The following is a 72,089-nucleotide window of genomic DNA, read 5'->3' as shown; positions in this document are numbered from 1 at the left end:
CCTATAAGTACAGTGCCTGAAGAAATACTCTTTTTGTATGAATCGACATTATTACATGCTAATTCCTTCTTGATATCTCGATATATCATTCCTCCAAATCACGAATTGGATTCGAAATTGACGGGTTAATGTGAGCTTATCCATGTGGTTATACACTGTTCGAATTTGAACAGGAATCAATTTAATGAAATATCCTGGCTTTCGTGCTTTTGTTGGGGTTGTCCAAGATCATTTCGATGACCTATGTTGAGGGAGATATATATCCATATCTATCTGAGATATGATCTGATCAACTGCGTAAGTCCACACGAATAGCAACCGATACCAAGGAGAGTATACGGAAAAGAAAGTTATTTTTGATCTGATATGATGAACTGATGAACGGCATCAGTCCTATATCTTGTTTCTGTGGACCGGTGGAAAAGTGAGGGCTCAGCGGGAAGAGGACTGTACCACGAGAGAGCGAAGGGGTCAACCTGTTCCGAATTGACAACATGAATTTTGGAAATGTAGTTGTACTCTTACATCGATCCAGATCAAGAAGTATTTCCATCCACGGGGGTAAATATTTGCTCGCTAGGCAAGAGGATAGCAGTGCTAGTTACAAATTTTGTTCTGGTAGGATTTCACTTTATTTCTATAAAGTAGTTAACGGTTGCATAGGGTCTTCTCCTTGGTGCAAGAAGAACAATTTGATTCGTATCATCTCTGTATAATCTTGACACGATCTTGTTCTCCTTGTTCTTCCAAACAATATTGAGTTCTTTCCATACGCACTAGTGCTATATCGAATCAAACATGCTGATTCAAGTTCATGTAAAACTTGCTTAATCAAGATAGGTAAAATATTACTGATTTTACGGGACCATATGTTATGATTCGAATCAGTAGGAAATACTACTTTCGACAGGATTCACTCAGAATAGGCTCCAATTTTTTTTTTCATAGTAGTGTGAAAAGAAGGAAGGTCTGGCTTCAAGTTGTTCGAGATAAAATAGTGGGATAGTTGTGTTGAGGCTCTCGACCCTTTGGTAAGTTATTATTCATAAGTCATTTCTCCTTCCAGATGAGAGTAGGGAAGGGATATAACTCAGCGGTTGAGTGTCACCTTGACATGGTGGAAGTCATCAGTTCGAGCCTAATTATCCTTAAACCTAATGTAAGCCCGTCCATATTTTTTTGTCAAAGGTATAGTAGTACTTACATTATCGATCCTCATATATCACTTCAATCATCAAAGTAGCATGATTGATAGAAAAAATTTCTATTCGATTAAACTCTTTCCTACCATAACTTTATGGAACTTGGAAATGAAACACCGGAAGAATATTTAAAGCCTTTCACTCAAAATTGGTTGAGATTTCCGCATCTTTTACTATATTTCCAATTGAAAAGATATTACAATCGGGATTTTGATCCCATTAGTTTAAATTCAGGATATGGCAAGAACACGAACAAGAAGAATGAGATTATCTCGAAGAATCAAGGACCGAGCGAAACTCATTCGGAAAATGATGAGAAAGATATCAATTTTAAGATCGATCGTTATATGAATATATCATATAAAATATATGAAAATATATCATGAAAATTGACCTTTCAATTTAAATTGGTAGATTCCATTATTATTTTAACGTTTTTGTCGAGAGAATGGATTGATTCAATTTGCAGCATATTTGGATAAAGAATATGCTGAGTTATCTATCTACGAGAGAAATGAATAAATGAAATACATAAGATGTCTTTCACATCACAATATATGAATTAACCCCATTGTTCCTTATGGCAGTTCCAAAAAAGCGTACTTCTAGATCAAAAAAAAAAATTCGTAAAAATGTTCGGAAGGGAAAAGCATATCGGGCCGCAATAAAAGCTTTTTCTTTAGCTAAATCTATCTCCACCAGTCATTCGAAAAGTTTTATTGCATAGTCAATGATGATTCCTCTGGATCATCCGAATCAAAATTGACAGCAATTGATTTGGATGACCCGTAGCACAACACGAGCGAATATATGACACCACCCTCCAAGACCCTGGAGAACAGTGATGCAAAATCATTTTATTCGGGTACTCCCAAGGGTGGTCGTACGAAAAGGACACGGTCATTAATTAGTTCCACTACAGTACTTTACTTCAGCCAATCTGGATAAATGATGAATTTATAAACCATTCTTCTATCCATTCTGCCTTCCCAATAGAAAGGGATTAGAGTTAATCCTTTTTTTTAATGATCTCGAATGAACTTCAGCATTACCATTATGCTACCAAAAATGTAGCATAATCTTATCAACATCCCAATCCATCCATTCCGATCCAAAACTAGGATTAATTTATTATTATTTATAAATAAAGAGAACCTATGGAATCACACATGGGGATGATATTATTTCATTATGGAATTGCTCGTGCATTTTGTAATAGATGCACGTTATTGCTTTATGGCGAATAATTACTATAGTTTTAGATATCTTGATTCATTCTTCTTCTGTTTTTGCTCCTCCCAATGATTCATCCCCCTATTGGGTCCCATTTTTTCCCTCCTTTATGGTTGGATAAAAAGACGTGCTCAATCCTTTAGGAGAACTAAAAGTAATCATCTTTCTTCGTATCTCTACCATTTATAATGCGTAAGGCCCAAACCATTGTGACAGAGATACATAAAAAGAGCTGACTAATCTAGTGCAATTTGATCCTATTGATGAAACCCCCTTCTACATCTTAGTAGCTCAAAATAGGATCAATTCATTCATTAACAGCTTATATATGGTAATATTAGCCTGTATGTAATATTATTGGGAGCTATAAATATATTTGGATGTCTCCCCTAAAATTGGAAAGTCTAACATGATAATAATCATATGGGAGATCATGGATCAGAAACATAGTTTCGTTCTAGATATGTATATAATCAAACCATCCAATCAAAAAAATTATAAAGTGATGGTATAACCATTTATTGTTTGGAATCTAGTTGTTACGATTCTTCCCATCGTAAGCGAAATAAGCGAAAATTTACATATATTCTTTGTACGATAACGCATGTGACTATTTCCCATTCTCTTTCGGAACAGCGAGATCTGAACCCATGACCTCCATCACCCCAAGATGGCGCGCTACCAAGCTGCGCCATGCTCTGTTATAACTATCAACCAACATAAAATTGATTCAAATGTTAATGCCCGAACTTAGATCTTATTTGGACTTATATTATATTCACATATCACTCCCTCTGCTAGACACGTTCCATAACATTGATGATCTGGTGTAAATAAGCTAGTATGGTCCCTATGAAGCCGCCATGGTGAAATTGGTAGACACGTTGCTCTTAGGAAGCAGTGCGAGAGCATCTCGGTTCAAATCCGAGTGGTGGTATTTGTTGTGGGGAAAAATGCCTATGCAGGACGATCCTATCCACCTAAGGTGTGACAGTGCCTTAGCAACAAACAGAGACAGTTATTCTAGTATTCTTCCTTTATGAATTAAGAATGAAGAGAGATGGATGGACTAACCAGTGTCTTCCGTTTGTCCCTCGATCCGGTTTCTATTCTCTTGGAGAGTTCCCAGCTACTTGCCTTCTTGCTCGCCCAGCTTCAAGAGGTTTCTACAAGATCACAAGAAGAGAACACTACACAAGACATGGATTCATATTCATAACTAGTTTAGGATTAGAAATAAACTAAACATACTAATGCAATCATACATCCAAAATACATCAGTATATAGGAGAAACCAAGATAGATTTATTGATGAATAACAAGGTTCAGGAAGAGATACGACCCAGAGGGCTCCAATCCAGCATCTCCTTCCCAGCAAATGGAATTCCTATCTTCACCCCCTTCAAAGCATTAAGCACCCAATAGTTTCAGTCTCAAACCAACAGCAATTCTTTGCAATAACAAAATTCCAGCCTCTAGATCTCATGGAGGAGAGATCCATATATAGATGTTTGGAGAGAGGATGAGTCAGCTTGAGATCTGACTAGTGTCCTCTCCCTCTGTCAGTTCTTGATTCCACTTGGAGGTTCTTGCTTCCACTTGGAGATTTGGAACCTCTTACTCATCACCAGTCGAATTCCCTGAGGCAAGTGTCATTTTGGAAGCTTCCTGGGTTTTGACACCTTGAGAAATGAACTTGCCACATGTCAACTCTCGCTCAGCGCAGGTATCCAGTGTTGCCTTTGAAATTCAACGCAGGTAGCCAGTGTTGGCTTTGACATTCAGCGCAAACAGCTAGTGGAGCCACTGAAATGATCCTGAATTGACTTGTTTTTGAGCAGTTTCTGGTGGAGAACTTCTGTGAATTGCTGTGGTTTGTTAGCCTTGTTCCTCTAGGGGTAGGAACAACATGTTTAGGGACTTTGGATCCCTTAGATTATGGACATTTCATGCTTAATGTTGTAAGGCACAAAAATGTCTATAACAGTTGCCCCCTAAAGTATGAGGCCGTTTATCGGGTGAAATGCTTTATCAGGGGGATCCGAAGTTCATCCAATGCTGGGAGGAGACCTGTAATAAGATACAATACAATACATTATTTTTCATACTGCTTTCATGATCTAGCTGAGGCGGGCATTCCCATGCTCAGCGTTATAAATTCATTTTTCTGTACATAGAACAGACAATCGTCTGGTGGTAGACTGATAATTTTGATGAAATTATCATCCTTTGAGTAGGATGATTATCTGCTGCAATGATGTACATGTCAATGTCTTTATCTTTCCTGAATATATATCGCAGCCCGGATAGATGAAACTAGATCCGGGGTCTTCAAACTCGTTCGATCTTCACTCTAAGTACAAGTCGATCCATGTGAGAATTGTTCTGAAGTCGAACATGGAAAGACATCGCTTGATTACCGGTCAATGAGGTAAACCGTTAACAAGCGCGAGAGGAATCACCGATAATGATAATGACCCTCAAGGTACTGCAGTACAATTCACGTGGTGTGAATAAAGGACTTGGCGTCGAACACCACGCAAAATCTTTCGGTCGAAGGTCATTGATGTATACCTGTCGTCGGAAGTGAGAAACTTGCCATTGAGGCATGCAAGCTTCAAAGTACTGAAGGGGTTGTTCCTAGATCAACTTCTCGGATAATGAGCTGATGTCGACAAGAAGCGACCCGTCAAAGGAGGGCCTTAATGAATCCCACATCAGTGACACGGAACGGAGCTAATGATTTTAATGGAGGTGAAAATGATCTGTGACATATGATTCAGGGTGGCGGTCATGAAAGGATGAAGGATAATGTACGGCAGTGGATGGGACATGGTTGACTTTTCTGAACGACTTCTCTTGAACATATGGCGACACTGATGCGATGGATCGGTAGCATTACCCCAAATATGGATGGTATGGCGAGACCATGGTGATGTGACCGGTGAATGAAACAACCCAACCCGATTGTGGTACGGAGGAAAAGTGTCATGTTCAAGAGCGACTTGCTACCATCAAAGTTTTCTCGAGTTTCTCCCAATTTTTCCCCAGTCATTGCTGACCAGTACCTCTTTATTTTTGTCAAGCTTGAGGAGGATAACATATGCTTGTTCTATAACCTGCCCTTCGGGCAAGCCCATCGCTATGTTTTAACGAGCCTAGCGATCGTGAAACTCGTTCTCGTCTAAAGACAAGTTTGTCGCTATTTAATGATTTTAACGAGTCTAACGACAAGGATAACTCGATCCTTTTCATTTTTAGAGAGTCTGAAAAGGTACATAAAGTTAACTCCAAAAGTCCTTTTTCGTCATCTAATCCCTTAAGTCCGAAAAAGTATAAAACAATACAGAAGGGATGAGTTTTCGATAGTTTTAACGAGCCGAACAAAACAAGCGCTCGATCTTTTTGTGCAATAATCCCTCAGGTCCAAAAAGATTAAAATCTAGAGGAGGGATAGCTCTTCCGGTCGCTTTAACGAGCTGGAAGGCCAAAACTCGGCAATCTTTTCATATTTTACGAGTTAGTTGAAAAGAGCTTAAAGAAGACTCGTCTTTTGAGGGACGAGTGATAAACAGGGTTAGCAGCTGATTCCAGGTACAGGTTGGAATTTTCCAATCACGGCAGTGTCACAAGGATGGCTAGGTGAAATCACTCTTCGCAGCTGTTCCTCAAAATGGGTAAACAAACATATGGAGGTGAACGATCGGCCAATGGAAAAGTGGAGGTGATGGTGCAAACACGACCAAGGCTTTAATGGCTGATGATATTACATTCACAGTGGTTATTTACCGGGATAGTTCATTTTTTAACGAGCTTAAATGCGGGTGGAAACATTTGCTCGATCTTATGTTTATTTTTTAACGAGCATGAACTATGCGCTAAAACTGCTTGGATCTTGTGTTTATTTTTTAACGAGCATGAACTGTGTGCTAAAACTGCTCGATTGCCCAGTCATATGATAAGAGTGTCTCATCAAGATTCTATTTTTTATGGAGCTTCATCTCACTAAGCTTTGCTCCGCATCCTTTCTTCATGCAAGTTAGGAAACGGCTAACCCAAAAAATAGATAAATAACCGCTCTTTGCTTACACTCCAAAAGGTTTGCATGCCCCCAGGTATAAAGTACGATTTCAAGGTTACCCCTCAATTTGCAGCTAAAACATTTGTTTTACCGAGAGAGGCCTACCTCTTTCAGGCTACCCAAAGATTGTTTTGTTATTCTTTCAACAAAACACTTCTTTGGCGATATCTATTGAAATAGACAAAGGTGAGTGACAACGAGCGCCAAACACATTACTTTGACAAAAGAATCCTATTCCAGAACAACCCCTCTTCCAACCACGGACGGGGTACGGACCAGTCATATTCTCCCGCGAAAACCTACCCTATACCCAAAGTTTTCCTGCCGAAGCAGACCAGGACGCATGCCCCCTGGGTTCCAGTCATATCCTCCCGGGTTACTCGCGCTCATCAGGAGGACGGACTGTGGGTTGAGACACTTCTTTCGTGAATAGACCATTTAGGGATGGTATATGACTATTTGCGATGTGTGATATGGGAAATGAAAGCTAGTCCACGAGCTTGACCACTCTTCCTTCGTGCGGAAAACGCATTACTCTAAAGAGTGAGGAGACGATGGCTCCCATGCAATATATATAGTCTTGTCCAAGGAGTAGGTTATAATCCAAGGGTCCTTGAACGACCATCACGTTCATTTGAACGGTCTTCCCTTTCAATGTTATGGGCACATTGGGGAGGATCCCTAAAGGTCGACTGGTTCCTTTATCAAAGCCTGATAGATTTCTCATTTCAGGAAAAAGCACTGGTGAACCAAGCGCTTTCCAAGCAATAGAGGAAAGGATACTCATAGATGCCCCCTCATCAATGATAGTGCCAGCCATTACCATTCTGTATATTTGAACGATAATTCTGAATGGTATACTTGCTGGCAACCGGGGTCTGCCTAGTTGGTTCCAGTCGAACGAGACAACTAGGTTGCTTGGTGGTGGGACCAAATAGACGGCCAGGTATGCCTCTGACGAAGTTCCTTCCTGCGATAAAGGAATGGGCAAATTGCCCCCTTGTTCGTCAGAGTCTGTGTTGATGAAGAGAATTTGGACGGTGTCATCTTTATTCTCCTCTGTGATGGTATCATTCGAAGATAGAGCCTCTGAAGGCAAAACCGGGTCAACTGCCGCCTCAACCTTTTGACTTTCGTCAGGCATGGATTCAGACGGTTCATCTTCAATGATAGGTGTTTCGACTGACCACCTTGGCGGGCCAGCCGGGTTCTCAACTAGTGAAGGACTTGGCAGGTGTTTTTGATATCCAGGAGGAAGTTGCGCTCGTAAAATCAGGCGATCTTCCAGAACTCTTTTAGCCTCGTCTAAGAAGGGACAACGGTGGATGGCATGATCGCCTTCACACAGTTTGCAGGGAAATCTAGCTTTCCCTCTCTGTCCTGTGGCTTCACTTTCACTAGTTGACGGTGAGCAGTCAACATGGCTATCAGAGGTTGACGCTACCGAATTGTGCAAACGGGGAGACCAGTCCCTTAGTATCCAAGGGATGCAGGGACAATCTCTGTGGAAGTGGTCTCCCTTGCATATGACACATGGCGATTTAGGCCTAGTCAGTGCTGTGTGTGGATTTTTGTCAGACGACACTTGTTTGCCCCCAGTCGCATTTGGCTCCTTCTTCTTCTTCTCTTTCTTCTTCTTTCATTTCTTCTCCTTAGGAACTTGGTTTTTTGCTTTACCAGTTTCGTCAAGCGAAGAGGAAGGAGGAGAGGAAGAGTTAGATGAAGTAGAAGGCTGGTGGGCAATTCTGGTCTGGTCTAACTGTTGACTCGACTGTTCAGGAATAGTGGCGTTCTGAACGACATTGGTTGAAAAGAGCCAGACCGGCAAGCCAATTGTCAGTCCTGGAAGCAACAATGTGGCCATATGAGGCACACCAACATCTCCCCAAGAGGAGAAGGGACTAGGATTTCCACCAAGGGGAATTCCTTGGTTGGTGTGCTCCATTTTCTCAACCTAAAGATCAACGCAGGAATAAAGGGTGATTGTTCCGTTTAAAATAAATTTTAACGACGCTTTAGACACAACTTGCTTTTTCACTTTTAAAGAGTCGAGAAAAAGCTGAAGATGACTCTAGTCTCCTTCGATGTTTTAATGAGCCCGAAGTGACAAATGCTCGAATGGACTTTTTCCATTATAGAGTCTGAAAAAGGCCAAAAGGAACTGCTCTGGAGTTCTAGGCAGAGGGTGTGCCAAACTTTTCGCAAAACCACAGAATACTTTTTAGGGTACGGGCGGTTGATCTTCTTGAATGCTGTGTTCAGTGCATTGCGATCAGTAGGGCGGCCGACACGGCTTCCTAAGGATAAAGGTTTTATGCCTATAGGGGTCTCCCAATATATACGCGATGGTACGTGGGAGCACAATCCGTACTGGCGCTATCGTCCCTCAGGAGGAATCACCCACCATCAACAAGATCGACAGTCACCAGGCTTTACAATGCCGGAACACGTCTCTAGCCTAGACCTCTATGTTGTGTGTTATGTTGCAAAGCGTTGTTAAGTTCATTCAATTTATTTTAGGTTGATCTTTTTAGAAGTTTTCCTTTCAAGGTTCACCACGAGATGTATGATACAATTCCTAAATGCAGTCTAAAGATGATAAGCAAGCTTTATATCTTTTCAACTTTGAAAATCCTAGCTACTAAGGGAAAAGAAAGACACCATCTTTTCTCAAAGAGCAATCAGCACACTCTAATGCACTTTTCCTAAATCAAACATGCAAACTATCAAAATGCAAATGCACAATGCAGGTGTTTGTTTTCCGCTTTCTTAGTATTGATGCCTACAAAAGAAAGCTTTTTGTACAACTTTGAATTTGCTTTTAAATGACAAATACAAACAAGTTTACTTTTTCGAAATCAGAGAGGGTAGAAGAGATTACAACACTTAACGATTTTCGAAATGAATACTTGTTTTGACACTTAAAAAGACAAACTCAAACCAATAAGCAAAAGCAAATGTATAATCAACTGTAAACAGCCAATGAACTCTCTCCTAAGATCACAATCAACAGATCTGAATCAAGGGCTACAGGATGATTACTTCACTCATGCAAAGGAAAACTGTGAATGACGCCACAAACACATAAAAACACTCACAGTCTTTTTGTACAAAAGGAGGCGGAATTCAAGCAGAGAAAAGGAGTTATCAGACTGGTACCTATGATGGTTACAGGCTGCAAAAATCAGAGATCAAAACAAGGCAAAACAGAGCAGAGAACCCCAGCTGCACAAGGCCAAACTGGTTCAGCGCAACCTCAACACAGGGGTTTTGACATTCAGCGCAGGTAGCCTTCACGGGACCTGCGTTGAAATGCAGAATCCCTTCACAGGGTCTGCGCTGAAGGAGAAACTCTCATTTCTCACTGGTTTCTAGGTCACAGATTGCTATTTAATCTACTGTTTCAGGCCAAATAAAAGCAACAAGCAAGGTACAATCAAAGGGATGCTTTGAGGGAGTACTAAGATCTATCACAAAGGATCATCAAATCATTTGTGAGTCCATTGTTCAGATCATAGTCAAGTCCAGTGATTGGATCAAAGCAGCAATTGTCTACTTTGCATCTGGGAATAGCAGATGCAGTTCGATTGTTGCTGTCGAGTCTATGAAACAAACAATGATAGAAACACAAATAAAATGACTAAACAGATTTCCCCAGCAGAGTCGCCAATTTGTTGTGGGGAAAAATGCCTATGCAGGACGATCCTATCCACCTAAGGTGTGACAGTGCCTTAGCAACAAGCAGAGACAGCTATTCTAGTATTCTTCCTTTATGAATTAAGAATGAAGAGAGATGGATGGACTAATCGGTGTCTTCCGTTTGTCCCTCGATCCGGTTTCTCTTCTCTTGGAGAGTTCCCAGCTACTTGCCTTCTTGCTCGCCCAGCTTCAAGAGGTTTCTACAAGATCACAAGAAGAGAACACTACACAAGACATGGATTCATATTCATAACTAGTTTAGGATTAGAAATAAACTAAACATACTAATGCAATCATACATCCAAAATACATCAGTATATAGGAGAAACCAAGATAGCTTTATTGATGAATAACAAGGTTCAGGAAGAGATACGACCCAGAGGGCTCCAATCCAGCATCTCCTTCCCAGCAAATGGAATTCCTATCTTCACCCCCTTCAAAGCATTAAGCACCCAATAGTTTCGGTCTCAAACCAACAGCAATTCTTTGCAATAACAAAATTCCAGCCTCTAGATCTCATGGAGGAGAGATCCATATATAGATGTTTGGAGAGAGGATGAGTCAGCTTGAGATCTGACTAGTGTCCTCTCCCTCTATCAGTTCTTGATTCCACTTGGAGGTTCTTGCTTCCACTTGGAGATTTGGAACCTCTTACTCATCACCAGTCGAATTCCCTGAGGCAAGTGTCATTTTGGAAGCTTCCTGGGTTTTGACACCTTGAGAAATGAACTTGCCACATGTCAACTCTCGCTCAGCGTAGGTAGCCAATGTTTCCTTTGACATTCAGCGCAGGTAGCCAGTGTTGGCTTTGACATTCAGCGCAAATAGCTAGTGGAGCCACTGAAATGATCCTGAATTGACTTGTTTTTGAGCAGTTTTTGGTGGAGAACTTCTGTGAATTGTTGTGGTTTGTTAGCCTTGTTCCTCTAGGGGTAGGAACAACATGTTTAGGGACTTTGGATCCCTTAGATTATGGACATTTCATGCTTAATGCTGTAAGGCACAAAAATGTCTATAACAGTATTTTTCCAGGAAGATCTCATCAATCACTTCTTCCTATGTAACAATATATGTTCAATATATTTTCATTGTGATGGATCAATCCTATCTTTCCATCATAGATCTCATTCGGGAATAAAATGAATAAATGAGTTTATTATGATATTCATAACTTTAGAACATATATTGGCTCACATCTCTTTTTCTCTCATTTTGGTTGTTACTCTCATTTATTGGGGAACCTTAGTTTATCGAATTGAAGGACTAAGTAGTTCAGGAGAAAAGGGCATGATAGTTACTTTTCTTTATAGAACGGGATTATTAATTAACCGTTGGCTTTATTCAGGACATTTACCGTTGAGTAATTTGTATGAATCATTCGTGTTCCTTTCCTGGAGTTCATCCGTGTTCCATATACTTCTAGAAGTACTTGGGCGTTGGGCCTGAAAAAGTGGCACAAATCCTGGAGTCATAGATATAGGTTTGAGGAGAAAATTCCCCAGATGCATGCATACACATGTTGTGGGAGTGCTTGGATCTTCCTGGATGCATGCTTGTCCATATCAAGGGAGTTTCTGGGAGTTTAGTGGTCTAAAACTTCAGTTGGTCTCCGGGTTTGGTTACCTGAGTGGTTGGGATGGCTCTTGGGAGTTCTATTGCTTATGTGGAAGGATTTTATGGTGTATTTCTATCGATTCCACTTCCTTAAGGTGACCTAGGAGGTTGAATCCCATTATAGTGGCCTCTCATCGCATATTTACCCCGATTGGCTGGTTACTTAGGTAGATGTGGGATGAGGGTGTTATAGTTGGAATCTCTAATACTTTGCAGTTTATCCTTTGAATATGGCCTATGTGGATCCTCCTCAAATTACAAATCTCTTAAGTTGGTGCACTTGCGCAATAATATTTATTCTATTTCTCACACTGGATGTGTGGAAGGCAATCAAGAGAAAAGTGTACTTGTTTCCAAGAGCATTTCTGGTTATTAACACTCTTACTCTCCAATTTGTAAATATTTTTTATTATTCAACCATCAATATAACTTCAAGAATAGAATATATAATAGACGTTGAAGTGAAGAATTTCCTGAAATTTTAACTCGTAGTAGATAGTGGAAGACTTGTGATCTTTGTATTCATCGTTTATTTTCTTTTGAGATTGGCAAGTTTTGGCTTTGGAAGTGTTTGGTCCGACCTTGGAGGAGTGACATTAAATGAACTACCACATATGTTTTCTGAGATCTATCTCATTATTTACATTTATGATATGTTTCCTATTTTTGTCATGGCATGGTTCGGGATGTTTAGTGTTATCTTATTCATAGCCCTTATATCATTGTTTTTTCTCTCTATCTCCACTTTCATAGCTATAAAAATCATTCATATTATGATGAATGAATAAGTTTCTCTGTGGGTCGAGTGTTGTTCTAATTCACCTAGAAGTTGTGGAAGCATTAGGGATCATGTACTCAAACGTTGGATCATATTTCATTCCATCCAACCTGAAGATGTTGTGGCAAGGTCAGTTTTAAGTTCATTCGTGGGCTTTTTGGTCACAATTACGATGAAGGAGACGATGACTTTGGTCGGCTTACACTTGAATTTGGATGATAAGAGAACATTCTCTGCCACAACACCACTATTTAAGTTATTTGAGGACACAAAATTTACAAATGACGGTCTATCGAGTCTCATAGTCGCCTTAGCTCCCATGTTTGAACCCCCACTATTGTTGCTCAAATCTTTGAATATGCACCAGAAGTAGCTATGCAGAACAACAAGTGTATGGAATCAGGGATGCATGTGGAAGAAAGCATAGTTACCAAATTCGAATTCAAATTCGATTCGATACAAAAAAAATTCGACCACTTAAAATTCAATAAGGAAAAAATTCGGAAGTATACCTCTTACAGTGATTCAAATATATATATATATATATATATATATATATATATATATATATATATATATATTCCAATATTTTAAAATATTAACATGGATAATTATAACATTGAAATCCCTATAAACTCTCTTACAGTGGTTTTCAATCATAAGTGTTGCAAATAAAATTATATATTGAATCAAAGCATGTAGTTTTACATTTAGAATAGCAGATTTTGTGAGAATTTTTGTATTCATCCATACACCCAAATACACCATATATTATATGTTACTCTATAAACTAAATTTCCTTACAAATTCTATATAATTTACAACCACATAAATTGCACATTACCAAAAATTTTAAATTTCAAATAAAATCATATATTAAGCTTGTACAATTATTTTTTCAAAATATACACTTATATTCTTAATTTCTAATTACTCATTACCCAAAAAAAACAAACTCTAATTTGTAACATATAATAACCCTAATAAAAAAATGTTAAACCTTATAATTTTGCACTTACTAAAAATAGATTCTACTTGAACAAAAGTTATGAAATTTCTCACTTCAATTATTTTTGGTTTAAATTTTGATAAAAATAAAAATGGTAAATTACATATAAAACATGTACTCTTGCTTTATTTTACAAATCCCCATTGTCTTAATAGCTTATTCTATATTATTGTATACATCAAAAGTCGTTGATTTTTACAAATTTCATTAAAGCCCTGCTAACGAATTTCCTGTACAGATTCTTATTATATAAAAAAGTCAACCAACGTTATCATTTATGAGCGGTAACCATATGCCATTGGGTCTCTGAAGAGTAAATGATTATGTGAGTTTCTTAATTATAAATGGAACTTTATAATTTCATTTATAAATCTGCATCGGTCTTGCTATAATCCGTGAACCGAATATTATTGTGCACCGTATCGAACTTCGGATCCACAAGTTCGAATCCACGTATTAATTCACGAAGCTTATCGAACCATCGAATTTTTCAACTTTTTTTCGACAATACGACTGAATTTGGTAACTATACCAATATATATATATATATGTTCTTTGCTCCGTACATGCATTCTTTCCGCACACTTTTTCTCTAGGATAACTCTTATGTTAAACTTACTTTTTTATTAATGCAAATTAAAGAAGTTGATGTATATAATTTAATTTTTAATATAAAAATTCCTTAATATGAATATCTAGCTTTTAGGGGAGAGCCACAACATAATGCAATGTGATGTTTTTTAACAGGGTAGTAATGGGAAAAAACAATGTTGCACAACGTGCCAAGAGCAAACAAAAACCAGAATGTGACGAGAGAAGACTATGATAAATATACTCTAGCGTGAGTAACATAAAGTCAAAAATATAAAAGCTTTTTAAATGGAAGAATTATTATCAGAGAGAGACATTCGACGAAAAAGAAATTTTTAAAAAAATAAAATTTACGTATAGAGAAAATAAAATTCAATAGATAATTAATGTTTTACCTATCATACATTATTAAAATTAAGAAAATAAAATAAGAAATAAAAACATTTTTTCCCTTTTGGCATGTCGTGCAATTTGGTTAGTTTAACAAAATCAAGGGTGAGTAATACATATTGGGTTATGAAATAGGGGCAGATTAATTACACCAAGCCACTTGATACATGGTTTGGTCCACACCGTTGTTGCTTATGTGGTATCATCTCATTTGATATTGGGTTGTAAATATCTCCAGTAAAACCCTATTTTGTTCAAGGCTTGATATTTGTTCAACCCCCTACCCCCTTCACTTACATAAAAGACATAGGAAAAGTACTAGCGGTGTCAAGCATAACAGTGTCATTATCAGAGCATTGAGCAACAAAATCGCCATTTACAAAATTATCCTTTTTTCATTTTAAAATGATTTGTCAGATACTAACAAATAGAAAAATAAAAATGCACACCACTAGGGGAATTATGTCACATCAAGGCTCATTCAACGAATGGAAAATTAGAAATAAGATTTTCAAAAATAAGAAAAAATATTTTTCAATTTACGGAAAAATAAAAATATTCAACTGTTGTACCTGTTTCTCGTAGGTAGTCCTTGGCGGAAAAAAATACGCCAGGAAACCAACTCAACCAACCTTTAGGTTCAAGCTAGCCCTTGAACCAGAAAGGGGCCCCTCAGTGGTTACGAGGCTTTGTTTAACGTTGTTCACCTGTCACTGAACAACAGCATTTGAAGCACAATGGCCATATTTATGGTTTTAATTGGGGGTGGTTGCCGATCAATGACAATCCCTATCCATGATTAAAGCCTCTCTCATCGGGTCCCTTGAGAATGTGTCAGCTTCCAGCCTAACATAATAACTTAGCCTTTCAAGGATTATGATAGAATAATATAAGGAGATTCCTAATAATTGAGGAGTCAAATAGAGTACTTAACAACTAGGGAAATTTGGATGCATGTAGAAGATTTCTACAACCCAACAAAACATATTCAGGGAAGATAGAAGTACAAACAATAAAATTAGTTCAAAGAGGGGCTAACTCAGACAGACAGTCCAATATACTAATATCTTTAAACGATTATTATTTTGAAGGGGATTTCAAGAAGATTGAAACTCAATCTATCTTTACTCATATCTTCTATAGTGCTTGGAACATTTGTAGAAATAAGATATGAAACACTAGAAAGGCATACTAGAAAACACAAAATTCTATCATAAACTAGAGCTAGAAGGCTTTCATTAGAAATCCTTTAATAAAAGCTATTACAAAGTGAAGAGCCTTACCATCAAAACCCCAGCCATATTACTTCAATTGGTGAAGTATTTATACAATTTCCTCACAAAATATCTTGATAAAAATATCAATAGCTATTACAAATATTTGAAAACTGTATTACAAAAATAGAACACAAATAAAGGTAACTAAAACTATTTGAAGAGTCCTCGTACTATCCTTGAGGATTTATATTGATAAAGAAGAGCAATTCGAATTTGATTGCAATTCATAATTGATGAGGTAGCCTCCAAGTCACTAATTGTCTTTGAGCCTTTTCCTCTCGAAATTCTAAAAAATAAGGTCTTGTAATACCTTTGTTTCCCCCATACCATAATAGATGTTATAAAAATGAGAGAGGTTTTTGTAAATGATGATGTTGGAAACAAAAACCTCTTTTCATTTTTGAAAACTAATTTCCACCTGCTCGGAAACCACATTTGAAAACATTGGGTAAAAACAGGAAAATTCGGGAAAACATGCTTGAAAAGATTCATCTGAATCTCCAAAACCATAACCTCTATTACAAAACTGAGAGAGGTTTTTGTAGCTTAGAATCTGAGGAACAAAAATTTCCTCGATTTTACCACAATGCATTTCTAGTTATCCACAATATGCTCTGCAAAAAGGTGACTGAAACATGAAATTTCTGGAAAATATGCCTTTAAACAATCATTAGCATCTCCCAAATCATAACAACTGTTAGAAAACTGAGAGAGGTTTTTGTATAAGAGGACGTTAGTAACAAAAACCTCTTTTAGTTTCTAAAAATTCGTTCTCATTTGTTTGTAAGAAATGTTTGGCATTACTATGTTGTACAGGGAGAAAACATAGTTTTACCTAACCATGAGACAAGCATATGACGTGGAGGTAGGTGGTGACATGGAGGCACATGGTTGATGGTAAGGAAGTGGGGAATAATGTGGAGACAGAATAGGAGTGGAGAAGGAGAAGGGATGTGGTGGGGAAGATGATGTGGCTGGGGGTAAATAGACGTTGGTGGGAAGTGATGTGTGAATGTTGGGGAGATAAGCAGATTTCAGAGGGGGGCGAGGGGGAGTAAGTTGTTTTGAATAGAGGGGGTGTGAAATGATGCGAGATTGCCACGTTAGGGGGTACAGGGGAGGGAAGTAGCCATGAAACCGTTTTTCAGACCCCCCCCCCCCTTGCATTTACATCTTTTGGCGGAGCGGAGTGCGAAATGTCCTCCTCGTCATTGATCTGGGTGGGGGCAGTGAAGGCAGCAGCCATGAAACCGCTTTTCGGACCCCCCCCCCCCCCACACCCCCCTTGCGTTTACGTTTTTCAGCAAAGGGGGGTGTGAAATATCCTCCCCGCCGTTGATCTGGGCAGGGAAAATCTTAACCGTGCAAAAGCACCCAAACGTTTATGAAAGCAACAAGATGTCTTGTCAATCCTCGATCATAGGTTAAAAAAAAAAATCAATTTAGACTTTATTACATCATTTAATCATGTTTAAATGCATATGCATGATTAACTAAATCAAAACTTAAATTTACATTTTTGAGGGTGCATTTACTCTTACAAACCCATTTATTATTTTTAAACCACTAAAACCTATTATATCAACTAATTTCGATGAAATTTGACTAATGATTTAATTTATTCCCTAATCTAAATACATAAATTTTAAAATTGTTTGATCATGCAGTTTAATCAAAACTAATCATGTTACAACATCAACATTTTCCGAAAACTTTGATTAAAGTTACAAAAACTCTGGAAACTAATCCACAATCAAGAGACTTTGACCATGAGGTGATGTTATAGTCCTTGACAAAGGTAAAAACTAATAATACAATGGAAAAAAAACTCAAAAACTAAAATCTTAACTACATCCAAGGCACTCTACAATTCAATATGAAAAACAATACAATACTAAAAAATGTTATTGTATATCAAATAAAAATTATATTAAGAATGATATTAAATTACTTTCATTAAAAAATTTAAAAGTACATTAATGCATATATATATATATATATATATATATATATATATATATATATATATATACACTACTCTGAATTTAATACAATGAATAAATTTGACAAATCAAATCTCAGATTGAACCTCACCAATCCATCTATATTTATAAATGACAAATGTGGACATTTTATATTCAACAGTGTCATTGTCCAGTGGACCTAAATGGAGGCCTTAGCACTCTCAAAGGGAGAGATAAATTCTCTTTGGTTTGGTGTAATGAATAAATCACACTTGAAGTAGTATATAATTTTATCTGGATTGAATCACAAAACTTGTGGGTCCAAATCTTCAAATATAACCATTAACCACAATCTCTGGACTACAAGGTAACATTATTAAGAAAGCCTTCCTGCCATTCGTTAGTCTAGATATTTCCTGGATTTATTTACAGAAAACTAGGTATAAGGAGCAAATTGAGGGAGAAAATTGATCTGAGTAGTGAATTAACGGAAATTCAAGATGAGGGGTTTTATTATTCGCTTGTTGGTGGTCATGCTTCTCCTTCTACAATTTGCATGGTGTGGTTTCAATGTTGGACAAGGGAATTTTTTTATGGAAATCAATCGCAGGGCGAACCTAGCGTCTGGCAGGCTATACTGTGCCATTTCTTCTTCCGAACTTATTGTGAAGCCAGAGAATTGGTAGGGGCAGGATTTCAACTTGAGATCGAATAGTTCATGCGAGGAGACTTATGAATTCATGGATAACTCTAATCACATTTCTATTAGCTAGCTTGCATCAAAACCATTTTCCAATCTTCTAATTCTCTCATAGGAATATATATATGATTTCACAAAATTTATATCAATATTTAATCCGACAAAACTGTGAAACTGAATTAATAAGTCAATGTGTGTTTCAACAATAATATTTTAGAATTAATTTAGTGTTATATGTGGTTAAAATTTTCAAATAATGTACTTTTAATAAATCATTAGTTTAAATTAAAATTGATTTTGAGGTTTATTGAGATTAAATTTTTTAAATCTAAATTTTTATTTATTAAAATTAAAATAAATTTAGTCCATATTTATGCTTACACATTTATAGGGAAAGAAATACAGGGGTCGACGTGTTATCTGAGGAGGGTTGACAACAAGATTGGGGATATGGAGGATTACAGAGATAGAAAATGGTGAGCACTGTGAATATTATCGCAAGCCTTTCATTGAAGGATTGCAGGTGATAGATGACGGTAATTCTTGACAATCCTACAACTCTTATTTTTTTATTATATGAATGTATATATTTATGAACAGTGATATGATGTCGATCTATTTTGATAGGCCACGGGCCTTACAGTGATTGTTTTTTTGACAATTTTGAACATGTATGTAACTATGATATGAAGCACTTTGTATGGTGGTCTGCCCACGAATCGACAGACAGGTTTTTGAACCTATAGAATGTAATTTTCATTATTATCCTTTTAATGAAAGTTACGTTTTTTCTTTTTTTCCATATATATATATATATATATATATATATATATATTCTTAAAATCTAATTAATAATTAGTCTAAATTTATTTTAATTTGAAAGTTATTAAAATTAAATTGGAAATGATTCTGAGAATTCTGCAAACCCTCGCGGTGGCTAGGGTTTCGCTATAGCCATTTGCTCCTTTGATGCATGGATCTACTAGCCACCCTTGTTGTGTGGCTCCTGTTAGTATTCTGATTAGTGGTGAACTCCCAAGTTTCGATAATGAGGATTGTCTCTCTTGAAGGAACAGTAGTTGATTCAACAAATCATATTTCTTAGGTGGATTAAGCCAAGGTTTCTTAAAGTGCCATGTTCAAATATGGATCTACTCTTAGGTTTGCTCAAGAAGCTTCTGCCTATAATGTCCTCCTAAGTATGAAGCACTTAGCTGCGAAAAAAAAAAAAAATATGAGCTCGGTTTGGTCTGTAGATTTAATGGGCTTTGGTCATGGTTGATTGATCTTCATAAGTGGATCTTTGAAACTTGGAAACGCTTGTTGTCTCAAGATCTGAATATCTACCCAATGACTCGAGGTTTTTTTGATGTTTTTTTATTCTCTTGAGGATGAGAAGCTTATTTGTGATTGTGGGCCCTAGTTTTGGGGTAGTGTTGGTCTTTTCATGTAGCCCTAAACTCCTACTTTTGATCCAGTTATGGCATCAATCTTTATGACTCCAGTTTGGGTAAGGCTCATGAAATTCCCCTGCGTCTTTGGAATATTCCAATATTAACTTTTATTGGAAATGCAATAGGAAAATTTTATTGTTGTAGTTCAACTAAGTATTTTTTAAGACCACTTATGCTCAAATATGCGTGGAGATGGATTTTAATAAGGGTTTCACTGCGAAGATAAATCTAAGAATACTAGACTATGTATGGGTTCAGAAGCTTGATTATGAAAATGTTTCATTTTGATGTTGAGTGTGTTATGAAACAAGGCATGTAATCAAAAATTGTCCCGAGATAATAGAGCTAAGAAAAGTAGTTGGAGGCCCAAATGGTGGGAAAGATCTCATAGTGAACATTATACAACATACAAGGAAGAAGAAACCCAAAATAACGAAGAGGCAAAAAAACAACCTGGAAGAAGTTCTTGTCCAAAAGGATTCATCAAAGGAAACAAAAATTAGTCGAGAGGAAGTACAAGTTAAGGAGGATTCTTTGGGCCCAGTGACAAAGAACGTCCATAAGGCGAGAAAAGCAACATCTTGGACTAATCAAGCAAATGTGGAAAAGACAAAGACAACAAAGATCACTCCCAAACGAGTGACCTCTCATATTTAGCTAAGAATACAGGTTGAATCTAAGTTGGGAAAAGGGCCAAACATATCTCGCCAAGGAAAACAAGAAGTCATTCAAAAGCAAACCGTCAAGTAGTGAAAAATGGCACATACATGTATCTGGATTTTGGAAGTATTTTGGAAAAAGATTCACTGGAAAGAGAATAATTTTTTGGAATATGGAGTTCTCACTTGAAGGTTTGGATTGAGTCTTCATACTCAATTTCAAATCCACAAAAATATTGATAATATTAAAGGAATGCAACAACTCTCGACCGAAACCTATATTTCTTTTTTTAATATAAATCTTCATCTCCATTTCATTAAAAGATATATATTAAAATTAAATTTTTTGAAATATAAACCTTTATTTATTAAAATTAAAATAAATTTAAATTAAACTAAATAAATAACATTACTATCTTATAAATTAAGATTAAAATAAATAAATAACATTATTATCTTTAAAATATTTCAAAAAAAAATATATATATATATATATATATATAACTGATAAAACAATATATAAAATGATATAACAAAACTATAATTCTTTATAAATATATTAATAATAAAATATAATATGATATCATATAGAAAATAAATTATAAATTATAGTTTGAACATTCTAAATAAGAATTTATAGATTATAGTTCGAATACTCTAAATAAGATTATAGGTGAAGAGATAAATCTAAAATTAATATTCAATAATGTGTGATGGAAGAAAAAAAAAAATCTATAATACTATTAATTTAGTTTTAAAAATTAGTTTTGTTTTTAAATTTTACAATAAAATATCATTTAAATTATTTATATATTTTTCTATATTTTTATTAAATTAGTATAATCTGTTGTAAAGAACTAGATTTAATGATGAAAAGAAAGGAATATTTTTATCATTGAACAAGGCTTAATTTTTACTAAAGGTTATAAGTTATTCTTACACTTAGAGAGATTGTAAGGTAGTTCTACATTTAGAGAGATTATAAATATAAAATAATGGAAGAAAAGGATACTATTAAGATGTTATTTTTGTGAAGGTTAGGAACACTTTGAGGTAGTACTAAAACATATAATAGAAATTATATTAATGATCTTGTGGCCCCTACACATATAAATGGATTGAAGTCCACTTTATGTCTTTTTTTAAAATTAATAAGATATAAAACATTTAACTATGGAGTGTATTGTCAAAACAGGTAAAAATTGCCAATTTAAAACTACATACATCTACTTAGCAAAAAAAATTGTAACTCTAACTTACAACCAAAAAAACCAAAAAACAAAAAACATCTTATAAATGGGAATATTTTCCAAATACTTTTAAAAATATTACATAATATAAAATTTAAACATACAATATATCAAAATATATATATATATATATATATACATTAAAAAATATATAAATTTTTAATGTTAATTATAAATTAACCATAAATAAAATAAAAAATAAAAATAAAAAAATTAACTTGCAATAATTCTCTCTATATTTATTATAAATTCACAAGTATTAAAATATATATAATAATCAAACTTAATAATGTTTAACATATACCTATCAATCAAACTTTGAGTGCCATTTGATCACAAAACTTTAACTTGCAATAATTGTCTCTATATTTATTATAAATTAAAAATTATTAAAATATATATAACAATCAAACTTAACAATCACTAAGATATACATAGCAATTAAACTTTGAATGCCATCTAATCACAAAACTTTAACTTATAATAATTAGGTAGTGTCCAGTGCATCATCTCCATACATCATCTCCATATCATCTCCATCTTGATAAGAAAAACTTTAATAACCTATTACATCATGTTATCTTTAATATAATATTATTTAAATTTATTTATAATATAATTATTAAAATAATTGAAATTAATGAAATAAATATTTTTTTTACTCTAATTTAAATTTAATATTTTTTTTTGTAAGCTGGGGTGGGACTCTCCGATTTACATGTCCATTATGTACCCTTCTATGGGGGAAGGGTAGCCCAAGATTTGAACCCAAGACTTCCGGTTCGGTGAGACTTCATTTCCACGGCCCTTGCCGCTTGAGCTACCCCATGTGGACTTCAAGTTCATATTTATATAACACATTTTATAATTAATTTTTTTAATATATATTAATTTATTATATTAAATTAAATTTATATAATATATTTTTTAATTAAAATTTTTAATATACATGAATTTATTACTAATTAATATAGTAAATATTTATATTTAATATTTTTTTTTTATTATATTTATTTGATATAACATCAATTTTAGTTGGTTCTAAAGTATCATTTAAAATTATTTATATTTAGTTAAAAAAAATTAACTAAATATAAAGGGTCTAATAATTAAGAACAAGTATTTTTTTCTAAAAAGTCATAAATTCAAAATCCAATAATAATAATAATATTAATATTAATTTATTATTAATTAATATATTCAAATATTTGTTTTAAAAAAAACTCTTAAATTATTATTCTAATTATTTTAAAATATTTAAAATAATTTTTTCTCAAATATCATCTAAAACTATTTATAGTGAGTTAACAATTTATCTTTTTAAAGTAAAGAAATATTGTATTTACCTAACATTTATTTTATTTCTTTAAAAAGTATTATAATATTTATTTTTTCCTAAATAATGGTAATAATATAAATCAGCAGACATTCCCAAAATCAGTTACTAATAACTTCCCCACTGATCTGTCTATTCATTATTTAAAAACAGTGACACTGAAATTGAATTAATCTAAATGGATTACTAATAACTTCCCCACTGCTGATCTGTCTATCTCATTATTTAAAAACGGTTACACTTGAAATTGAATTAATGTAAATGGATGGTAGTGACAGACTGCTTTGGATTACTGTATGCATGGTAGTGACAGAATTGGTTTGTATGCATGCCTTTCAAACGATCATGTGAGGACAGAGAATGAGTGGGAAGTTGCCTATCTTAATCCATGGCATCTCATACTTTCACTATTCCAGTAGGAATTATAATAGCCCAAACACATCTCATCACGTCATAGTTCCCTACTTTACTGGTTATGGAGGCATCAGAGTGCTAACAATCATCACAGGCATATTACTTATAATTTAGTTTTCCACTGTTGGCACACGTGAAGCAATTAGACATTGGAGTCGCCTTAGGGTAATGTTATGGTGATATATACACACGTGAATGGGCAGAATATCAAGATTAGGTGGAATAGCTTTTTCCTGGTCTGAAATTTGATTGAAATTCTAATATAGATTATACAGTCCTACCAGTCTATAATGGACCATTGTACCAATTGGATGAGATGGTATTGTAATCAACAACTGACCAATTGGATGAGATGAGATTGTAATTTTTTATGGTTTAACATGTATTTTTTTAATTTTGTAATGAATTGAGAATCCTAAAATAATTTGCTGAGCAATTAACTTACACAACTTGAACTTATCATCATTACAGCAAGTCTCTGCCTAATTTCAAATTTTCAATAAAATTAACCCAAAAAATATACCTAAACAAGCTCCCAGAAATAGTTAATCTATTAACTATTTTATCACAGACAATGGTTACCAAAAGAATCCAAAAAATAGAATCTGTAAACTGTAAACGTCATAGAAAAGAGAGAGAATTGGCCATTGTTTGGCCTAGCCACGTTCAATGTTTCAGATAGCTAACCTTAAGCGCCCGACAGAGTTCTCGCTTATCCAACGGCGCAACCTCAAGCGCCTCGGGATATGCGAGAACCTGGTCGGGTGCATGCCTTTTGCCGTTTCAGACTGCCTGTCCCAACAAAGGCTTGTTTTGGCCTGTGATAGGACGTCCTAAGTTTCATGCTGCCTTGGATAAGGTCCTTTCGGAATACCCACCTGCTGGTTTTAACAGAAAATGCGCACCTAGAGAAACCGATTACTGGTTTTTATAACTCTGGAGTTACTGATGTCTCTTTCATATATCAGTTCAAGTCTCACTCAACTTTTCAACACGGTGTACTGAACTACTCTCGTGTTTGTGAGTTGGAGATTCTTATTTGTGTTTTTTCCAGATTGAAATAACATGCATCAGTGCTTTCTGAAGCAGGCAACAATGGAGAAAACAAGAGTAGCCATGCTCACTCTGGGTTTCCGCTGGTTTCTCTGGTTTCAAATTGCCAATTCTTCTAATTCTCAGGTGAGGGACTAATCTGATGGTTTTGTTGCTGATAGTTTGTAGGACATTGTGGACTTCTAGATTGAAAATTTTGATGATACACGGTTTTGGCCTGTATTTCTTCAGTGGAAAAAAATGGAAACTATTAGGATTTTCAGTAGTATCTTTAAGTTATTTGTATAATGCATCAGTGCCTCAGTGATGTTATGTTGAATGGAATTTCTGCTAGCACATGACCAATTGAAGTTCTTATGACACAGAACTGTTCTGGGCTTAAAGTTAGAATATGCATGCTTGATTGTTTTATATGAAGATGTTTGTGAATTTGTTTTCTCTTTGATTCTGTACACACTGCTGGATATTGCAGGTTTATATTGTATACATGGGGAGTAAAGTGCATGATGACCCAGAGATAACCTCACTCCAGAATCATGAGATTCTTGCTGCTGTCCATGATGGCAGGTTGGTACCACAAATATTTCCTCTTTCAGATATGTTAACTTAATGCAAAGACCTCTCAATTTGAGGGAAGCTGTTAATATAGCATTTTTTAGAATATTTAGTATGAACTGTAAAATGACTGCTATCTTGGTCATTGAACTGTAAAATCTTTATTACACTCTGCTCTACCTATAGCATGGAGAAAGCCAAGTTATCTATGGTTTACAGCTACCGACATGGATTTAGAGGTTTTGCGGCCCAAATATCAGATACCCAGGCAGCAGATATGGCCAGTAAGTGATTTGAATATCACAACCATCAATTTTAGATCAGTTCGCTAAAAATTGATGAACTAAACCAGTTTTTACTCGATTTCTTGAACTAATATGTCTATGTTTTTGCATTAACTAAAAAAGGGGGAAGTGGTTGTTTTCCCACTATCCTTTTTGTTTGAATTCATACATATATTTATCTTTATAGCATCCTTTTGAATTGAAGAGATGCCTGAAGTTGTTTCTGTATTTCCCAACAAGCTGAGAAAGCTCCATACAACACACTCTTGGGAGTTCTTGGGCATGCCAGATGACAATTCTTTGGAAACCCCAACTGACTCTACTAGACTTCAAGAGGACATCATCCTCGGTAGGAAAGAGTGTTAAGGACCCCATAGAAAGAACATTAAACGATCGACAGAAAACAAGCCAAGACAAGAGACACAAGATGTGGCAGCTAGCCAGGGACAAACCCCACAATATGTGGGGAAACCCTTTGATCAAATCTTCTTTTATCTTCAATAATTCAGCAGAGAGAAATAGTACAATAAATCTGATTCATATCAGCAGTAGCAAACCCTAGATTAGCAGCATCAGCATTAACAGCTTCATTATCAAACTAGGGCAGACGATATCTCACAAAGCGACCGTTGGATTGACTTCATTCCACCACCAAAAGTTGCGGCTTCTAGAGGAGGTTCAGATGAACCTACAGCGCAGTTCAGATGATGAGATCTTCTAGGCCACACAGGTCAATCTTTACTTTTGCAGTTGCAGCTTCAGTTTTAGCAGTTTCCGGCTTCAAAATAGGGCAGTCGATATCCTGCAAACCGTTCGTCGGATTGACTTCATTCCACCACCAAAAGTTGCAGCTTTCAGAGGAGGTTCAGATAAACCTACAACGCAGTTCAAAAAAGGAGATCTTCTAGGCCACGCAAGTCAATCTTTACTTCTGCAGTTGCAGCTTCAAAATCAGCAGTTTCCGGCTTCAAACTAGGGCAGTCAATATCTTGCAAACCGTTCGTCAGATTGACTTCATTCCACCACCAAAAGTTGCAGCTTTGAGAGGAGGTTCAGATGAACCTACAGCGCAATTCCAAAGAGTAGATCTTCTATGCCACGCAAGTCAATCTTTACTTCTGCAGTTGCAGCTTCAAATTCAGTAGTTCTCGGCTTCACATGTGTGAGAGAGAGACCCATTTCAGTGCAGTAGAGAAGAGACTCATTTATGCGCAGTATAGAGAGAGAGAGAGAGAGAGATGTGATGAGATGAGTGAGTCCAAATGAGGAAAAGTCCTCTTATATTTATACACAATGTTGGTGGGTGAATAGATGCGACTGTTGGGCTTCTGAGCCTACGTGAGTTGTAGGTCGACTTGATAATAATTTCATAATCAAAATAAATTCATATCTCCATGAATACTTATCGGAATCGGATGATCTTTATATCAATCCTACACCTCTCGACGAGAGGAATCTAATAAAAATATTATCAACCATGAATAAGATGACCCACATGAAGTTTTGCCCTGGTTGCCAATTTTAACAGTATGCCTCCCCCACATCCATGTTTTTTTTGTCGATCCATCAAAATAAGCCCATGGAATAAGCATGGTGCAATATTTGTGAATATTATCTTGTTTCGTTGGAACCAGCTACACCAACAAACCATAACAGCTGGGTTCTGACACCTGTGTGTATGAGCAGTAGACCACCATCGGTGTCATAATATCCGAAAATCCTGTCCCAACCAATTGTTTTGAATCTGTAATTTTGCAGTAACCTCGATCCAAATGGAAGTAGTGGTTGTGCATTTTAGGAATAAGTGATCACATGTTTTCATTTCCCTCTTGCACAATATGCACCAAGTCTGGCCGTGAAATGTGCATTTTAGTAGGTTGTCTGATGTAGGAACCTTATTCTATAAGATGCACCACATGAACGGTTTTTCCTAAGGGATCGCCTTCATCTTCCGTAATAAATCCCACCACCATTCCATAGAAACGGGTCTGCATTCATCAATAATATGTAGGTATCCGTGTTTGGGGGTGCATTTGCCATTTGGTGAGTGTGACCAGTTAGTTCATCCTCCCACTCGGTAATCTAGACATGTGATTCCATCAATGTTATTATATAGTTTTTCCAATTTACCTTCCAGCATGGAGGGATATTCAGTGTGATGGTATTTTTCCATGCCTGGCAGAACATATTAGTATGCTCTAGATCTATAGTATGAGCCAAGTTGGTGTGTCCTGAGTCCAATAGATGTTGTATGAGCCCTGGTGGGAGTAAATGAGCCTTCCCACAACCAATCCAGGGGTCCATACCAATCCAAACAGAGCTTCCATTGCCAATTTTCCATGTCAATCCGTCCCTAACATGGTCCAAAGTGTTGAGGACTACCCTCAAGACTATAGATATGTTATTCCTATCCCAAGTAGGAAGCCTAATCCAGTCATGCAGATGTAGTTGAGAAATGTATTTCTAATAAATGACATACGTCCAAAGGTTCTTAGATGATAGAACATTCCATCCCAATTTTGTAACCAGTGCACAAGCAAAGTAATCTAGATTCTTCAATCCCAATCCCCCCCATTTCATTGGAAGTGTGATTTTGTCCCATCTGACCTAGGCGAGTATGTGTCCCGCTTGTTTTCCCCTCCAGAGAAATCTATAGCATAATTGTTGTATTCTTTTAATAATGCCCTTTAGTATCTAGGCCAAGGACATCCAGTAACCGGAGTGGCCTCCAGGACAGATTTCATGAGAATCAGTCTCCCCGCTCTAGACAACCACCTATGATGCCAAATATTTAATCTTCTTTCAATTTTCGCAACCAACCATACCCAGATAGCAATCCGATAGTTTGATGGTTTTAACCTAAAGCCCAAGTATTTGAGTCCCTCCTCAATCTATAGAGTGATAAATGGGAAATGATGAAGTGTGGAATGGATCTTATTTGGGTTGCACCCAAAAGCTGATAGAGTGGATTTATGACTGTTGCATTTCATACCTGTAGTGATGCAAAATTCAAAATGCGGCAACAAAAGAAGTGGAATCACCTAATGATCCATTCAAAAATATGAGAATGTCATCCACAAATAGTAGATGTGTGAGGATGAAATTGTTGATGATCTTGATACCCCTTTGTCTACCCTGCAATCGATTTGTCGAGATGAGCCTACTCAAACCTTCCATGATCATTAGAAATAGTAGAGGGGAAAGTGGGAAACCTTGTCTCAATCCTCCTTCCGCATGGAAAAAGGACGATGTTGATCCATTGATCAGAACACTATACGATACATTGGATATGCAGCACATAATCCGTTGGATGAAGGATAGAGGAAATCCAAGTTGATTTAATAGAATTTGAATGTAGAGCAAGCTGGTGTGATCAAAGGTTTTTGCCAAATCAATCTTAAGAATCATGCCTGTAAGGTTCTTGGATTTGATGGAATGAAGGGCTTCTTCTACTTTACCCACTGCTTTGTGAATTTTTCGATGTTTAAGGAAAGAAAATTGCTCCGAAGATATATGATTAGATAATATGGGCTTGAGGCGATTTGCTATGATATTGACTATTATCTTGTATATATAATTGCAGAGGGATATGGGTCTATAAACTTCAAATCTCTGTGGTTCATCAGTCTTGGGGATGAGAGCGATATATGTAGATTTGAACGCATCATACATTTGCCCACTAGTCTGGCACTCTTCTATGATCTATAGTAGCTCCTATCCAATCATGTCCAAAAAAGAAATGTAAAATTTGATCGACCATCCATCTAGTCCAGGACTCTTATCCTTCTTAAACCACTTAATTTTGGCCTCTAATTCCCCCATAGATACTGGAGTAAGTAATCCTTCGCCTGTATCTTAGTCCACATATATGGGGGAAAGTCTAGCTACCTTGATGGTCTCAGCAAGATTTGCCTCTGGAGGAGCTTTGAATAATCTTCCAAAGTGCGAAATACCAAGGTTGGCCAATTCATGGAAGGTCTTTGTGTGAGTACCCTCCTCATCCACAAGTCACCAGATGGTATTAATGGCCCGGCGCCCATTTTCAACAGGATGATAGAACTTGGTGTTCTCATCCCGCTCCTTTAACCATATGGCCCTACTACGGAGTCACCAAGTTTCCTCCCTATCTTTCAAGATCCTATTCTGCTCAATCTCAAGTTGGAAAAAAAAATCTTTAGCATCACTAGAAACAAACCCTCGAATCTCTGAGCCACTCAATTGTTCAATTTATTGTTCTGTGTCTCTCAAGATCTGCGCATCTTTGATCCTTTTATTCTTTTCCTAATTAATTGTTTTCTATTTTAGGATTACCATTTTATTTGCAAATACCGCGGAGGATGATAGGCTCAGCTAAGTTGTAATGGATTTCCAATTCTGAGTGATCATCTATATATAACTATCATCTTTAAGCCAAGTATAATTGAACTTGAATGGTGCATTGGGTTTTCATTCATCACCCACAATCTCCAGATAAATGGGAAGGTGATCTGACAATCCTCCTGATCCCACCCATTGACGACAAAGGGGAAATTGATCCAATAAAGTCTCCTTAACCAGAAAACAATCCAATCTTCTAGCTAATGTAGCATCCTCAATCCTTCGATTTCGCCAGGTGGGTTTTAAGCAGGGCATGGGTATATCAATCATCTGGTGATCCTCCAGCAGGGACAAGATCCCATTCGATAACAAGTCAATCTGAGCATTCATGCCCCAAGATTTGGCATGTCCAAGAGAGAAATTGAGATCCCCCCCTATAATGATGTTCTCAACTTTGAAGTAGTCAAAATCAAGTAATTGTTGCCATAAAGTGATCCTTGATACATGGTCTATAAACGTTAATAATCCTCAGCTCCCTTCCAATCTTTTCTGAGTATACATTAGCTCTGATGAACCAAGGGGGGAGGTCAATTCTTTAAGGACCTTATCAATGGGTTGTTGCCACCCTTTAGCCACATCCAGTCCAACCTAGAGAATGGCTTTAGAGATGTTGGATTGTCTACCATGGGCAGCCTTGGAGTGCAGAGGTAAGGGAGTAATACCAATTCCACTACCATCCCCCAGGGGTATGCGAGACAAAGACCGAAGGTTATAATAGTGTCCCATACTAGCATCAATGGAAGGCTCTGTGTGGGAGAGTGGATCTAGTATCTCAGTGATGGTAGGAGTGGGAAAAAATAGGTGCAGATGGGAATAATGTACATACAACAGAGGGAGAACAATGCACAGGACCAACATGACAAAATGAAGTGCAAGGAGAGTAAACAGATGAAAATAATTAAAGAGATGGAGGGTTAGAGATGGTACCCACAACAAAGGAAGTCATCGCCGCAGGGGCACATGATCTGGTGATACGTGGGGATGGGGGGGGAATCTTCTCCTTGCGAGTGCCAGTGCCACGATTTGCCTGAGAATCCATCAAGTTTTGGGATTGCAGTAGCTTGTTCAGGTCGTGAAACCGAAGAAAATCTAGATGCAAGTAGGGGACAGTATTTATAAAGATGTCTGATCTTGTGACATCTCCTGCATCGATAAGGAACCCCCTCATAGTCCAAAATCTATAGCCTGCACATGTCCCTCCAATGCAGTTTCATACTCTCCTCTGAACCCTCCCTGGTGTCAAGGTAAACGAGGATGCGATCCATGGACATATTCCCAGTCAACATATAAGATTTTTAATAATCCATGTATCTACTGAGGGAATTCCCATTCCAGTTGAAAACATCTTCTAATCGGAAGTGTAGGGGGAGACCAGGCAATCTGACCCAAATGGGTCCGACCCCAATATGTTCTCACTCAAGATAAGAAAGGGGGCTCCATCATTTGAGGAGAACCAGAGTCAATTTGATGTGCTAGTGTTTAGATAAAACCCAAGGTATAAACTCGGGCCACTGAAATCACAAAGCAAACCATCCACGAGAGAAGGTAACCACCGATGGAAATTCAGTGAGGACCTACCCCCATATCTCCAGAACCCGTTGCTTCAATCACGCAACCGAATATGCCCTACCCCTAACACAGCCAACCAGAACACGGTCGGAGGTATCCAAAACTTCCCCCATTTGAATGTCGACTCCAGATGTGAGATATATCTTCTTATTTCTCTCCTTCACCCCTTTGAAATGCTTGGCAAGATGCCCCTGATATTTTAGGGGTGGTCTAGTCTATTCAAAGTGAGAATGGATCGCGTCGGCCTCCGTGCAAGGGTTTCTGGTCACACCCAAATGGGGAGGGGATGAATCTGCAAAGCAGCCAGAGGTGGAAGGGTCGGGAAAGGGAGGAGGGGGTAGCAGGGTGTGGGAGAGGGATGTGATATGATTCCAGCAGAAAATATGGAGTGGAATTCAAAGGGTACAAGGGTGTAGGCAGGTTAAGACAGGATGAGATAAACTGTAGGGAGGTTGGGGAGAGTGAGGGGAGGTCAGATTCAGGTGGGAAATACACCGCTTCAGGGAAACCAAAAAATGGCAAAGTGGAGGATGACGGCCCAGGTAAAGGATGAGACTGTTGAGCTGAAATGGTGAAGGCAAGATATTCTGGCACCGAGTAAACCCTAGGTGTGTTGGCTAGGGTTGATGGAATGTCCAATGAGATGTTCGAGCAGGTGACTGGCAATTGTGAAGAGAAAACAAACCAGTTGGGGTCCAGTTCTAAAGGATCCTCAAAGGAATCGACTATGTCGCCCTCCATGCTAACCGGCAACGGAATAATAACCGTCCCAAGAAATTCCCCAGCTAACAAATTTCAGGCCATTGAGGTGTACAGTGCAGGTTGTCGCGAACGGTCCGGATGGTCTACAAACGAAAGTGGTCAGACAGAATGTGAGAGAGTAAACGCCCGAGAAGGTGAGTTGCACGCAGTTACATCGCCTGATGAGGCTAATGGGAAGGCCTCCATCGTTGAAGCTCTCAAACCCTAGACCATTGTTTCAAGTTAGTCGTTCTCCTCCTCTACCTTCCTCCACGCCCCGCAAATATGCAATTGGGTTGACATTGTTCTCAATGTTGTGCATGTTGTGAACAAATAAAGGAAATTCTCTTAATCTTGGCCTTATGATATCTAGTAATTATGTTGTGATCATGATTGCTTTATGTTAATGTTTATATGCATATATGTATGCATGTGCGTTGTTATCTGACAAGGTCATTAGGGATCATGATTGTTTTATGTTAATGTTTATATATATACATGTATGTATGTATGTAGATATGTCGTTGTATTATAGGATCATAATTATTTAATGCTAATATTTATATGTATGTATGTATGTATGTTGTCCAACAGGGTCATTAGGAATCATTCTTCTGGAGGAATGATTGCTTATTCATGTGAATGACATGAAGAGCTTCCTAGTTTATGAGGAATCAAGTGGGAAGAGTAGTCATGAAAAATATATGAGGTCAGTGTCATGTAGATATGAATTGATATTGTATGCTTGTAGTATGCCTATGTTTATGTTATGACAGGTAACGTTGAAGGATACATCAGTGGAATGAAAACTATGTGCTTTGCGACATGCTATGATAAGCATGGATGGCAGAGAAACACTGGAAGAAAAGTTGCTTGGTAGAGGCAATATGGTTTTGGATATGTAGTTCTGTTTTTGTGTATATGTCGTGCATGTTTTATATTCAGTGATTGTACCTATGGTGACGTGTAATGTTGTATATGTAGTAGTGTGTACATATGATGTTGTATGCATGTTGTATATATGGTGTTGTGTGTATATTACATATGTAATGCTGGGTATATATGGTGATATGTACATGTTGGATATGCGGTGTTGTGTACATATCGTATTGTGCGCATGTTGGATATGTGGTGTTGTGTGCATATGGTGTTGTGCACATGTTGGATATGTGGTACTATGTACATATGATGTTATTTACATGTTGTATATGCAGTGCTATGTACATATGGTCTTGTGCATGTTGTACATATGGTACTATGTACAAATGGTTTTGTGTGCATCACTGTACATGTGGTGTTGTGCGCACGTGTTGTTGTGTCCATGTTGTACATGTGGTTTTGTGTGCAAGTGGTGTTGTGTTCATTTTGTGCATGTGGCGTTGTGTACATGTCATACATTTGGTGTTGTGTACATGCGGTATTATGTACACATTGTATAGGTGGCACTGTGTACATATGGTGTTGTGTACACATTGTGCAGGTGGTGTCGTGTACATGTGATGTTGTGCACATGTTGTGCAGGTAGTGTTGTGTACAGGTGGTACTGTGTACATGTTGTACATATGGTACTGGTGTACATGTGGTAGTGTGTGCATGTCATACACGTTGTGTTGCAGGCATGTGGTGCTATGTATGTGCATTATGTAGTCGTGGTATCATGACATGTGTATATGTTGAAGGTAATTATTTATATGTACCATCGCTATATTTGACGTCACCCTGGGACACGTGGCGGCCTCTGAGCCTGCCATGTGGCAACTTGTGATTGGCTGCCAAAAAAGGAATATTCCTTGGAATATTCCAAGGAATATTCTGTGGAATATTCTTTTTTTTATTTTATTTTTTTTTAAATTCAAAAATTAAGGGTTATTGGGCGATTTTGTTTTTGGCATAACTTTCTCATACAGCGACCGTTTTTCGAACCGTTCATGGCGCCGGAATCAGGAGGACGAGCACTTTCCATTCATTTAATTTTGAACCAGTTTTGAGCACTTTCATTTTTGAGCATTTTACGACACTTAGGACATGAGCACCTGATCACGCCTCCCCATTGGGAAGCTTTTAGACCCCAAAAGCCTTCAACTACCTGTTAAAGAGCTGAGGGTACAGCTCCCTCACTCTGTCTACCTCCATCCACTTTGCCTTGTTCGGTTTGCTGCCTTTGAAACCTGCCCGCACATAATCTACATTGCCCCTCCTTGAAGTGTGTGTCCTTCTGTCAAGGATTGTATCTTCTTTCAGCTCATCTAAGAATTCTAGCGAGAAATCTTCTATAGATGGCAGCTGAACAACACTTTCATGATCAGAAATCAAAGGAGGTTCATATAAACGTAAGTTCTCCACATTGACAACAGAATACATTTGCATGTAGGAAGGCAAATCTAATTGAAAAGCATTATTTCCAACCTTCTTGAGGATTTTGAATGTGTTAAGAAATTTACTGCATAACATAAATAATTACTGAGAGGAATAAATATAAAAATAACCAGCAACAACCATAAACACATAAACACAAATGTTTATCTGGGAAAACCCCAAATCCAGGGTAAAACCCAACCTAATAAGATCTCATTAGCATTGGCCAAAACCCTGGCCAATCTGACCAAGTGAGCCTTCACCACTCACCTCCAGGTCTTGCATTACAATGAAGTCCTTCCAGCCTTTTATAAGCTCCATTACATATAATATCACGGGCAAAATACCATGGGTGCATAATACCATGTGCCCCAAAACCATCACTGTTTAACCTGGTCAACTTTGACTCTATCCTGAGTCAAGTTTACCTAACAATATTCCCCCCTTAAACTTGACTTGGGGTTCCTTGACTAACTCCATGGGTGCACAATACCATGTGCCCCAAAACCATCACTGTTTAACCTGATCAACTTTGACTCTATCTTGAGTCAAGTTTACCTAACAATATTCCCCCCTTAAACTTGACTTGGGGTTCCTTGACTAACTCCAACCAAACCTGCTAAGTGAGACAATCCTGCTCACTCTAGCTCTTACCCCCCTCAGAGTTTTTACCTGGGGTATTGTTAACCCGACATCCCCTCTATCACCTAGGTTTAACCCAGACTTTACCGAGGGTACACATGCCTTATCAGGTCTTACAGTAGTATGCCCATTTACATGACTTCATAAATTTTTTTTTTGTTTATTGATGCTGCCATCCATCCTCTTTCAATTTGATTTGCTCAAAAACTTCTATCAAACCACTCCAACTGGGAGAACCTCATAGATTCCAGCACTAGTGGCGCCTCACGTAGCAGAAAACGAACAATTTTCGAAGTTGCGTGAACAATTTTCTTCTGATGACCTGCATGCAGCCCACGCCTACTCCATCTTTCAACACGGCATAGAACACATAGGGAATATCCCTTATCGATTCTCTACAAAAAAGCTCCCAACAAAATCAGCCTTGAATTTTAATATTACCAAAGGTATTTCTCAACCTTCTTTAAATAGCTGCATGAATCCCGAACAATTCGTCAGCATGTTCCAAACCAGTAAATATCGCAAATTCTCCTCGAGGTTCTTCCGCGTATGATTGTTCCACCATTATTTTCTAGACCTAGATCTGTAAAATGGCTGCATTGATCTCATCAGCCACTATAAACCCCTGGCATCAAAGAATCCCTTTGAAGCCAATATCTGGGTCCGATACCAGTTGTTAAGAAATTTACTGCATGACATAAATAATTACTGAGAGGAATAAATATAAGAAAAAACCAGCAACAACCATAAACACATAAACACGCATGTTTATTCGGGAAAACCCCAAATCTGGGGTAAAACCCAACCTAATAAGATCTCATTAGCATTGACCAAAACCCTAGCCAATCTGACCAAGTGAGCTTTCACCACTCACCTCCAGGTCTTGCATTACAATGAAGTCCTTCTAGCCTTTTATAAGCTCCATTACATATAATATCACGGGCAAAATACCATGGGTGCACAATACCATGTACCCCAAAACCATCATTGTTTAACCTGGTCAACTTTGACTCTATCCTGAGTCAAGTTTACCTAACAGAATGGACCATAACGAATAGGCTTCAGCTTTTTACCTTCTCCTTGCATCCTTTCCTTACTAATGTACAGCCATACCTCATCCCCTTCTTGAAACTTGTGATCGACTCTATGCTTGTCGTGTCTTTCCTTGTACTTGCCTTGACACTTCTCAAGCTGTTCTTGAATTTGCTAATGTATTTGTTGAATTCTTTCAATGAATGAACGAGCTTTGTCAATATCACTATGTCCCTCAATGGAGACATCTTTCTCAAGAATGAAATCAAGAGGTGATTTTGGCAAGTAACCAAAACAAGCTTCAAACGGTGAGGTGTTTGTGGAAGAGTGCTTGGCACGATTGTAAGCATGTTGTATGTAGTGCAACGATCAACTACTACATATAAATAATCATGCTGCTTTCTAGATTTTGGAAAACCTCCTACAAAATCCATAGAGATGCTCTCCCGTGGTCTAGAAGGTACCACCAAAGGAGTATACAAGCCAAGCTTCCTATTACTAGGCTTGCTTGTAGCACATAATGAACAACCTCTTATGAACCTTGAAACAGAATCTACCATGTGAGGCCAATAACAATACCTCTGTAGATGTGCAATTGTTTTGCTTACACCAAAATGGCCAGCAATAAGAGAAGAATGAGCTTCTCTTATGACATTTATTCTCTACCCCTGTGGCATACACAACTTTCCCAAATGAAACAGCAAATTGTTATGCATGTGATAGTCATTTTCCTCTACATGATTCCCTTTACTCAAGTTAGCATACACATCTTTAAAGTCATCATCAGATGCATATTGTTCTATGTAACTATCATGTACAATGGAATCATTCTTAAGTAAAGTAACAACACCAATAATAGGCCTTGAAAGCATATCAGCAACTTTATTCAGAGTACCTTTCTTGTACCTTATTACCAAATGGAACTGTTGCAAGAATCCCATCCATCTGAAGTGTCGTGACTGTTGTAACTTGCTTTGTAATTGCAAGTACTGTAAGGGCTGATGGTCGGTATGTATAACAGTTTCTTTGCCCATCAAATAGTGTTTCCACTTTTTGACGCTTTGTACCAATGCATACAACTCCTTATCATATGTAGGATAATTTACAACAGCATCATTAAAAGTTTCAAAATGAAAAGCAATAGGCTTACCATGTTGTAGAAGAACTGCACCCATGGCATAATCACTAGCATCAGTTTGTATCTCAAATGGCTGTCTCAAATCCGGTAATGCAAGGACCGGAGTTGAACTAATCTTCTCTTTCAAAGACTCGAAAGCTTTTTGCTGCTTGCCTCCCCATTGGAAGCATGCTTCACACTTGTCACTGCATGCATAGGAGCTGCTATAGAAGAGAAGTTAGAGATGAACTTCCTCCAATATTGAGCTACACCCAAAAAACTTCTTACCTCTGTTATGGATTTCGGAGTAGGCCAATTCACAATAGACTCTATTTTAGCAGGATCTATTCTCAAAGCACCTCCTCCTACTATGTGTCCCAAATAAACCAAAGAAGTCTTTCCAAATTCACACTTTGACATTTTAAGAAATAACTGATTCTTCTTCAAAACATCAAGTACTTTCCTAACATGCATGACATGATCTTCTCTAGACTTGCTGAAAATTAATATGTCATCTAAGTAGACAATAACGAAATCATCAAGAAAAGGACACAAGACATCATCCATTACCCGCATGAAAGTTGCAGGTGCATTGCACAAACCAAACGGCATCACAAGCCACTCAAAGAGTCCTTGTTTGGTTTTAAAGGCTGTCTTCCAAATGTCACTTTCTTCAATTCTTACTTGATGATATCCACTGCGCAAGTCTAACTTAGTGAAATATCGAGCATCTTTCAGTTGGTCTAGCAAATCATCTATCCTTGGGAGTGGGTAACGATTCTTTACAGTTATCTTGTTCAAGGCCCTGAAATCAACACACATACGCCAAGTGCCATCTTTCTTTGGAATCAATACAATCGGTGACCCACATGGTGAAGTACTTGGCCTTATGAAACCATTGTCCAACAAGTCCTTGATTTGCTTCTTTATTTCAGCATTCTCCATAATAGATATGCGGTACATGCCTATGTTTGGAAGAGGACAATCTGGATGCAAATGGATTTCATGTTGAATCTCCCTCTTAGGAGGCAAACCTATTGGCTCCTGAAACATCTCATGATATGCATCAACTACATCATACAGTTCTGACTTAAGTTTTGGATCACAATTGTCAAATGACCCATGATTCACATCAACCTTGGGCTTAATCATAAGAAGAACAAAATTCTTACTTGAATTGACCAGCCTTTTTACCTGTCCTGCATTCACCATCGCTATATTTGTCCTCTTCATCCTTGTCTTCTTCTTCTGTGCATAAGCATAGATCCTCTGGAAAAAGTCCTTTTTTGAAGCTTGATGTAAAATTCGAATTACCTATGTTTAATGGTGAAGTGAATGCAGAAAAGCTTGACAACTGGATTAGGCAGTTGGAAGTTTACTTGAGGATCCAGAATATGCATGATGATGCCACCAAGATTCAGTTGGCTTCTTTGAGAATGGATGGAGTAGCATTGGTCTAGTGGGAGGCCAAGACTAAAGAGGAGATCAAGAAATTTGGTAAGGTTACCTTAACATGGCCTGAATTTCTGTTAGCCATTAAAAAACAGTTTTATCCTCTTGCTCACATGCAGAAAGCCATTATGAACGGGCAAAATTTCAGACAACTTAAGGGTCAGAATGTCCAAGACTACACCCAAGAATTCAGGAGAAGAGCTCTCTTGTTAGGGGTAGATTTACAGACCCAGGAAACCTTGCTGAAATACATTAGTGGCTTGCATAGCTACCTTAGACACACCATCTTGATGTTTAACCCTACTAGCCTGGACGAGGTTTGTGTCCAAGATACCCATTTAGAGGCAAGGGGAAAAAAGACATTTGAAGAGGGTAGAAACAATCCCCCCAAGGGGAAAAACAAAGAAAAAGCCTCCAAGGGAAAGGGAAAAAAGAATGCATCTGTCAAACAGGAGAGTGAGAAAGTGATCTGTAAACATTGTTCTAAACCAGGCCATGAGGAGAAAAACTGTTGGAAATTACATCCTGAAAAAAGACCTCAATTTAACAAATCCAAAGGGAAACAGAAAATTGCTGCTACTACATCTACACCACAGGATTTAGGGGATGATTCAGGTGATGAAACCAAAATTTCAGCCATGGGTTTGAAAAACTTGAAGGAAAAAAAAATGGAAACTCAAGCCAGCACTAGTACCTGAAACTGCCATGTACAAGCTCCTAATGAGGAAGAAAGAATTGAACTGTTTCATGTGAGGGTGATTTCAAAACATACTAAAATTGACACACTTTTTGATAGTGGGTCACAAGCAAAGCTTATATCAGAGGACTTGGTCAAGCAGCTTAAACTTGAGACCGTTCCACATCCGAAGCCATATCCAGTTGGATGGATCTGCAAGGATGAAAATTTACAAGTTTCAAGAAAGTGCACATTGCACTTTGCAATTACTGCACATTTTATTGACACAGTTGAACTTGATGTGGTACCTTTTGATATAGCAGGAATTGTTTTGGGAAGTCCTTACTTGCTTGACAGGAAAGCTATCTTTCATCACCATGAAAACAAATATCATCTTTTCAAAGATGGCAAGGAGTTCATTGTTAGAGCTCATCGCAAGAAGACAAATATAGCGATGGTGAATGCTGGACAGGTAAAAAGGCTGGTCAATTCAAATAAGAATTTTATTCTTCTTATGATTAAGCCCAAGGTTGATGTGAATCATGAGTCATTTGACAATTGTGATCCAAAACTTAAGTCAGAATTGTATGATGTAGTTGATGCATATCATGAGATGTTTCAGGAGCCAACAGGTTTTCCTCCTAAGAGGGAGATTCAGCATGAAATCCATTTGCATCCAGATTGTCCTCTTCCAAACATAGGCATGTACCGCATGTCTATTATGGAGAATGCTGAAATAAAGAAGCAAATCAAGGACTTGTTGGAAAAGGGTTTCATAAGACCAAGTACTTCGCCATGTGGGTCACCGATTGTATTGATTCCAAAGAAAGATGGCACTTGGCATATGTGTGTTGATTTCAGGGCCTTGAACAAGATAACGGTAAAGAATCGTTACCCACTCCCAGGAATAGATGATTTGCTAGACCAGCTAAAAGATGCTCGATATTTCACTAAGTTAGACTTGCGCAATGGATATCATCAAGTAAGAATTGAAGAAAGTGACATTTGGAAGACAGCCTTTAAAACCAAACAAGGACTCTTTGAGTGGCTTGTGATACCGTTTGGTTTGTGCAATGCACCTGCAACTTTCATGTGGGTAATGGATGATGTCTTGCATCCTTTTCTTGATGATTTCGTTATTGTCTACTTAGATGACATCTTAATTTTCAGCAAGTCTAGAGAAGATCATGTCATGCATGTTAGGAAAGTACTTGATGTTTCGAAGAAGAATCAGTTATTTCTTAAAATGTCAAAGTGTGAATTTGGAAAGACTTCTTTGGTTTATTTGGGACACATAGTAGGAGGAGGTGCTTTGAGAATACATCCTGCTAAACTAGAGGCTATTGTGAATTGGCCTACTCCCAAATCCATAACAGAGTTAAGAAGTTTTTTGGGTGCAGCTCAATATTGGAAGAAGTTCATCTCTAACTTCTCTTCTATAGCTGCTCCTATGCATGCAGTGACAAGTGTGAAGCATGCTTTCCAATGGGGAGGCAAGCAGCAAAAAGCTTTCGAGTCTTTGAAAGAGAAGATTAGTTCAGCTTCGGTCCTTGCATTATCGGATTTGTGACAACCATTTGAGATACAAACTAATACTAGTGATTATGCCATGGGTGTAGTTCTTCTACAGCATGGTAAGCCTATTGCTTTTCATTCTGAAACTTTTAATGGTGTTGTTGTAAATTATCCTACATATGATAAGGAGTTGTATGCATTGGTACAAAGCGTCAAAAAGTGGAAACACTATTTGATGGGCAAAGAAATTGTTATACATACCGACCATCATCCCTTACAGTACTTGCAATTACAAAGGAAGTTACAACAGTCACGACACTTCAGATGGATGGGCTTCTTGCAACAGTTCCATTTGGTAATAAGGTACAAGAAAGGTACTCTGAATAAGTTGTTGATATGCTTTCAAGGTCTATTATTGGTGTTGTTACTTTACTTAAGAATGATTCCATTGTACATGATAGTTACATAGAACAATATGCATCTGATGATGACTTTAAAGATGTGTATGCTAACTTGAGTAAAGGGAATCATGTAGAGGAAAATGACTATCACATGCATAATAATTTGTTGTTTCATTTGGGAAAGTTGTGTATACCACAGGGGGAGAGAATAAATGCCATAAGAGAAGCTCATTCTTCTATTATTGCTGGCCATTTTGGTGTAAGCAAAACAATTGCACATCTACAGAGGTATTTTTATTGGCCTCACATGGTAGATTCTGTTTCAAGGTTCATAAGAGGTTGTTCATTATGTGCTACAAGCAAGCCTAGTAATAGGAAGCTTGGCTTGTATACTCCTTTGCCGGTACCTTCTAGACCATGGGAGAGCATCTCTATGGATTTTGTAGGAGGTTTGCCAAAATCTAGAAAGCAGCATGATTATTTATATGTAGTAGTTGATCGTTTTAGCAAAATGTGTATACTTATGCCTTGTAAGAAAACTATAACTGTTGAACAAACTGCTGAATTATTTTTTCATCATGTATGGATTCACTTTGGTTTGCCTACTTCCATTATTAGTGACAGGGATTCCAGATTTGTGGGGAATTTTTGGTCCAACCTATGGGAGATGATGGACACAAAGTTGAAGAAAAGTACTTCTTTCCATCCGCAAACAGATGGACAAACAGAAGTTGTGAACAGAACCATTGTGCACCCCTTGAGAGGTTATTGCAGCAAGCATCCCAAGCTTTGGGATGAACATTTGCACGACATACAGCATGCTTACAATCGTGTCAAGTACTCTTCCACAAACACCTCACCGTTTGAAGCTTGTTTTGGTTACTTGCCAAAATCACCTCTTGATTTCATTCTTGAGAAAGATGTCGCCATTTAGGGACATAGTGATATTGACAAAGCTCGTTCATTCATTGAAAGAATTCAGCAAATACATCAGCAAATTCAAGAACAGCTTGAGAAGAGTCAAGGCAAGTACAAGGAAAGACACGACAAGCATAGAGTCGATCACAAGTTTCAAGAAGGGGATGAGGTATGGCTGTACATTAGTAAGGAAAGGAGGAAAGGAGAAGGTAAAAAGCTGAAGCCTATTCGTTATGGTCCATTCAAAATCCTCAAGAAGGTTGGAAATAATGCTTTTCAATTAGATTTTCCTTCCTACATGCAAATTTATTCTGTTGTTAATGTGGAGAACTTACGTTTGTATGAACCTCCTTTGATTGTTGATCATGAAAGTGTTGTTCAACTGCCATCTATAGAAGATTTCTCGCCATAATTCTTAGATGAACTAAAATAAGATACAATCCTTGACAGAAGGACACGCACTTCAAGGAGTGGCAATGTAGATTATGTGCGGGTTGGTTTCAAAGGCAGCGAACCGAACAAGGCAAAGTGGATGGAGGTGGACAGAGTAAGGGAGTTGTACCCTCACCTCTTTAACAGGTAGTTGAAGGCTTTTGGGGTCCAAAAGCTTCCCAATGGGGAGGCGTGATCAGGTGCTCATGTCCTAAGTGTCGTAAAATGCTCAAAAATGAAAGTGCTCAGAACTGGTTCAAAGTTGAACGACTGGAAAGTGCTCATCCTCCTAATTCCAGCGCCATGAACAGTTCAAAAAATGGTCACCGTATGAGAAAGTTATGCCAAAAACAAAATCGCCCAATAACCCTTAATTTTTGAATTTTTCAAAAAAAAAAATTAAAAAAAGAATATTCCACAGAATATTCCAAGGAATATTCCTTTTTGGGCAGCCAATCACAGGTTGCCACGTGGCAGGCTCGGAGGCCGCCACGTGGCCCAGGGTGACGTCAGCAAAGGTTTGTTGGGCACATATTAAAATTTGTTTAGAGGTGGTGAGGTTTGATCCCAAGACCTCCCGTCTAACGCCCAAGCGGTTAACCGTTGAGCCTGTTATCACTTAGGTTGTCCTTAAGCTCGTGAAAGGATATGGCCGAGGTAACCACAAACCAATCTTTAGACTGAAGGTTCTAGCCCACCTGCAATCAGAGAGGGCTCTCTATTTCTGATTTAGCTTTGTTGAAGATGATTTTAGGCTAGTTATTGAGTTCAAGGGGTTTTGTTTTGATTTTGGTGGGAAGATTGATGCTTTTAAGTAGAGAGGCAGAGATAGCATGAAGGTTTTAGAACCATTGGGCGTGGAGTCATGGAGTAAGAGTGCTGGTGCGTTTTCTTGGTCACAAGAAGGAATATGGAGCAAGCTAGCTGCACATGAAATAATGATTCAAGCTTAAAAGGATGAAATGAGGGCTAGGAACGAGAGGCAGTTAAGAATCTCTCTTTCACCTTAGCAGAGGGATGGCGAATGAGCTCTATCTAGGAGCAGTGAAGAATCCCTAGATAACTGTCAAACATGAGTGAATTAGGGAAAATATGAGCCACAAGGAATTCATATTCATTACTAATCCAGATGAAAACATAAAGAAACAGTAGAAATTGAGCATAGAGGGCAATTAAACCAGTTCTGAGCTAATCTTTCTTTCTGCTATTTAGATGGTATACAAGTATGAAAACATATATGAAATTGAAACAGAGGTAAGAAACACTTATTTCATTATGTTGCAGCACAAGAATTCCACATTCAATTCTTCAGACCATTAATACACAGCACACAGTCATTCCTCCAAGCTTTTCAGCAATCTTTGATTAAGTAAAACCTCATGTCCACAGAGCGAGTCTCCCTTTTTCTATACAATCAACTAACAACCCTCTAAACAATGAATTAGGGTTGTTTATATAAGCAAAATATCTACACTAATCAGATCTCAGATAGATCTGCTGTAATAAATGCCCTAAACCTAACACATGTCTGAAATAAATGCGGGAAAATATCCTCGAGCTGTGCTGGGTGCAGCTGTAACAAAAAGGAATTAATGTATTGCCTTTATGGCTCTGTACTGGTCACTTAGCCATAACTATGCTTCGGGTTTCGATCCATTGCTGTTGAGTGGTTTTGAGGTGCATTAACTGTGATGGGAGAGCCTCGATATAGCTCCACCGCTTTCTTTGACTTTGTTGGAGCTCATTCAATGTTCACCTATATTGGGAAAAAGGATTTCCATTAAAAAACATTTAACTGATACTCTTTTCCGCTTCCTTGGTCTGCTTTGGCGTTGAACCTGGAGTCTTTAATGTCTTTTGAGTGCTTTAGACTGTCTCATCGACTTTAATGGCTGCTGTTCAGCCCTTTGTTGCTTTAAAAATTGTGTTTGCCCCTTTCTGAATGCTTCGCGAAGAAATTCTGGTCATTTTGCGCCTTTCGGGCTTGCTAGAGGCCGAGTCACAAAGGGTTTTTCCATTTTGGCCTATTTCCCATAGCCATGCGCGATTAGCGCAAGGCGCTAATCGCGCATGAAAAACTGCCTCAGATTCTAATTCCGGGCTTCCTAGGCTGTGATTTGCGCCTTTCGCACTTTTTGACGGTGACATCAGCATGACATCAGCAGGTGGGTCCCAATACGGCGGTGACGTTGCAGGGTGACGTCAGCGGGGTAACATTAGCAGTACGGCTGGGTGACGTGGTGGTACGACGAAGGAGGTGACATGGTAGTACGGTGGCAGCTACGTGGCAGGTTCACGGTGGCAGGAGGCCGACGCGGGATGGTGACGTCAGCATGACGTGGTGCTAATGCAGGAGGGGGGAAAAATGGTATCCGGTTTCAGGCACACCACCTTTGAGCAGAAGTGGTTTCGGCAGAGGGGACTCCGCCACAGTCGAGAGGGCGACATGTGGCGGGAGTACAACGGTAAAACCGCCCATCTCCCGGGCGCTAACCCTCGATAGGTTCGGAGGGGAAAGGACCCGCCCACCATAGATCTCGGGCGCGAGCGATCGGACAGCTGGCGGAACAGATGAGGCGACGAAGGGATAATGGATGAGGCCCGCACGAATATTCGAATTTGTATAATGCCGCGGGGGGGGGGGGGGGGGGTTAGACTTTGGTTTAGTGGGTTTTTTGTGGGTTTTTCATGGTTTGAGCACCGGGGTCATAATTTAATCAAATATTTTTAAACTAAGCCCGAACCTGTGAGCGCGAGAGGTTAAAAATGATGAAATGTTATGGGTAAAGGGGTGAGAAAAAGGTTATTAACTTAACCAGATGTCAAGTTAATCCCAGGGTTAGGACGCGGAAGGCTAATGCTGAGTCCCAGATGAACTCGGCATTTCCCAAACTGATATTTATAGGGCTATTGTGCCAGGGGATGGGAATATGTACATAAGGGGATTTATTAACATATTTTTAGTAGGGGAAGGGGAGATAGATAGGGAGATACATAGTAAAATTAGCAGTTAATATGAAGTGATAAGAAAGCACTAAGTATGTGAATCTTAGGCTACTTAGGGGGAAAATGATTCATAGAGGAAGTATGAACATTCCTTGAGTAATGCAGATCTTTACCAAGGCAAATGATATGAAAAAATGATGAAGCTAAGAGGTATCAAGCAGATCTTGACCTCTTCAGGAAATTAGTGAGTGATTTTTGGAATGAGAAGAAAGGGGAGTTAGCCATGCCTCGCTTGAGCTCCTCCAAATGAAGACTGCCTTGTACCTGTGATCTGAAGTACAATATCACGTTGAAACACAAAACTGATCACAAATCAACATTCTGCAACCTCAAAACTACCTACCCAGCCTACTTACCTAGCATTTTTTTCTTCCTTTTGGTTTGGGTGCACTTAGACTTGCAGACCCTGCTTTACAATTTTTCTTTTGACTGCCTTCCTATCTAAATCTACACTTATTTCTGCCAAGGGCCCAGATTAAGCAGTTGGGCTCCTTTGATTCTCTACCTATCTACAAATCTGCCAAGATTAAACTGTTTGGACAGATATTTATTCTCTATATTCTAAAACAAGAAATTGAAACCTAGGGAAACCAAGATTAGGCTGTTTGGAGTTCCCTTAACAGAAAATTCTTCAAAAATGGTTAAATCATCAAAATTTGGAATACAGTAGTGGCATTTAGACTGGCACACTTTCATGGTCTCTTTTTGACCTCTTTCTGGAAATATGGAGCATTGTAGTATGCAAAGTATGACATATTTGGCATGTAAAACTGTCAATCATGAAAGATGAACACCTGTTGCAACAGGAGGCTAACAATGGCTCCACTTGGGGATGGCTTTTCCTTGTGAAAATCCAAGAACAGCAGGTCAGACTGCCTTGATCTTCTATTATTGCTGTAGACTGAAACCTTTTCTTTGTGCTGGCTGTTAAAAGTGTGAAATTTTAAAATGTGAGCAGCCCTCTCCTCAACTGAAATATTGTGAAATACATAGCACTGCCTGTTTTCTTCTGCGTGTTTGATATTATATACAATGTTGCTTGAGCATTTCCTTTGAAATAGATGCAAAACATAGATCAGAATTGATGTATTTCCTTAGCCTCTGATCTGGAAACAGTTGCTGATGTGAAACTAAAAAAATGCTCCTCTCTTATTGATACTGTTTGACTGAAGACTACACGCTGCAAACAGTTTTTTTTTACCATGAATTTCTGTGATATGACAGTGCTACTGTTGTTGTTTTGCTGAGATTAATGCTGAGACAGAGCTTTTAAAAATGGAATACTGGCATTGGTTGTGTCTTCACAAACTTTGCTGCTGCTCCTCTAACACTCAGACTGCTTATACAAAAAATAAAAACAAAGTGCTGATATATACAAATATCGATGTACAAAGAGATATATATAGAGCTGCATTGTATCCCTTAAAAAGGATCATGGTAATGTTTTAACATTCGGCCATTTACAGGGCCTTCTTCAGCAGTTCTGCCCTCTACAGATTTGAGAAAATATGTGTTATTTCCCTAAACAGCAGAAATAACGAATGGCCCTTTCCATAAAAAATCAAATTTTGCATGTTTTCCCTTGTCTTCTCTTCGTGAATCCCACCTTAGAACTTTGTTGCCAACACAGAAATCTTCCACCTTAGCTCTTTTATCAAACATCTTTTTGAGCTTCTCTTGCAAAATCTGAGCTCTGTCATAAACTTGCTCTCTGGTTTGCTGAAGGTGAATGGTCTGATTAATTCTTCGTTGAATGTCATTTGGTTCAGCCTCAATCTCCTGTAACAGTTTGATAGTAGGGATGCCCATGGATGAAGGAAATCTGGCCTCCATGCCATATACTAGCTCATAAGGGCTCATCCCAATGGATTTCTTTGTTGAAAATCTGTCTGCCCACAGGGCATTTGTGAGCTTTCTATGCCAGTTCTTCTTGTTTTCTTCTAGCACTTTCTTTATGATATTAATCAAGCTCTTATTAGATGACTCAGCCAAGCCATTACCTTGGGGGTAATAGGTTGTGGAATGCCCCAAGGTGATGTGAAATTTATGGAAAAAGTTGATCATTTTTTTGGATTTAAAAGCAGCGGCATTGTCAGTAATGATCTTCTCAGGGCAACCAAATCTAGAAAGGATATTGCACTCAAGGAACTGGATAATGATGGAGTCATTGGCCTGTCTGCATGGGATGGCTTCAACCCACTTGGTGAAATAGTCGGTGGCTATTAGAATCCACTTGTGCTGGCCTGAGGAAGAGGGATGGATTTCTCCAATGAAGTCAAGACCCCATTGTTGAAAAGGCTTTTCAGTTGAGATGGGTTAAGGGGCAGAGGCAATAGCTTTCTTTTGCCCTCAAAGATTTGGCATTTGTGACATGAAATGGCAAACTTCCTTACGTCTGCAAAAAGAGAGGGCCAATAAAAACCAGCCCTTAAAATTTTATCAGCAGTGGACTTCCAATATAGATGTCCTCCACAGTCACCTGCATGGAATTATTTCATGACATTGTTAGTTTCATTCATGGTTAAACAATTAAGCAATATGCCTTCATGATTTTTCCAAAATAAAGCACCATCTATGACACAAAACTTTGAAGCTTTCATTCTTAAAAATCTTTCTTAGTTCTGGACAATCCTGGGGGAGCAAACAGGTTTAACAATACAAAGCATATATCAGCATACCATGGGGATTGCAAAATGGTTTCACTGATCTGTGGAGTCGCCAGCTCCTGTTCATTGTCCAATTGGTTAATGTCTAAGGCTTGAAAGTTTGCTTCGGACATCAGTTTGGCTAAACCTTGTCCCTTTATGAGCTTGGTTGGTTTTATTTCTATGTCATACTCAAGGATGTTTGCAATCCATTTGCTTCTTTTGCCCTCTAATCCCTCTTGGGTTAATATGTCTTTTACAACAGCATTTGGGACATAGGCAATCACATGTGAATATAAAATGTAGACTCGGAAATCTTTGATTGCTTTGACCAGGGCATAGGCTTGCTTCTCCATGATTGGATACTTCAAAGGGGCATCTCTTAAGGCTCAGCTGAAAAATGCAATTGGCTTTTCGTTTCCCTGATCATCCTTTTGCAAAAGGATAGTAGTTATGGTGTGGTCAGATGCAAAAGAAAATATGATAAAGTCCCTATCAAATTGTGGACTTGTGAGGACAGGGGCTTGTGTTAAGGCAGTTTTGATACTCTCAAAGGCTTGCTTGGTCTCAAGAGACCATTTTACCTTAGCATCCTCTTTTAACATGTTATTTAACAGTCTTATTAGCTTGGCTAGATTTGGAATAAATCTCCTCAAGAAGTTGATTTTTCCAAGGAATGCTTGCAACTCTTTTATGTTTCTTGGATATGGGACTTGGAGGATGGCTTGGATTCTTTCAGGATCAATTCTAATCTCGTCCTTTGATATGATATGGCCAAGAAGTTTGCCTTCTTCAAGGCCGAAGAGAGACTTCTTGGGGTTCAAAGAAATGCCATATTTCCTACATGTCATGAATATTTGCCTCAAATGTTTTAGGTGCTCTTGATCAGATTTAGAGAAAGGGGTTAAGTCATCAAGGTAGACAACTAGGAAATCATGTATTTCCTTCGTGAATGCAATATTCATTGCCCTTTGAAAGGTAGCCCCAGCGTTTTTAAGTCCGAAAGGCATCTTCACATACTTAAATGTTCCCCACGGTGTGGTAAAGGCTGTCTTGTCTTGGTCATCCGGGTGAACCAGTATTTGATTAAAACCTGAAAAGCCATCTAGCAAAGAGATTCTAGATGACCCCACTACTCTTTGTAGGATGTGGTCCATTTTTGGCAAGGGGTAGTGGTCTTTTAGGGAGACTTGATTTAAATTTCTTAGGTCTACACACAGCCTAATCTCACCTGTCTTCTTTCTTGTAGGAACAAGATTGGATACCCATTCCGAAAATCTGATGGGTGTTATGATACCTGCTTCAAACATTCTTTTCACTTCCTTTTCAATCAAAGGGAGAAGCATAGGATTGATTCTCCTCAGTTTCTGTTTGAAGGGCTTTTGGTTTGGTTTTAAAGGAATGGTGTGTTGGATCACTGAGGTGTCATAGGACTTCAAGTCCTCATAACTCCAAGCAAATACATCTTGGAATTCTTTGAACAAATCAACATATTTGGGCTTCTGATCGGGTGGAAAATTTTTGGATAATTTGATCATTTTGGGCTTCTCTGCTGTCCCGATGTTATGTTATTCTATAGCATTGTTTAAGGGCTGCATTTTTGGCTTCTTGGGAACATCATTTGCATCAAACATATCTTCCAATGGAGTGAGGCCAGCAGGGAAAAGTTATTCTTTAGATCAACGGTCTCGGCCTCTGTTTCGGCTATTTCCTCCAAATGCATTTGTCTCAGCTCTTCTATGTCTGTATTGTCAAAAACAGTTGGGTTCAGCATTCATTTGGCTATTACAGGTGTTACAGCCTGCTGATTTTCATTTGTTTGTTGTTGCTCATCTATCATGGCATCCATGTCAATGTTAATATTTGAAAACTCATGCTCAAGAGTGAGGAAGTTGTTAATTTGGTCATCATTTTCGAACACTTGCCAATCTTTAACATTATTTGGGATAGTAGGCCTATGTTTTATCTCAGCAGTAAAATTGTGATTTGGCTCAAAAGGGAGCTTGCATGTACTAGCAAAAGTAGCTAGGCTGTGTGCATGAATGTTATGCTCTCTTGAAATCTTGGCAAGCTTGGATTCAGTGAATTCATTGAGTATATTAGTGGCAGCAGTACTATAGGCCCTCATTCTATTATCATTGGTAACAAAGTTACCTTTCATTTGTTGTATGATTAAATCGGAGTCACCTAGGATGGACACCTTTGCAGCTCCTAGAGCTTTGAGCAGTTTAAGGCCTAAAAGGAGAGCCTCATACTATGCCATGTTGTTGGTGCATTTAAAGTTCAGTCTGTAGGCATGGCATTCTGCATGATTGTTATGTGTATTGTGAATCCAGACACCTGCCCCTGCTCCTAACTTGTTGACAGAGCCATCAAACTCTAGATACCATGTGATTTCTTGCTTGTGGTTAATATCAAGAGTTTCAGTCACTTTTGTAGTGGACAGATTTGAAAATTTTATTTGGGGAGGTTCTTCTTGTATGCTGGTTGCATCTGTTGTTTTGACAGTTTCATCAGTATGGGCAACCGGTTCTTCATTGGTGTGTGTGTTCAGTTCTAAAGCCAACGGCTTGTCATCAATAAGAGGATTTTTTTCATCATTAAATAAAATAAAAGAATCCATATCAGAATGGATTGAGTGAATAGGAAAATTTTGGGGCTTATCCTCACTAGTTACTACATACTTCATCATTGCTTCTCTATATAGTCTCTTTGGTTGCCCAAAGACAGATATAGTGGCATAAGAGAGGTCTAATTGGAGGGACCCTTAGAGTTTTGCTCCCCAAGATCTTGACAATAGCATGCCGTAGTTTGGTGGAATGTCAGCAACCACCACATCCATGAGGATTGTCTTGTTGGGATATTGGACTAAGGAGACACACAAGTCTTTGACGAGGCCTAAACACTTGACTTGACTTGAGTCAAAGGAGAATAGATCTTTGTAGGGTCTTGTAACATCAAGGTTCAGCTTTTCCATTACAGCTTTGGGCATAAGGTTGTGTGAAGCACCTGAGTCAAACATAGCATTGTGCAGGACTTTGTCATGTATGTGCAAACTGACATAAAAAGGTAGAACAGGTCCATATGTTGATTTTCCATTAAATTCTGGACCGAACAGTAATTCAGGTTGATCATCAAGAACATTCACATCATCCTTAACCTCCGGCATTTGAAGTGACCTTTGAATTTGTTGCCTATACACATCATGTTTGGCAAGTTCAGATAAGGGGATGGATATCTTCAGTTTACCTATTTTTGCCTCTAAGTCAAATGATTTTTCAGATTGGGTCTTAGTATTTTGAGAGGCAAGCTTCCCTTTTTCCATTGGAGTATCAGCAATTTGGTCTTGTTTATCAGTGTTATGGGAAGTGACTGCTTGCGGTTTTTCAGTTTTAGGAGGGCTTTTTGGAACGTTGTTCGAGTTCTTTTCCAAGGAAGGAGGTGGGAGAGGTTGATCAATAGAAGGTTGCACTTCTGTTATGTCCTCTACAGTCACATGATGCGGGTTTGGGACAGGTATATCAACTGGTTCTGTTATGACAGCCTTGCCTTTAATCTTGTTGGGTTGTTTGCCATCCTTTGGTTTGCTAGGTTCAGGAATGTCAATGGTCCTAGTTCTCATCTTATATTGTTTGTGGACCTCATACACAACAGTATCATAGCCTTGTTTAAAGTCAAAAGACTCACCAGACTTAGTCTGAAATTGATTAAAGTCATGCTCATCTTGGTCTTGTTGAGTTAGGAAAATTTGTTGCTCAGCCCTCGAATTTACCAAGTTCATGTGAGTGTCCTCTGTGGGTTCACTAGATGTAGAGGCTTCCGCATAATTTTCATGAAAAGGGGGCCTTACGTCATGGTCTGGGCTAGACCTACCAGCATTTGTGTTCTATGTTTTCCTAAAATTTGGGTTCCTTATGGTATTGGACTGTTGTCCTTCCCATGATGATTTCCTCTCAACACTTTCTACTCTATCTCCCAGCCTGTGCATGCCACTGATAATAGCATCCAGCTTTTGATCTAAGGCTGAGGGTTCCTCCTTAAAGGTGGTTCTTCTTTCCATTCTAGCTCTGTTTCTTTTGGCAATTAGGTTGGCCTCTACGCTGACAGCAACATTTTGCATGTCTGCAAGGGTTTGAGGAGCTCTTTCTTTTAACTAGTAGGCCATATCCGGGTCGAATCCATCAGGGAATTTATACAAGGCAAGGTCAGGTGGAGGTCTTAAGTTCTGTGGTATTGCATTATAAACATTATTGAATCTTGCACAATAATCCAAGACGGACTCTTGAGGGCCTCTTTTTATTGTATCGTATTCAGCTAGTATGTGCAAGGGGTCTTTCTTTTTCTCCCATCTGTTGATAAAGGATTGATAAAGCTCATCCGGATTGGTTATGGAATTTGCAACAAGTGCTCTGAACCAAGTCCTGACATCACCTGTCAGACTTTGGATGAAAATTTTCATTCTCACACTATCATCATCTATCTCGTAGTTCTCAAAATAGTCTTGCATTTTCTTTGTATGCTGAAGGGCTGTGCAAGTACCAGTTCCATCAAAATATGTGATTTTAGCTTGATAATCCTAAGGCATAGCCCCAAGGTTTGCAGGTAATTGCAGGGGTGCATATCTATTGGCCATGTTTACAGGGATAAGTGGAACAACTGGGACAACAGTAGTGGTAATGGGAGTATGTGCAGTGAATGGAGGTGTGGAAGGAGTGCTTTGAGAGGTGGACGATGAACAAGGGGAAGTAGGGGTTAACCGAAATAAAACTTTGACAGGGGTTGGAACACTGATTGGGTGAATTGCTTCAGGACTATTATCAGCAAAATCTTGGTGTTTCCTAAGAATCTTTGGGATTGAGTTGGGATTGTCAAAAACAGCTGGAGGGTCTTGGTCGGGATTTGACCTAGTATAACGAGTTTTTCTCTTTGGAGCCAGCTTCTGAATTTTGTTTTTGGTATTTTCCTGGGAATGTTTGTAGTTTAAGAAGGCATTGATTAAATTTTTGAGACAGTTGTTTAGAGCTTAAAGCTAGAATGAAGATTGACTGAAGCAGCTTTTATTTAATCCTGTAAATGCAAAGCAAGAACAGTTTCAAAGGCTTCCTGGCTGACATTCAGACTTCATCTGTAGTTTTAAGAAATAGACAGCAATCGGAAAAATTAGTTCGATTTCCCTAATCGATCTTTCCAACTTGATTCGTGAAATTATCTAAGGAGGTCACCAGTGGAGTCGCCATTATGTTATCGCTCAGGTTGTCCTTAAGCTCGTGAAAGGATACGGCCGAGGTAACCACAAACCAATCCTTGGACTGCAAGTTCTAGCCCACCTGCAATCAGAGAGGGCTCTCTCTTTCTGATTTAGCTTTGTTGAAGATGATTTTAGGCTAGTTATTGAGTTCAAGGGGTTTTGTTTTGATTTTGGTGGGAATATTGATGCTTTTAAGTAGAGAGGCAGAGATAGCATGAAGGTTTTAGAACCATTGGGCGTGGAGTCATGGAGTAAGACTACTGGTGCGTTTTCTTGGTCACAAGAAGGAATATGGAGCAAGCTAGCTACACATGAAACAATGATTCAAGCTTAAAAGGATGAAATGAGGGCTAGGAACAAGAGGCAGTTAAGAATCTCTCTTTCAGCTTAGCAGAGGGAAGGCGAATGAGCTCTATCTAGGAGCAGTGAAGAATCCCTAGATAACTGTGAAACATGAGTGAATTAGGGAAAATATGAGCCACAAAGAATTCATATTCATTACTAATCCAGATGAAAACATAAAGAAACAGCAGAAATTGAGCATAGAGGGCAATTAAACTAGTTCTCAGCTAATCTTTCTTTCTGCTATTTAGATGGTGATACAAGTATGAAAATATATATGAAATTGAAACAGAGGTAAGAAACACTTATTGCATTATGTTGCAGCACAAGAATTCCACATTCAATTCTTTAGACCATTAATACACAGCACACAGTCATTCCTCCAAGCTTTTCAGCAATCTTTGATTAAGTAAAACCTCATGTCCACAGAGCGAGTCTCTCTTTTTCTATACAATCAACTAACAACCCTCTAAACAGTGAATTAGGGTTGTTTATATAAGCAAAATATCTACACTAATCAGATCTCAGATAGATTTTCTGTAATAAATGCCCTAAACCTAACACATGTCTGAAATAAATGCGGGAAAATATCCTCGAGCTGTGCTAGGTGCAGCTGTAACAAAAAGGAATTAATGTATTGCCTTTATGGCTCTGTGCTTGTCACTTAGCCATAATTGTGCTTCGGGTTTTGATCCATTGCTGTTGAGTGATTCTGAGGTGCATTAACTGTGATGGGAGAGCCTCGATATAGCTCCACCGCTTTCTTTGACTTTGTTGGAGCTCATTCAATGTTCACCTATATTGGGAAAAAGGATTTCCATTAAAAAACATTTAACTGATACTCTTTGCCGCTTCCTTGGTCTGCTTTGGTGCTGAACCTGGAGTCTTTAATGTCTTCTGAGTGCTTTAGACTGTCTCATCAACTTTAATGGCTGCTGTTCGGCCCTCTGTTGCTTTAAAAACTGCATTTGCCCCTTTCTGAATGCTTCGCGAAGAAATCCTGGTCATTTTGCGCCTCTCAGGCTTGCTAGAGGCCGAGTCACGAAGGGGTTTTCCATTTTGGCCTATTTCTCGTAGCCATAACTGCCTCAGATTCTGATTCTTGGCTTGCTAAGCTGCGATTTGCGCCTTTCGCACTTTTTGACGGTGACGTCAACATGACGTCAGCAGGCGGGTCCCAATACGGCGGTGACGTGGCAGGGTGATGTCAGCAGTACGGTCGGGTGACGTGGCGGTATGGTGGAGGAGGTGACATGGTAGTACGGTGGCAGCTACGTGGCAGGTTCATGGTGGCAGGAGGCCGATGCGGGATGGTGACGTCAGCATGACGTGATGCTGATGCAGGAGGGGGGAAAAACGGTATCCGGTTTCGGGTGCACCGCCTTTGAGCAGAAGTGGTTTCGGCAGAGGGGGCTCCGCCACAGTCGAGAGGGCGACACGTGGCGGGAGTACGACGGTAAAACTGCCCATCTCCCGGGTACTAACCCTCGACAGGTTCGGAGGGGAAAGGACCCGCCCACCGTAGATCTTAGGCGCGAGCGATCGCACGGCTGGCGGAACAGATGAGGCGGCGGAGGGATAATGGACGGGGCCCGTGCATATATTCGAATTTGTATAATGCTCCGGGGGGGTTATACTTTGGTTTAGTGGGTTTTTTGTGGGTTTTTCATGGTTTGAGCGCCAGGGTCATAATTTAATCAAATATTTTTAAACTAAGCCCGAACCTGTGAGTGCGAGAGGTTAAAAATGATGAAATGTTATGGGTAAAGGGGTGAGAAAAAGGTTATTAACTTAACCAGATGTCAAGTTAATCTCAGGGTTAGGACGCGGAAGGCTAATGCTGAGTCCTAGATGAACTCGACATTTCCCAAACTGATATTTATAGGGCTATAGTGCCAGGGGATGGGAATATGTACATAGGGGGATTTATTAACATATTTTTAGTAGGGGAAGGGGAGATAGATAGGGAGTTACATAGTAAAATTAGTAGTTAATATGAAGTGATAAGAAAGCGCTAAGTATGTGAATCTTAGGCTACCTAGGGGGAAAATGATTCATAGAGGAAGTATGAACATTCCTTGAGTAAAGCAGATCTTTACCAAGGCAAATGATATGAAAAAATGATGAAGCTAAGAGGTATCAAGCAGATCTTGACCTCTTCAGGAAATTAGTGAGTGATTTGGGGAATGAGAAGAAAGGGGAGTTAGCCATGCCTCGCTTGAGCTCCTCCAAATGAAGACTGCCTTGTACCTGTGATCTGAAGTACAATATCACTTTGAAACACCAAAATTGATCACAAATCAACATTCTGCAACCTCAAAACTACCTACCCAGCCTACTTACCTAGCATTTTTTTCTTCCTTTTGGTTTGGGTGCACTTAGACTTGCAGACCCTGCTTTACAATTTTTCTTTTGACTGCCTTCCTATCTAAATCTACACTTATTTCTGCCAAGGGCCCAGATTAAGCAATTGGGCTCCTTTGATTCTCTACCTATCTACAAATCTGCCAAGATTAAACTGTTTGGACAGATATTCATTCTCTATATTCTAAAACAAGAAATTAAAACCTAGGGAAACCAAGATTAGGCTGTTTGGAGTTCCCTTAACAGAAAATTCTTCAAAAATGGTTAAATCATCAAAATTTGGAATACAGTAGTGGCATTTAGACTGTCACACTTTCATGGTCTCTTTTTTACCTCTTTCTGGAAATATGGAGCATTGCAGTATGCAAAGTATGACATATTTGGCATGTAAAACTGTCAATCATGAAAGATGAACACCTGTTGCAACAAGAGGCTAACAGAGCCACAGCTACAAATCTTGTTATGTGGGCGACAAAAACTTTATTTAAAGTTTACAGTGGTATTTTGGCAGGCCCAAAGGGGGCCAACCCCTAAGGGCCAGCCCCATACACGTGACCTTCCACCCGGAACCATGGGTTCCGTTCAAACCGCTGGCACGAACTCCAATGCAAACCACCAGCCGAGATTCCGGGTCACATGCGCGCTAAAACTGGAGTTAAACTGACAGTTAAGTTGGAGGATTTTTGGCGGAGCACCAAATTTGGGCAGGTCCGCCATAATTGGCGGAGCTAACTAGCCCCAACTATAGTTAGCTGGAGTTTTTTTAGGCCGAACTGGAGGGAATCTTTAATGAGCCATAACTTTGGCTAGGAAAGTCCGTTTTGGATGAATTTTTTTTTATTTTGGGTATCTTCGACCTTCTGAAGCCATTGGCATAGGTCTTATAGCCATCTGAGGTCATTTGCAGAGGTTTTGGAGCCGTGGAAGTTCTAGGAGCCACTAGGGCCTAGTATTGGGAGAACTGTATAGGGTTGCAGGTACTCATTGGAGGTGAACCAGTAGTCAATCCTGAAGGATTCCAGTGTTCTGAATCCATTTTTACAGTCTATTCCACCTGTAGAGACTTTTATTCAGCTGTATATTCATTTTGAGCATTTAATTAAAATGAGGACAGGCCCATTTGGGAGCCTTGGACCCAACAGACGTAACCCAGGAGGGGTGAACTGCTTCATCAACTTCATTTGCATCTGTGGTTGATTTATTTTGCAGAACAAATTTGTTTTAGTGTGTTAAGCAGTAAAAGGAAATAAATCTGCTATACTTAAATGGGTCATGAACAATTGAAAATTTCATTTGTTTCTTTTCTGCAAGACATGGACATCTTTTAAACATGTATATTACTGAATTGAATACCTTGCAAACCATTTACAAGTAGTTTCAAATTCAGATCAGTGTATGTATATGTATTGTGTTGTACATCGGGTGTAGGTGTATGAATTTTGTTGTGGTGTACACCGGATTTAGGAGTATGTATTGTGTTGTGTTGTACACTGGGTGTAGGTGTATGTGTTGTATGTCAGGTGTGGGTGCAAGTATTGCATAATGTTGTTTGTCATGTGTGGCTATATGTGTGTGATTTACACTATGTGTATGTGCACATGGTTGAGGAGAAGGCACTGGGTGCTTTTTGGGAGTGGAAACTGCTCTGGTATGCGTACGAAATAAAGACAAAGTAAGAAGCTAAGGATTGATTAAAGGAGAAGTATCAATGTTTTATTTCAGTTTTATTATGCATGAGATTTATGATTCTGGTCTATGATGATTACATTTGATCTATGACTTTGGTTTATGATGGTTACATGTGATTTATGATTTTGATCTATGAGGGTATGTTTTGAGCTAACCTGATGTGATATGTTTATACATGATGATTTGGTCAAAGATGCTAGTTTGACTTGTTGTGACAGGAAGCGAACAAAATTACAAATGTACATTGTTGACGGACCGTCAATTGAGGTATGATTTGAGGTTATTCAATTTATTTTGAATCTAATGGAAATTATGTGCTTGGTATAGGAAAGCATGAAATTCCTAGTTGGGTGGTTGAATCCGATTGCAAGGATTAGTGGCAATAGCGAAAGGAATTGAAATGAGCAACAGTATGTTGGTAAAGCACTTTAGGAGCAGGGCCATTATGGGACACTAGTACCCAATAGTGTCCATTGATCGCCATGATCATGTTATGAGCGGTATGATGGTTTTGAGGTAGGTATATGCCTTGGCTGTTTGACCTTCCGATGGAAGGAAGCCTTGCTAAGGGATGGATCACCTGGGATAGGGGATGTTGGGGAACTTGGAAGGTGAGTGATTGCATGGAAGGGGGTGACCGAATTTCCTAAGGGACTATGTAGCAAAGAAGGGAAGGTTGGGGATGGATTTGCTTTGGTCATTAGCATTGCCAGATGGAATTAGATGCACATTGGGAGTATACCCTAGGACAATTAGCTGGTAATTACTCACTGAGAGTACAAGTGTCGCAGGATTGTAGTGTTGGACATTGGATGCAGCTTTGATTTTGCCAGTGGATTCAGGACTTCCTAGGAAGGAAGTGAATCCTAGCATTACTTTTGAGGGTGGAGGTGTAAGCCTCTGGATTCCCTTTTTGTTGATCCAGGCATCATATCCTTTTATTTGTTGGTTAATAAAATGTGCATATGTGTATATGTGTGTATTATTGTAAATATCGTAATGAGTTGTGTTATAATGCTCCACTAAACAGTATGTTTGTCATGTTTGAGCAGTGATCATTGTAAATACTGCAATGAGCTAAGTTATAAATCTCCATAGGCAGTATGTTTTGTTTTCAGCGGTTTTTTGGTTTATAGGTGTCATTGAACACCAAGGACGATGTTCTCCTAAAGGGGAAGGTTTTGTAACAGCCTTGGTTAAAATTCCATGTAAAATATATAAGACCACGGTCATGGGACATGTATTCCAAGATGAATGGTGATAAAAACAACCTAGTAGGTGTTCATTTCGGTTATTATGGCTAAAGGAAATTAGCAAAGGCAATGGAAAAGGCTTTGGAAAGGAAAAATGGCATTTTTGGCACATTTATTTATGAAAGTAATGGAAATTAGGAGAAAAGGAAGGTGAAAGGTCACAAGTTGCATGTGAGGAGGAAAATGAATTAAAATAATGGAAAATGAAGAAAATAGAGGCCTCATTAATAAAAAGGCTTTTGAGGATCAGTTGGCAAGCTTTTTCTCAAGGTTTTGTTCAGATTTTTGTCAGTTCAGTTTTGGAGCTCTCCCTTTATTCTCTCTCGCTCTCTCTCTCTCTCTTGGACACTTAGATTTTTCTTGCAGCACTTCGGCATTGGATCAAGAAAGGAAAAGAAGGAGCAAGCAAAGAAGAGCAAGATCAAGCAACTACAACAGGATTCTTTGTAAGTATCGATTTTCATGTGTGTTTTCCTTGCTAGATTTGGCATGCATAGTATTGCATGTGGTTCTTTGTTGTTATGGCATGGGTTTTGCCAAGTGTGACAGTGTTTTCAACCTAGCCTTGTCATTTTTGAATAGCCATGGTGTGATGGGGTTCTCATGTTGTGGTTGAGTTAGATTACTAGATGGATTTGAAGCTGAGTGAGGTGAATCTCCGAAAGAAAGAACACATGGCCTAGTGATCCCTGTACCGGAATGTGGATTGTGATAAAGCCACTATCCTAGTGACCTTGAACCAGATTGTGGGTTGTTGTAAATCCAGGTATTGTGTGCCTCGGTGGGCCTAGGAATCCTTGACCGGTTAATGAAGGGATATATAGTAAAGCTTAGAGGGTGGAGTCTCGGTTAGGGCCTAATGATCCAGTGTGGATTGAGGTAAAGCTTAGAGACTGGTGTCTCGACTATGGCCAAGTGATCCCTAGATCGAACTATGGATTGCAGTAAAGCCTAGAGACTAGGAGACAGGAAAATTCCTCATGGTGTAGGTGGAGAAATCCGGTGGCATCCATGCTTGGTTTGTCCTAGTGATTTGGTGGAGATGTGGGTAAAGCCTATTATTACATGTTTATTATGTTGGCCTAGTTATCCGATGTGGATTTCGGTAAAGACTGGTTTTTATTGATGAGGGTGAGGTGGTTTAGCCTCGAGATGCCTTGGTTGGTTGTTTTGGTTTGAGTCCCACATTCATGCTTGGAATATGGCACAGGGGTGATTGGTTGAAAAGAAATTTGGCTTAGCCAATCTATGGTCTAGTGGAATGTGGTAGTCCCATACCAGGTTGGCTTTTGCATTCATTAATAAGAGGTTCTTTCCTTGGTATCTTATGTGTAAATGTACCGGTTAATATGTGGATCCTATGGTTGGTGTATCCTTTATTTCTGTTGTTATTATGCTAGTTATAAGCATATATTATGACAACGATGATGTATGGCTCTCCTCATGTTTTGATTTGTAAATGAATGAACAATGTATCTATGACCTAATATATGATAATGCAACTAATGATATAAGGGAACAATGCTTCTTAATGATTATCAGATAAGTATGAGACCCCTATGCTCAGATCTGTTGTTTAAACCTGTAGATTACATATTTGTGACATGTTTGACAAAATTCCTATCATGGCTAGTAGGGGTCCAGTCAATTCCTTGTTCGAATAATTACATTTGTATCCTTATTATGTTGTTATCTTTTAGTTCTAAAAGTGTCATTAAGTTTTGGGCAATGAACTGGGCTCTGGGCCTGAAAAAGTGGCACAAATCCTGGAGTCATATGCGCAGGTCTGAGGAGAAAATTCCCCACACGCATGCATACCCATGTCATGGGAGTGTTTGGTACTTCCTTGACGCATGCTTGTCCATATCAATGGAGCATATGGGGGTTTAGTGGTATAAAACTTCAGTTGGTCTCAAGGGTTGGTTACCTTAGTAGTTGGGATGGCTCCTGGGAGTATTGTTGCTGATTGGGAAGGTTTGTATGGTGTGTTTCCGTCGATTCCACTTCCTTAAAGTGACCTAGGAGGTTGAATCCCATTATAGTGGCCTCTCATCGCATATTACCCCAGTAGGCCAGTTACTTGGGTAGATGTGGGATGCGGGTGTTACAAAGTGGTATCAAAGCGGGTTGTGCTCTCTTTGAGTCATATATAATACCACAAAGTGGCATCAGAGTGATTTGTGCTCTCTTTGGGTCATATCTGATACCACAGAGTGGTATCAGAACATGGTTCAACCCTTGAACTGGATGGGCAGTGTGTTGGTCATGCATTCATGTAAGTTTCATATGTGTTTCTTATGCTTGTAGTCCATGTGATTGTTGCATTTGCATGGTGTTGAACATGATTATAGTGATTTCGCCATGTGAATGTTGATGGTGTTGAAGTGGGATGTGTCATCATGATTGTATGGTTGTATATGCATTCGTTATGCATGTCAGTGTCTATATGTTGTTATCCATGCATTGTCATGGATATAGTTATGCATGTATAGTAAGTCAAACATGCATTGTGAGGTAATTGTATGCATTTTAGGTCATCATGACATTGTTGGTTGTTATGATGCTTATGTGCTGGTTGAGATAGAGCAGGATATGTAGATCACCAGAGCAATATTGCAGCACTAAACTTCAGGGTAAGAGTCGCTCGTCATACAGGTTTGTATGGTTGCCATGCAGGTATGTAGTTAATGGTTGTTATAAGAATTAGGGTTACTTGTATACTTGTCATTTTATTGTTTTTATGGTTGCATGTATGATAAATGGTAATTGATTGGTGTATTCATATGCACAAGTGTCAGATAGCCATGAATGATAGTAACCTATGGTTGTATGCATTGCTATTGATGTTTTATGATAGTTAACTTGGTGATTATGTTATATGTTTTTTATGAGTGTGTTATAAGTTAAATTGTTGTTGTTATATGCTAGTAACTCGATGATTAGGGTTATTGCAGTTAAGACCTTGATGTTATATGTATCATGCTATATTGGATTGGCCTGTGCAAATGGTTAGGGTTATGACATTAAGGTATGAGTTAATATGTCATGATATTATGTCATACTAATCTAGACTGACTATGCAGATGTGATTATTATGTATGAATGATAATTGTTTATGATTTTATGATGTGAACATGTTAGTTATTTATTGTTATGGATATCATGATCTTATTTGTGTTTGAGCTGATGTGTTGTGAAGTTATATCATGCTAATCTAGCTTGATTGTGTAGACAAGATAGCCTCCCCTGAGATACATTAAGGTATGAGTTTACTTATGTCATATATTTGGTGCTTTATTGCTTGATTATGTCATCTATTTGGTGTTTGAGTGTTTGGTGTCTATTATGTCATTTAGTTGAATTATTTAACATGGTATGTTTTCAAGTTGGTTGAGTGTTTGATGAATTGCATAATATGATTATGTGTTCAAATTATCTTGTTTTAATAGACTAACACATACGTGTTGAGAGAGTTGATATGTACTTGAGTGTAAGTAGGTGATAGTTGTAGCATTATGTCTAATGACTGTGAGTTGAATTTTATTATGACATGGTTGTTAGACTTGGTGAAGGTTGATTTCCAAATAATAGATATGTTTCCTATATCTTTGGAACATGTGATTGACATGTGTGAACATTTGTAGGAGACATTATTGCTATTAACATGACAATGTAACATTTTCTTTGTTTATATAACTATCCATTAGGTGATGTGACAATACATACTAAGACTCAGTTGCAGTAAGGTAAAGGTAAAAGAAAGGAATTGGGTGAGAATTCCTTTGGCTATGTTTGGAAACCACAATTCCAAACAAATGAGTGCTTTGCATATAGGAAGTCTTCTTAACCCTAATTTGTCTGAAATGTGGATATCTGCTATATTCATGGACATGTAATTTGACAAGTATAACAGTTAGTGTCTCGTTATAGCTATATATGTCAAGGGGATTGGAGTCCCTTCAGACATGGCATAGATGTGTTCAGCTATAAGGGAAACATGCTTGGCGCAATAAGATAAGGTAATTGGTGTAATGTTATGTTCACTAATGCACTGACAATTATGTGTTTATGCTAGTATGATGCAGGGGATTGCATGGCAAAAGAGATTGACATGAAATCTTAGAGAAGGCTTAGGTTGAGCTTTCACTTGGAGGCATTAGGAACCATGGGGATGGAGTCATGGTGTTTTTTCTAGTTTTTTGCTTTCAGTATTTTTGATTTTATTGTGCTTCATTGCATCTTTGCTATGTCTGGTGAAAGTCCTTGTCAATTTGTTGTGGTGTCATGTTTTTATTGGTTTTCATGGTTTCCTTCTTGTTTTTTTCTTGTTCTTTACTTTTATGTTTTGAGTCTTGGGAATTGGTTTGGGAAAGAGGAAGGTTAATGGAGTTCAAGAAGAGAGATGAAACCCAATAGGTAATGCAAGGCTTAGATGAAGTTGGTGCATGTATTAGGGCAGCTAAAAGCAAGTGTATGACAACTAGTTGGATTGGTTGGGTCCATTGAGGTAAAGGGATGGTGATAAGACAATCATGAGAAAGGTAATAGGAAAGGTAAAGGAAATGGACTTCAGGTGTCATATTCCTTGGCTATGTTGGGAATCGGTGTTCTCAATGTTTTGCATGTTGTGAACGAATAAAGGAAGTTATCTTAACCTTGGCCTTATGATATCTAGTAATTATGATGTGATCATGATTGCTTTGTGTTAATTTTTATACGCATATATGTATGTATGCACATTGTTATCTGACAAGGTCATCAGGGATCATGATTTTTTTATGTTGATGTTTATACGTATACATGTATGTATTTATGTCGTTGTATGACAGGATCATGATTGTTTAATGCTAATATATATATATATATATATATATATATATATATATGTATGTATGTATGTATGTATGTATGTATGTATGTATGTATGTATGTATGTATGTAGTTTGACACGATCGTTAGGAATCATTGCTTATGCTGTGAATGGCATGAAGAGTTTCTTGGTTTATGAGGTATCAAGTGGGTAGAGTAGTCATGACAAATATACGAGGTCAGTATCATGTGGATGTGAATTGATATTGTATGCTTGTATTATTCTTATGTTTATGTTATGACATGTAACGTTGAAGGATACATCAGCGGGATGAAAACAATGTTCTTTGTGGCATGTGAGGATAAGCATGGATGGTGGAGAGACACTGGAAACAAGGTTTCTTGGTAGAGGCAGTATGGTTTTGGATGTGTAGTGCTATTGTTGTGTATATGTTGTGTATATGTTATGCATGTTGTATATTTAGTGATTGTACCTATGGTGATGTGTAATGTTTTATATGTTGTAGTATGTACATATGATGTTGTATGTTGTAGAAAATCATGTAGATTCACAAGCTCATGCAATTTACTAAAGCGCAGGACAAGAATATACTTCTACTTTCAACTAGCGAAAGCCAATAGATCGATGAAAACAATATGAACAAGAAGAAGATAAATCAATGGCACATAACACAAGAAGTATCTAGGGAAAGACACTGCTCAAAACCCCACTATTTGTATTGCATAGATCATAAATATGAGTGAAGATACAAAACATGTTCTCACTAGAACAATTCCGCACAAGTATGCTCAACTTTGTTAGCTCAGAAGCTAGCTCTTGGCCAACACTTAACCAATTTTGCAGCTCTCCAAGTTCCTAATCTCTTGCATAATTCCTAGGATGAATAGCCTGTATTTAAAGGGAATTCATGCTTCCAAAACTGTGCCATCCAAACATAGGATCAATCTCTAATGCATTCATGATATTTACACTCCAGTAAATAATACCATTGATAGTACAATGTCCCCACACTCTAGTATCAACTGGGTCTTTCTCTGAAATGACATGCATGAGTTTCTCATGAGGGGATCTTCAGTTAACTGGAGTAGCACTAGTGGATGCATTAGTGCACCAACTGACTATTAGTCCTCCATTAGTTCCAAAAACAATTTAGAACTAATTTAACTTAACTTAACTCATTAAATTGAGTGATCTAATTGCCAACTCAATTTAAACTCATACTGGACCCCTAAAACTTATGGAGAACATATACATGACTACAGAAAGACTTCCAACTCGAAATTCAGAAGTAAATTAAGTTAATTAAACTTAATTAACTATTTACAAGTTATTATGAGGATAGAATTCGATTTTAATTCTCAGTTTGATTCAAGGACAAATTAAACTAGAATTTCTTATTGCCATTTCTCAACATATGTTTGTTTATATATGGTGTTGTGTGTATATTACATATACAATGTTGGATATAGATGGTGCTATGTACATGTTGGATATGCGTTGTGCCTTGGTGGGCCTAGGAATCCTCGACCGGTTAATGGCGAGATATACGGTAAAGCCTAGAGGTGGTTGCACTTGATTAGGCCTAAGAATCCTTGCTAGTGAATGGTGGGATATACATTAAAGCTTAGAGGATGGAGTCTCGGTTAGTGCCTAGTGATTTGGTGTGGATTGTGGTAAAGCCCAGAGATTGGTGTCTTCGTTATGGCCTAGTGAACCATGGATCGGACCATGGATTGCGATGAATCCTAAAGACTAGGAGACAAGAAAATTCCTCACGGTGTAGGTGGAGAAATCTAGTGGCATCCATGGTTATTTTGGCCTAGTGATCTAGTGGACATCATGGTGAAGCCTGTTATTACATGTTTATTGTGTTGGTCTAGCGATCTGGTGTGGATTGCGGTAAAGCCTGGTCTCTATTGAGGAGGGAGAGGTGGTTTAGCCTCGGGATGCCCTGGTTGGTTCTTTTGGTTTGAGTCCCACATGCATGCTTAGAATATGGCACAGGGGTGATTGGCTGAAGAGAGATTTGGCTTAACTAATATATGGTCGGGTGGAACGTGGTAGTCCCATACCGGGTTGGCTTTTGCATTAATTAATAGACATTCTTTCCTTGGTATCTTATGTGTAAATGTACTAGTTTATATGTGGATTCTATGGCTGATGTATCCTTGATATTTATGTTGTTATTATGTTGGTTATAAGCATGTATTATGACAATAATGATGTATGGCTCTCCTCATGTTTTGATTTTTAAATGAATGAACAATGTATCTATGACCTGATAGATGATAATGCAGCTAATGATATAAGGGAACAATGCTTCTTAGCGATTCTCAGATAAGTATGAGACCCATATGCTCATATCCGTTGTTTAAACCTGTAGATTACATATTTGTGACATGTTTGACGAAATGTCTGTCATGGCCAGTAGGGGTCCAGTCAAGTCCTTATTCGAGTAATTTCATTTGTATCCTTATTTTGTTGTTATCCTTCGGTTCTTAAAGTTCCATTGATTTTTGTGCAGTGACTTGGGCGTTGGGCCTGAAAAAGTGGCACAAATCCCGGAGTCGCAGATACAGGTTTGAGAAAATTCCCCAGATGCATGCATACACATGTTGTGGGAGTGTCTGGATCTTCTTGGATGCATGCTTGTCCATATCAAGGGAGTTTCTGGGAGTTTAGTGGTCTAAAACTTTAGTTAGTCTCCGAGGTTGGTTACCTGAGTGGTTGGGATGGCTCTTGGGAGGTCTATTGCTTATGTGGAAGGTTTGTATGGTGTATTTCTATCGATTCCACTTCCTTAAGGTGACCTAGGAGGTTGAATCCCATTATAGTGGCCTCTCGTCACATATTTACCTCGATTGGCTGGTTACTTAGGGAGATGTGGGATGAGGGTGTTATAGTTGGAATCTCTAATACTTTGCAGTTTATCCTTCGAATATGGCCTATGTGAATCCTCCTCAAATTACAAATCTCTTAAGTTGGTACACTTGCGCAATAATATTTGTTCTCTTTCTCACACTGGATGTGTGGAAGGCAATCAAGAGAAAAGTGTACTTGTTTCCAGAAGCATTTTTGGTTATTAACACTCTTACTCTCCAATTTGTAAAAAAAAATTATTATCAACCATCAATATAACTTCAAGAATAGAATATATAATAGACGTTGAAGTGAAGAATTTCCTGAAATTTTAGCTTGTAGTAGATAGTGGAAGACTTGTTATCTTTGTATTCATTGTTTATTTTCTTTTGATATTGGCAAGTTCTGGCTTTAGAAGTGTTTGGGCCGGCCTTGGAGGAGTGACATTAAATGAACTATCACATATGTTTTCTGAGATCTATCTCATTATTTACATTTCTGATATGTTTTCTATTTCTGTCATGGCATGGTTCGAGGTGTTTAGTGTTATCTTATTCATAGCCCTTATATCATTGTTTTTTCTCTTTATCTCCACTTTCTAGCTATAAAAATCATTCATATTATGATAAATGAATAAGTTTCTTTGTGGTCGAGTGTTGTTCTAATTCACCTAGAGGTTGTGGAAGCATTAGGGATCATGTACTCAAACGTTGGATCATATTTCATTCCATCCAACCTGAAGATGTTGTGGCGAGGTCAGTTTTAAGTTCATTCGTGGGCTTTTTGGTCACAATTAGGACGAAGGAGACAATGACTTTGGTTGGCTTACACTTGAATTTGGATGATAAGGGAACATTTGCTGTCACAGCACCACTATTTAATTTATTCAAGGACACAAAATTTACAGACGGCGGTCTATCAAGTCTCATAGTCGCCTTAGCTCCCATGTTTGAACCCCCACTATTGTTGCTCAAATCTTTGAATATGCACCAGAAGTAGCTATGCAGAACAACAAGTGTATGGAATCAGGGATGCATGTGGAAGAAAGCATAGTTACCAAATTCGAATTCAAATTCAATTCGATACAGAAAAAATTCGAATTCAAATTCAATTCGATAAAAATAAAAATAAAAAAAAATCGACCACTTAAAATTCAATAAGGAAAAAATTTGAAAGTATACCTCTTACAGTGATTCAAATATATATATTTTTTTCCAATATTTTAAAATATTAACATGGATAATTATAACATTGAAATCCCTATAAACTCTCTTACAGTTGTTTTCAATCATAAGTGTTGCAAATAAAACTATATATTGAACCAAAGCATGTAGTTTTACATTTAGAATAGCATATTTTGTGAGAATTTTTGTATTCATCCATACACCCAAATACACCATATATTAGATATTACTCAATATAAACTAAATTTCCTTACAAATTCTATATTATTGTATACGTCAAAAGTCGTTGATTTTTACAAATTTCATTAAAGCCCTGCTAACGAATTTCCTGTACAGATTCTTATTATATAAAAAAAGTCGACCAACGTTATCATCGGTCTTGCTATAATCCGTGAACCGAATATTATTGTGCACCGTATCGAACTTCGGATCCACAAGTTCGAATCCACGAATCTTATCGAACCATCGAATTTTTTAACTTTTTCGACAATACGATTAAAAAAATATATGTTCCTCGCTCCATATAGGAAATTCTTATTTCCAACTCCATAGAAAAGTAAACGCTGACATGCGAAGCAAATAGCTTTCGCCCTTTGAATGACAGCACGCGAATCGAGATAGCAGCTTAGAGAGAGGGCGAAAGCTATTTGCCTCGCATGTCAAGCAACATTTACTTTTCTATGGGATTGGAAATAGGAGTTTCCCTACATACATGCATTCTTCCCACACACTTTTTCTCTCGGATAACTCTTATGTTAAACTTACCTTTTTTATTAATGCAGATTAAAGAAATTGATGTATATAATTTAATTTTTTATATAAAAATTCTTTAATATGAATATCTACCTTTTAGGGGAGAGCCACAATATAATGCAATGTGATGTTTTTTAACAGGGTATTAATGGGGAAAAAACAATGTTGCACAACCTGCCAAGAGCAGATAAAAACCAGAATGTGACGAGAGAAGAGTATGATAAATATACTCTAGCGTGAATAACATAAAGCCAAAAATATAAAAGCTTTTTAAATGAAAGAATTATTATTAGAGAGACACATTCGACAAAAAAGAAATTTTTTAACAAACAAAATTCTACGTAGAGAAAATAAAGTTCAACAGATAATTATTGTTTTACCTTTCGTGCATTATTAAAATTAAGAAAATAAAAATATTTTTTTTTCTCTTGGCACGTCGTGCAATCCAGTTAGTTCAACAAAATCAATGGTGAGTAATACATATTGGGTCATGAAATAGGGGCAGATTAATTACACCAAGCCACCTGATACATGGTTTGGCCTACACCATTGTTGCTTATGTGGCATCATCTCATTTCACATTGGGTTGTAAATATCTCCAGTAAAACTTTATTTTGTTCAAGGCTTGATATTTGTTCAGCGCCCTACCCCCTTCACTTATGTAAAAGACATGGGAAAAGCACTAGTAGTGTCAAGCATAACAATGGCATTGTGAGAGCACTCACCAACGAAATCAACATTTATAAAATTATCCTTTTTTCATTTTAAAATGATTTGTCAGATACTAACAAATATGAAAATAAAAATGCACACTAGTAGGGGAATTATATCACATCAACGCTCATTCAACGAATGGAAAATTAGAAATAAGATTTTCAAAAATAAGAAAAAATATTTTTCAATTTACGGAAAAATAAAAATATTCAATTGTTGTGCCTATTTCTCGTAGGCAGTCCTTGGTGGCAAAAACTATGCCAAGAAACCAACTCAACCAACCCTTAAGTTCAAGCTAGCCCTTGAAGCAGAGGGGGCTCCCTCAATGGTTACGAGGCTTTGTGTAATGTTGTTCACATGTCACTGAACAACAACCTTTGAAGCACAATGGCCATATTTATGGTTTTAATTGGGGGTGGTTGGCGATCAATGACAATCCCTATCCATGATTAAATCCTCTCTCACAGGGTCCCTTCAAAATATATCAGCTTCTAGCCTGACAGAATAACTTAGCCTTTCAAGGATTATGATAGAATAATATAAGGAGATTCCTAATAATTGAGGAGTCAGACAAAGTACTTGACAACTAGGGAAATTTCGATGCATGCAGAAGATTTCTACAGCCCAACAAAACATATTCAGGGAAGATAGAAGTACAAACAATAAAATTAGTTCAAAGAGGGGCTAACTCAGACAGACAGTCCAATATACTAATCTCTTTAAACGATTATTAATTTGAAGGGGATTTCAGGAAGATTGAAACTCAATCTATCTTTACCCAAATCTTCTATAATGCTTGGAACATGTGTAGAAATAAGATATGAAACACTAGAAAGACATACTAGAAAACACAAAATTCTGTCATAAACTGGAGCCGAAAGGCTTTCATTAGAAATCCTATAATAGAAGCTATTACAAATTTAAGAGCCTTGGCATCAAAACCCCAACCATATTACGTCAAGTGATTAAGTATTTATACAATTTCCTCACAAAATATCTTGATAAAAATATCAAGAGCTATTACAAATACCTGAAACTTGTATTACAAAAATAGAACACAAATAAAGATAACTAAAACTATTTGAAGAGTTCTCGTACTATCATTGAGGATTTATATTAATAAAGAAGAGCAATTCGAATTTGATTGCAACTCATAATTGATGAGGTGGCCTCCAAGTCACTAACTGTCTTTGAGCTTTTTCCTCCCGAAATTATGAAAAATAGGGTCCTGTCATACCTTTGTTTCTCCCAAACCATAACAGAGTTATGAAAATGAGAGAGCTTTTTGTAAATGATGATGTTGGAAGCAAAAACCACTTTTCGTATTTTAAAATTCATTTCCACCTGCTCAGAAACTGCATTTGGAAACACTCGCTAAAAACAGGAAAATCCAAGAAAATATGCTTGCAAAGATTCATCCGAATTTCCAAAATCATAACATCTATTACAAAACTGAGAGAGGTTTTTGTAGATTAGAATCTAAGGAACAAAAATTTCCTCCATTTTACTACAATGCATTTCTGGTTATCCACAATATGCTATGCAAAAAGGTGACTGAAACATGAAATTTCTGAAAAGTATGCCTTTAAAGAATCATTAGCATCTCCCAAATCATAACAACTGTTAGAAAACTAAGACTCGAGAGACGTTTTTGTATAAAAGGATGTTAATAACAAAAACCTCTTTCAGTTTCTAAAAAATCGTTCTCATTTGTTTGTAAACAATGTTTGGCATTACTATGTTGTATAAGGAGAAAACATAGTTTTAATTGACCATGAGACAAGCATATGACGTGGAGGTAGGAGGTGACATGGATGCACATGGTTGATGTTAAGGAAGTGGGGAATAATGTGGAGACAGAATAGGAGTGTCGGAGGAGAAGGGATGTGGAAGGAAAGATGATGTGACCAAGGGTAAATAGACGTTGGCAGGAAGTGATGTGTGAATGTTGGGGAGATAAGTGGATTTCGAAGGGGGGTAAGTTGTTTTGAACGGAGGGGGTGTGAAATGATGGGAGGTTGCCACGTTGGGGGGGGGGGGGCGCGGGGTGTAGTAGCCATGAAACCGCTTTTCGAACCCCCCTTGCATTTACGTCTTTCAATGGAGGGAGGCGCGAAATTTCCTCCCCGCCGTTGATTTGGGCGGGGACGATGGAGGCAATAGCCATGAAATCGCTTTTCGGACCCCCCCCCCCCTTGCGTTAACGTCTTTCGGTGGAGGGGGGTGCGAAATGTCCTCCCCGTCGTTGATCTGGGCGGGGAAGATCTTAACCATGCAAAAGCACCCGAACTTTTGTGAAAGCGACAAGATGTCTTGTCAATCCTCGATCATAGGTAAAAAAATCCAATTTAGACTTTATTACATCATTTAATCATGTTTAAATGCATGATTAACTAAATCAAAACTTAAATTTACATTTTTGAGGGTGCAT

General features: G+C 38.1%; 1 protein-coding gene across 4 annotated transcripts; it reads left to right on the top strand.

Annotated features, from left to right (window-relative positions):
- The first annotated feature begins 24,269 nt into the window (after positions 1 to 24,269).
- On the top strand, positions 24,270 to 67,495 carry LOC149156279 (subtilisin-like protease SBT3.15). 4 transcript variants are annotated; one of them, XM_089443111.1, is made up of 5 exons: positions 24,278 to 24,647; positions 24,741 to 24,830; positions 25,177 to 25,271; positions 25,446 to 25,543; positions 25,749 to 25,909. In XM_089443111.1, the coding sequence occupies exons 1-5, from the start codon at positions 24,600 to 24,602 to the stop codon at positions 25,907 to 25,909; spliced, it is 492 nt and encodes a 163-aa protein (XP_089299237.1). In that variant the 5' UTR covers positions 24,278 to 24,599. The 4 variants fall into 4 exon arrangements, with proteins under 4 accessions (XP_089299239.1, XP_089299240.1, XP_089299237.1 ...); XM_089443112.1 differs by having other exon boundaries at positions 24,280 to 24,510; XM_089443113.1 differs by lacking the exons at positions 25,446 to 25,543; positions 25,749 to 25,909 and adding an exon at positions 66,673 to 67,495 and having other exon boundaries at positions 24,270 to 24,649.
- Positions 67,496 to 72,089: the final 4,594 nt, after the last annotated feature.

The sequence above is a fragment of the Pinus tabuliformis genome, chromosome 9 (genome assembly GCF_031772625.1).
Source record: "Pinus tabuliformis cultivar Carrire ecotype Pingquan chromosome 9, CPIR1, whole genome shotgun sequence".
Classification (NCBI taxonomy): Eukaryota; Viridiplantae; Streptophyta; class Pinopsida; order Pinales; family Pinaceae; genus Pinus; species Pinus tabuliformis.
The sequence above is the reverse complement of the archived record's forward strand: the minus strand, read 5'-3'. Positions and strand labels throughout refer to the sequence as shown.

Coding starts and splice junctions, on each gene's coding strand:
- LOC149156279 (XM_089443111.1), top strand. CDS start 24,600: ATGTCTCTTTCATATATCAGTTCAAGTCTCACTCAACTTTTCAACACG. Junction 24,648..24,740: donor TCACTCAACTTTTCAACACG/GTGTACTGAACT, acceptor TTTCTGAAGCAG/GCAACAATGGAGAAAACAAG. Junction 25,544..25,748: donor CCAGGCAGCAGATATGGCCA/GTAAGTGATTTG, acceptor TTTGAATTGAAG/AGATGCCTGAAGTTGTTTCT.